Here is a 72,089-nt window from a genome sequence, read left to right as displayed (position 1 = left end):
AAGCAGGTGATCCAGGAGACCTAGATCCACTAGGCTTTCTGCCTTAGGTCTCTTTTCCCACCCGCATTCCATACTGTCCTCTGATGCCAAACCAATCTTCCTAAAACACTTCTGTCATGTCATTTTCCTACTCAGAAGTCTGGAGTGGCACTCTGCAGCCTATAAGTACCAATTCCTCAGAGTAGCATTCAAGACTTACCCAACAGGGTTAAAATCTGACTTTCTTGCCTCATTTCTCACTGCTCCCTGGTATGAACTTTCTTCTTCAGCACAGCTAGTGCCATCACACTGTCCCCTGAATATGCCAAGTTTATTCCTATCTCTACTATTTCCCCTTGCTTGGAACGCCTTCTACATCTGTCTGAAGTCAACTCATTATTTAAGATCCAGTTTAAATCCTACCTTATACAGCAAACCTTTCCTGGAAAGGAATACTGAAACACTGTTGGTGGGGCTGTGAATCGATACGACCATTCTTAAAAGCATAGTTGTGGTATATGTTTGTGACAGAATACTACTGTACTATAAGAAATGATGAGCTCAATGATCTTAGAAAAACATGGAAAAGCCTTGAACGAAATAATGAAGTGTGAAATGAGCAGAACCAAGACAACCTTGTATACAATAACAGCAATGTTGTTTGACTTTGAGGGGCAGCTAGATTGCACGGTGGATAGAGCTCTGGCCTTGGAGGAAGGAGAACCTGAGTTCAGATTTGGCCTCAGACACTTGACACTTACTAGCTGTGTGATCCTGGGCAAGTCACTTAACCCTAATTGCCTCACCAAAAAACAAACAAACAAACAAACATACAAAAAAATACGGCTTTGAGCAAATAAGAGGCCCTCTCCAGTCATCCTGATCTATATCTTGCCACTGAGCTCAGATGGCTCCAGAAGAGAAAGTGAGACTGGTGACTTTGTACAACCCTCCCTCACTTAAATCCAATCCACTTGCTAATCATGGCATCACCTTCCTGATGCCATAGTCCTCTTCAAAAACAAAGGACAAACAACATTTTGATTATTATAAACACCCAAATTAATGATAAAGGACATATGAAGAAAGACATTTTAAAAAAGAACTGATAAACAGAAGTATGTATAGAATAATTCTACATATGTACACCTATTTGTGTTTACTGGTGGCCATCTCTAGGGTGAGTGGGTGGAGTTTGAAGGAAGAAAAAATCTACATGATAACTTTATTATATATTTAAAAGGAATAGCAAGTTATACATAATAGATTTGCAGTTTCATGTGCAATCATCTTTTTTATTATACTATGTTATAGGAATGATTGTTTTATTGCATAAATTAAAAATAAAATAAAATAGGTATGCTTTTGGCTCACCTGTAACTTTAATAAAGATGAGAATAAAATTAAGAAAAATTAAAAAAAAGAAAGCATAGTCAATGTTGGAGGGGTTTTGGGAAGATAGAAACATTGGTGCATTGTTGGAGGATCTGTGAATCAATACAACCATTTTGGAAAGAAATTTGGAATTATGCAATAATAATCACAATATAGTGACTAAAATGTCCATATACTCTTTGACCTGGAAATCTCACTGGTGGTGTATACCCCTAAGGAGGGTACCCTATAAACCAAACTATTCTAGCAACCTTTCTTGGGGTAGCAAAGAATTGGAAGCAAGGTAAATCACCAATTGGGAAATGGTTAAATAAATTGTGATGCATGAATGTAATGAAATATTACTGTGCCATAAGAAACTATCAACATGAGGAATTCAAAAATACGTGGAAAGACTAGTGCTGAGTGAATTAGAAGAACCAGGAAAGCAATATATACAATGACTGCAACAATGTAAATGGAAAAAAAAAAGAAAGAAACTACTGTTTAATTATTAATGACCAAGCTTGGCCCAGAGAAGAGTTAAGAAAATTTACTGCCCTCCCTTCTGTGCCAAGATGGCAAAGGATGGACCATGAGTGTAGGGTGTTACATATGATCAGACACAGTTGGTGAGCTTACTTTTATTTTACTGCTTTCTCTCTCACTCTCTTTAAATCTTTGTTTCAGAGGAGCTCACTGGTTCAGGGGAGAGAGAGAGAGAGAGACAGAGAGAGAGAGAGGATATATTGAGAAATGAAGGCATATCAATGCATATCAATAAAAATAAGATTTTAAAAACCTTTCCCAATCACTCAAGCCTCCAGTCATCTCTCTGTCTTCATGTAAGCACCTACTGTCTGTACCATTTAGTTTGGCATTCATCAGAGACTTCGGTTATAGAAATGTTTCAGGTTTATGTGCATATCTTGTCTCCCCAACTAGACTGTAAAATTCCTAAGGGGGAAAAAACCTCATTTTTTATATTCCACATTGTATAGGACACCTATTATGGACTCATTAAATACATGTTAAATGAATGAATAGGCTGGGGTTTTGAGAAAATGTGTAATCCCAAAATTATACAAAAGGTTCAGAAGCGAACTAAAGATCATATCATTCAACCATTTACTTTTTACAGAGTAATAAACCATAACCTGGGGATGAAGTACCTCATCCAAGATCAGAGAACTGGGATTCTGACCCAGGTCCCCTCATACTAAATCTAGAGTTCTTCTGCCCTATGTTGTCTCATGCACGTGTACTACCCTCCAACCCCATCAAACTGCAAGGAATAACCAAGGAGCAAGTGTGGAGGTTAGAACAAATGATGAAGCTTTCTCCTTATTAAGCGGTGGGATGAAGGAGAGATGGTAAAGCAACTTAGCCACGACCTTGGGAAATAAGTTTGGGTTTGGGTTTTTTTGTTTGGTGGTTTTTGTTTTTGTTAGGGGTTTTTTTTTTTGTTTGTTTGGTTTTTGGTTTTTTGTTTTTTTTTTCTTTCTTTCTTTTTTTTTTTTTTTAGATACAGAGCTGTAAAAGAAAGTGGCTACAGCAAGTAGAAAGACTAGTGATGGGACAGAGCAAACTGGTTGTCAGTGGTAACTAGAGCAGCAGGAAATTTAGGCTTGGCTTCCTCCTCAACACTGTTGAGGCCCGGCTCAAAGTCAGCCCGGGTTTATTAAGTGACTAATGTGAAAAGTGACAAGCTCCATTTGCTCTTCTTAATGCCAGTCCCTGCTGAGACTGAAGGATTTAGTAGAGAGAAAGAGAAGATTAATCTCTCACACTAAGGGATAGTCTCTCCTGTTTGGGGACCAGCAACTTGCTAGACTATCTCTGAACTAAAGAAGAAACCTTCCAAAGAGAAAGGCAAGCTGGAAGGCCTGCACTTGTATACCAGATGGCTCTTATTCATGCAAAATCAAATCAACAAATACTTGTTGAGCTGTGTTAAGGGGGATACTTTTTTTTTATATACATACTCATACTTATATATGTTCTTGAGTCCTTTCAGTCATGTCCTACTCTTCACAACCCCATTTGAGGTTTTCTTGGCAAGTATATTGGAGTGGTTTTCCATTTCCTTCTCTAGCTCATTTTATAGATGAGGAACTGAGGCAAACAGGGTGAAGTGACTTGCCCAGGGTCACACAGCTAGGAAGTGTCTGAGGTTGGATTTGAACTCAGGTCCTCCTGACTCCAGGATCTGCACCCTATCCACAGAGCCACTTACTTGCTCTGTGTGTGTGTGTGTGTGTGTGTATGTGTATACACACACACACACATATATACATATATTTTGTATATACACACATATATACATATATATTCTGTATATACTTACATGTCTTCTCAGTGCTCTAGAATCTAGAATTTAGGTAAATCTGAGACATGAGCTCTTAACTGGAAGTCTGTGAATTTGTTTTTTGAATATTTTAATAACTTTATCAATATAATTGGTTTCATTTATAATACTATGTATTTTATCTATGCACTTAAAGACATTATTCTGCTTTCCTGCCTCCTTTGGATGTTGTCTCCCCCTTTAGAATGTAAGCTCCCTGAGGACAGGGACAATGTATCTTTTCATTAATTGTATCCCCAGAGCTCAGCCCAGTGCCTGGCACATAGTAGGTGCTTAATAAATGTTGATTGCATTGGGTTGGGTCTTTCTGAGAAAGAATTCTTAGGCTTCACTGGGCTGCCAAAGGAGTCCATGACAAACAAAGGTTAATAAGACTCCCTACTCCAGAGACAGTGCCCATCCACCTGCACTAGCAAAGAAGGTTTCCTCACCTGGGAGTTCTCTATATTGATGAAATAACAGCTCCAATCCTTATGCCTACTTTATACTTTGCATTGGTACATGTTGGCTCTCCAGATAAAATGTGTGCATCTTAAGAGGGGAGATTTTTTTCATTTTTTGCCCTGGTATCCCCAGAGCCTAATACAATGCTCGGGACATAGTGAGCCAGGTAGGTTACATTTCACTCTTCCCCCAGGGTTCTCTGGCACCTTTATAGGAATCGAGAAGTATCTAGTCTTTGTGCCATTGGCTCAAGCTCCCACCACTTGTGTCCCTCCAGTTTTGGAGGGGTCCATTACATCCCAGTTCCATTCAAACCACTTAACAGTCAGATTTGCTTTTTAAAAAGGAAATTTTTTTGAAATGTTTAGCAAGAACAAATATACAAACATTCTTCCCTAACCCCCCTTACGTTACCTCTGTCTATGGGGAGAAGAGCGGGATTAGGTTCACAGTTTAATTCAGTTCCTATATAGCAGAATCCCACCAAGTTCCAAAGCCCCCTAGGTTTGAGTCCCAGTAGGCTGGCTTCTCAGGGCTTCCCTCCTGGTCTGGTAGGAAAGAAGGAAACAAGCACTTATTTAAAGTACCTATAATGTGCCAGCCACCGAGCTAAGCTTTACAAATATTATCTCATTTAACCCTCACAACAACCCTGGGAGGTTGGTGCTATTACCATCTCCATTTTCCAGTAACAGCAAACAGGGTTAAGTGACCTGCCCAAGGTCACACAGTTAGAAAGTGTTTGAGGCTGGATTTGAACTCAGGTCAGGAAGACTCCAGGCTCAACATTCTATCCTCTGCAGTTTCTAGGTGCTTGTTGCAACTTCTGCCCAGGAACCCTGCTGCCAAAGATTACCATGACTCAAATTACACTGCCTAAACCTAGAACTGAAAAGGACAACTGAAATAGAACAAAACCTCAAGCCCTTTTCTTGGGGTTGCAGGACCTAAAAGGGAAAGAGGGACTGTAACCCTTTAGCCCACTTCCAGCTCAACACAAGGTGTCCATGCTGTGGGTGAACAGGACTTTCACCTCCTGGAGTCAGCCAGAAAGAGAAAGTGAAACTAGACTTGTCCTAGTCTGGGAGTTTTAAAGACACAGCCTGTTCTGGCTAACAGCCAATGGAAAAATGGTGCTACCCTACTTATATGGTAGGGGAACAGGTTGTCTCCTCCCAGAAGCAAATTCCTATCATCTCCCACACAGGTTCTTCTGTCTTATGTGATTTGGGCATGCACAGCAAAGCTCTGTTACATTAAATACAATTTCCTGTCCCCCAATAACCTACTATCCAGCTATGCTGACCCTACTGTAGAGATGGAAAATAAATGTAGCCCTCAGTTCCAATTTTCCCACCTCCTGTAGTCCTAGACCCATAAACAGGAAGCACCAAACCCCAACCTATCCCAAATGGTCCTGGGAATATGGATTCATCAGGAACTAGGAACCTGGCCAGCTCCCATAGTATAGTGAGTGTCCCTAGTAACAAAGGAAAATGGTTTGGGAAGCAAAGCATTGACCATTCTATCTACTGGTTTCCTAGAAGTCAGCGGTTTCTTATTTGGGGACTGTTTGTACTGCCAGTATTACATGGAGACTAAAGTTGCTCATTGTAGACTTGAAACAAAACCCTCTGATGTGAAGATAGTATTTTTATTCTTTTTTTCCTATGGTTGTGGAAACTTAACTCTCTGCCCTATCTACCTCAAAGGAGTTAGAAGGATCAAATGAGATACAATAAAAGGGTAAAATACAAATGATGGTTAATACCTGCAAATAGGAGGAATTTCTTTTTTCTGGACTTATCTCATTTTAATCTCTTTATTGGCCAGACTTAAGAATACCTGGGTGAGGAGAGCACTTTTGGGTTGTGCTGGAAATTGTAATGCAGATACTTTTTAGCATTGGAAACTACCTTTGGCCCTAAGAAGAAATGAATCTCTTAACCTCCTGATGATACTTCGTCCTAGTCCAGGCTTTTTGGACAGATGTTTTCCAAAATAGGAACATAATCAGAAGAAAAATAGTTACCATTGTGAGATTTCTTTTTCCTCCATAAAAGATATATGTGACCAGTTTTTAAGTAAAGGTATAATGTAGCTAAAAACAAAATCAGTATTTTTGAAGATTTGATCTTTATTTGCATAAACTTCTTTTAAAATTTTATTATTTTTTCAATTAACAAACATTTATTTTCTCTCCTCACCGCCACAGGAAAAAGAAAAAAGAAAAGGAAAGAAAACCCTAATAGCAAATAGGCACCGGCAAGCAAAACAAATTCCCTCATTGACTATGCCCAAAATGCATAAACTTCTAATGTGACTTAGCTTTTATCATTTTACATAAATAATTTTAGGACAAAAATAGACTAGCATATTCAATTTAAAAAATTTAAATGTTAATATCTTTGTAAGTCCATACTCTATATTAATGTCAGAGCCAGGACTAAAATCCAGCTGTATTGGCTGTTAGGATCTCATTCTTCCCATAATACTACATATGGTATAGGCAAGAATAATATTGTGCAGCTAAAGTCTGCCTATGTGCAGGGTTTTTTTTTTCTTTCTGTTGTCGGGAGAGTGAAAAAAGTGAAAACTTAATACAAAAGGCCTATCTACACAGCAATCTTTTGGTTTAATGCACTAATCCTCCAGCTAGGCCAGACAGATTTTGGCTAGCAATCCACCAGACTCCCAGAAAAATCCAACACAAGGAAGTACAGCAAATTGACTGCTTCTGCAAAGGGACTGTTCTAGTACCAGTAACAATTTTTTTTTCCCTTCATCTTGAATACTTGAATACTTGAATACTCTGAGTTTCTGGGACAGCTAGTTGGCACAGCATATAGATCTTCAGTCCTGGAGCTGAAAGACCTGAGTTCAAATGTGGAACGACTTTGACCCTTACTGGCTGTATGACTCTGGGCAAGTCACTTAACCTGTCTTTGCCTTGGTTTCCTCATCTGTAAAATGGGGATAATAATAGCACTTACCTCCCATGTAAAGATCAAATGAGATAATAATTGTAAAGCATTTAGCACAGTGCCTGGTGCATAGTAACCTCTACATAAATGTAAGTTGTTATTAATACACACACACACACCCCACAGAGAATTACTACTCCTCCTCCTCCCCTCCTCCTCCTCCTCCCCCTCCTCCTCCTATTACTCCATTGCAGATGCATCTGCACCAATGATATCATAGGTCCAGTCCCAATCCTAAGTAATGGGTGGCACCTTACACCTACTATCTTTAACTGTGAATAATTTAAATGTTTATGCTCATTTCCAAAAAACAAATACCTTGTAGGCACAGATGCCAACAGCTAGGTGGCTTAGTGAATAGAGGAAGTGGAGTGAGGAATACTTGAGTTCAGATTTGACCTCAGAGACTTAACTGGCGCAATGTAACCTTGGGAAAGTCATTTAACCTCTTTTTCAGCCTCAGGTTTCCTCAAATGGAAAATTGGGATAATAATAGCACCCAGGAGTATTGTGAAGAGAAAATGAGAAGACATTTATGAAACACTTTATAAACCTTAAAGTGCTTTATAAAAGTTAGTTAGTTAATTAATAGTAGTAGTAGTAGTACAGTATAATATTGTAGTGTATAGTATAGTATCATAGTATATGATATTATAGAATGTAGTATAGCTGTAATACTAGCTAATATTTATTGACACCTTAAGGTTAAAAAATCAACCAATCAATGAGCAAGTATTTGTTAAGCACCTACTATGTGCCAAGTACTGTTCTAGGACTTAGGGATACAAATAACAAAAACAATTCCCATTTGCAACAAGCTCATATTCTAACAGGAATAAGAAGTAAATATAAAAATATATACAGCATAATTATGGAGCTAATAAATGTGTATGCATGTATACACACACATATACACACACAAAGTAGTTAGATACAAGATAGTTTGGATGGAGGACACTAGGGGTTGAGGGGGAGGAAGTAATCGGGAAAAGCTTCATGCAAAAGATGGTGCCTCAACTGCGTCTTAGAGGAGGAGAGGAAATTTATAAGATGGAGACAAGGAAGAAGTACGTTTCCCATGTGGGGATAGCTAGTACAAAGAGACAGTCAATAGAGTATTGTGTGTGAGGAATAGAGAGAAGCCCAATTTGGCTGGATCACAGCATGGGAGGGTGGGGCAGGGCAACGGGGTGGGGAACAGGATGGGGAAGATGGGAGATTAATAACCAATAAGTCTGAAGAGAGAGATTGGGGCAATAGGAAATCAGAGCCTACAAAACTGATCTTGAAGACCAGAAGACCATATTGACCGCGTGCCTCAGACCAAGTCACTTAGACTCTCAGTGATCTAGGCAACCTCTAAGATGATAAATTGCAGATCCATCGGTACTATGAAATCGTAAGTCGAGACCCTATCCCATGTAATGGGTAGCCCCTTACACCTACAATCTTTAACTATGAATAATTTAAATGTTTATGCTCATTTAAATTTCTCCCCCAAAGAACTCTCCCCTTTGTAGGCAGAGATGCCAACAGCTGGTTGGCTTAGTGAAGAGAAGAAGTGGAGTGCGGAATATTTGAGTTCAAATTGACCTCAGACACTTACTAGCTCAATGTAACCTTGGGAAAGTCATTTAACCTCTTTCTCAGCCTCAGGTTTCCTCAAATGGAAAATCGGGATAATAATAGCACCCAGGAATGTTGGGAGGATAAAATGAGATGACATTTGTAAAGTGCTTTGCAAACCTTAAAGTGCTTTATAAATATTAGCTAGGTCTATATCCCAAAGACATTAAAAGGGGCGGGGGGGGAAGACTTATTTGTACAAAAATATTTATAGCAGCTCTTTTTGTGGTGGCTAAGAACTGGAAATTGAGGGAGCCCAATAATTGGAGAATGGCTAAACTGGCTGTGATATATGATTGTAATGGAATATTATTTGTGCTATAAGAAATGACAAGGAGGATAATTTCAGAAAAACCTGGAAAGACTTACATGAACTGATACAAAGTAAAGTGAGTAGAACCAAGAGAATGTTGTATACAGTAACAGCAAGATGAAGAGTTGTGAATGACTTAGCTATTCTCAGCAATACAATGATCCAAGACAATCCCAAAGGAGTGATGATGAAGCATATTATCTGCCTCCAGGAAAAGAACTGATGCTATCTGGATACAGACTGAAGCATGCTGTTTTTCACTTTCTTTCTTTCATTCTTTTTTTTTTATTCGAGTCTTCTTGTACAAAATAACTAATATGGAAATGTTTACATGATTGCACATGTATAAACTATTGGATTGCTTACTGTCTGGAGGGGGAGGAAAGGGAGGGAGTGATAGAATTTGGAACTCAAAACTTTTAAAAAATGTTTAAAATTGTTTAACATGTAATTTGAGGGAAAATAAAATATATAAAAATGTTAGCTAGTAGTGGTAGTGGTAGTAGTGGTAGTGGTAGTAGTAGTAGTAGTGATAGTAATAAACCTAAGAGTGCTCACCTTCCATTAGGAAAGTACCCATTTTTGAACATCTTAAATTCTAGCTGGCGCTAGATTTAAGCTAGATTGTGCTACATTAAGCACAATCCTCACTGAGACAAGAGTGAAATAAAAGAGCCTTTCTTTTTCTGAGCTAGCTAGAATACAGTCCTAACACAGGTTAGATAGAAAACCAGTAGCAAAATAGACCTTAATTATGTTTTGATATTGTCTGCTAAACTGTGGCCATCTTTCTCAGGTGATTGAGCGAATGTGCTAAGGAGCCTGACTAGACATGATAATTATCAACATATTCTAAATCAAAAGGAGAACCAACTCACCTTGAAATTTCAACAGACTTCAGGTTAAAATAAATGCAAAGATAATGTAAGTGATGATACTAAAAGGAAGCTAGACTCAGATTAAATTCAATGATCAATCTTGGTACTGGAAAATGGGAAATGAAATACCATTCCTTCTTCTTGGTAGAGAGGTGAGGGGACAATAGGTGTGGAATGTTGCATTTGCTATAACATACCAACATTGTATAAGTAGAGTTTACCTTATTGCTTGCTTTAATGAGCCAATGGATGGTTTCAAAGAGATATGGAAAGACTTGTATGAACTCATGCAGAGTAAAGTAAGCAGAACCAGAAGAATAATTTATATTCACACTTATATTATAAAGATGGACAATTCTGAAGACTTTTATAACCTGAAGAAGTATAAAATGAGCAGAACCAAGGGAACAATTTGTGTAAAAACAATACTATAAAGACAATTTGAAAGCTTTAAGGACTATGATCAATGCAATGACCATCCACAATTCCAAAGGAACAGCAAGGAGGACAATGTCACTAGATCACAGATTTCATAGTAAGGTGTAAAGAAACTGCAAAGGTAGGAAGGATTTAGGTTATGAAAGGCTTTAAAAGTCAAAGAGAGGGTTTTATATTTGATCCTGGGGGTAATAGGGAACCACTGAAGTTTATAATGAAGCATGCTACCTACCTGCCAACAGAGGTAAAGGATTCATGGTACAGAATGAGACATATGTGTATGTGTGTGTGTTATAACAGGACCGATAAGGGGATTTGTTTTGTTTAACTATGCATATTTGTTAGAAGGAATCTGTTTTTCTTTTTCTTTTTAATGGGATGAAAGGGTGGGAGGATGAGAAAATAAATTTCTATGAATTAAAAAATAAAACTTTGATTTTAAAATTATTTTTCTTTGTTTTAAGAGAGGGTAATATTGGGAGGAGAAGGGAACAAATTGGGAAATTACTGTATTATAAAAATCCAAAGAACTTAAAAAATAAAATAAATACAAAGCAACAGCTAATATTACCAAACACCCTTCTGCATTCCATGTGTATGCTAAACATAAATGGCAGCCTAAAGCTTTAAGTAACGATTAGGATGCACCGTTAGAATTCAAGAATATTAAGCCACAGCTGGAATTGCCAATGCACGGCATTAGTGTCCAGTAGCAACTTAACATGTCTTATTATACACACCCAGAAGAGACCACCTTTCAACCACCTCAGAGTTTTAGATCCTAGGTGACAACTACATACACACAGTGTGTGTGTGTGTGTGTGTGTATGTATTCCAAAGTTGGAGGCATCAGGAGATGGACAGCATTAACAATAAGGGGGACAGAAAAAGGCTTTTTGAAGAGGGTGGGATATGAGCCTTGAAAGAACACAGGGTAACCAGGAGACAGAGATGAAGAGAGATAATTCCAGGTATAGGGGATAACTGGTGAAAATGCTCAGAGATGGGAGATGGAATATGGGGAGGTGAAATGTCCTGTACAAGGAACAGCAAGGAGGACAATGTCACTAGATCACAGACTTCATAGTAAGGTGTAAAAAGACTGGAAAGGTAGGAAGTGTTTAGGTTATGAAAGGCTTTAAAAGCCAAAGAGAGGATTTTATATTTGATCCTGGAGGTAATAGGGAACCACTGAAGTTTATTGAATGGGGGAGAGACATGGTAAGATCTATGCTTTAGGAAGATCAGTTTGACAGCTGAGTGAAGAATGGTTTGGAGTGAGGAAAGATTTGAGGCAGAGAGCAAACCAGAATGCTGTTGTAATAGTGGAGGCATTAGGTGATGGTGGTACCCTCAACAGTAATAAGAAAGAGGATGCAATTAGCAAGTAACAATAATTAGGAAGAGGGGAGAGTTTGGGAGAAAGATGAGCTGTTTTGGACATGTTGAGTTTGAGGTGTCTATAGGACATCCAGTTCAAAATGTCAAATAGGCAGTAGGAGATTTAAGACTGGAGGTCAAGTGAGAAGCTAAGGTTACATAAATAGATATGTGAATCATCTTTACAGAGATGATAACTGAATCCATTGGATCAGATGAGCTCACCAAACAAAATAGTATAGAGGGAGAAAAGAAGAGGACCTAAGACAGAGAGACTTGTCAATTAACCAATAGTGAATGTGACCTGAAGATCCAGCAAGGGAGAATAAGGAGCAGACAGGAAGGAAGAAAACCAGGAGTAATAATGTCACAAAAACCCAGAGAGAAGAGAATATTAAGGAGAAGAGAGTATTCAACATTGTCAAAGGCTATAGAAATTTCATAAGGATACATAAAAGATATGGAATTACTTAACCAGAACAAGAACACAAGACGTAGAGGACATCCCTTGAAACATTTAAGTAACAATTTTAGGACAAATTAAAGTATTAGTGTTTTATATACATACATGTATGTATGTATACATACATATGTATACACATACATATATAGTGTAAATGTCTCTGTATGTTTGTGTGGGTGTATATACGTTTATTTTTAAGTACCTAAAGTAAAAAAAAAAACTTAATTTAAAGGTTTGAATTTTTATGTATTAGATTTTCTTAAACCAGCATACCTATAATTTGAAGAGTAGGAGAAATATTTTTGAAAGCTCCAGTTAGTTACTGTACAACAAAAGCTCTAATTGTTTCTAACATGTTCCTTAATTATTATTATGAGTTTGACAAAAATGAATCTTAGTTTATTTAAAGAACAGAAAAAGAGGAATATATAAAACAATGGAAGACATGTATAGCTTGATGTTTTTAAAGTATATAATTATTTAAATTAACATTTAAGATGCTTTCAAGAAATTATTAAGGAAAACTGCCCTGATAGTTGAGAACCAGAAGGTAAAATAGAAATTGAAAGCATCTACTGATCACCTCCTGAAAGAGATCCCAAAATGAAAACTGCCAGGAATATTATATCCAAATTCCAGAGGTCTCAGGTCAAGGAGAATATATTGCAAGCAGCCAGAAAGAAACAATTTAAATATCTTGGAGTCACAGTCAGTATAACATAAGATTTAGCAGCTTCTACATTAAAGGATCTGAGGGCTTGGGATATGATATTTCAGAGGGCAAAAGAGCTAGGATTACAACCAGGAATCACCTACTCAGCAAAATTGATTTGAATCCTTCAGGGGAAAAAATGGATATTCAATGAGAGAGAGGATTTTCAAGCATTCTTGATTAGAAGACTAGAGCTGAATAGAAAATCTGACTTTCAAATACAAGACTCAAAAGAAGCATAAAAAGGAGCACTTTCAGCATGGTGAAACTTGTCCATCCAAAGGAGTCACCCAGAGGTGTGAACTGGGGGGTGGGGGGGCAAGAGGGGGGGTCCTCAGGGCTGCAGCAACCAGCAAGAGTTAACAGGATGAACGGCAGAATTCCAGACCGGGGGAGTTCACACCTCCTCTGAGAGGCCCTAAAGGGGCGAAGCTACCTCCTATAAAAGCAGAGCCTCCTTCTGCTCAGAAGCACTGCCTTCAGTGGAACAGAAGTCTCTTCATTTCAGTTGCTTCAGAAAAGAAGCAATTGGAAAGAGAAGAATGGCTGCTGCTATGGAAATGCTGCAGGCATTGCAGACAGAAATCACCTGGAGCGTCTGTAGGAGCTACTTCTCTGAGCCAGTCACCATTGGCTGTGGGCACAGCTTTTGCAGAGCATCTCTCTCTTGGAGCTGGAGAACTAGAGCTATAGCTTTCTCTTGTCCTGAATGCAGGCAAGTGTCCCAGGTCAGAGAATTCCCAGTAGTCAATGGGAGCCTAGCACAGCTGACTGACCTAGGTAAACAGCTCAGCTCCCAACTGTTGCAGAGTACTCAAGGACAGAGCCAGTGTGCCAGGCACAAAGAAATGTTTAAGCTCTTCTGTGAAGATGACCAGAAACCACTCTGTGTGAGATGTTCCCAAAGCTCAGAACATGGGGCTCACATGATATCTCCTGTAGAAGAGGCTGCTCACAATTGCAGGGAGAAGCTCCAACACATTTGGAGTCACTTAGGGAAGTGTTTTGAAGAGGCTAAGAAACTTCTTGCTCAGGAGAAACCTGTTGTTGACTGGCATTGAATGATCACAGGAGAATATAACTAACTGCACCACTTCCTGAAGGAGGAAGAATCTCGATGTCTTGAAAAGATAAGGCAAGAGCAAAGGGCAAGCCAGGACAGAATGTCCCAGCATGTGCAAACCCTTTCAGGACCTCATTCTAGAGCTGCAGGAAGCAGGCCATCAACCCAATGTGGATCTGCTACAGGATGACAAGCAGTTGCTGAGAAGGAGTGAGTCAGTGTTGTCCCAAAGGTCCAAGGCTGTCCTCCTGATGGGGTAAGCACCCATCATTCAGTTTCAGAAGCCAAGACCTTTGCCCCTTTTGGCCAAAAGGAATTTGGCTCCCATTTGTTTACAGACCCCTGAAGACCCTTAAACTTTTGGATTCCTTATAGACTCCCCTTATCTCCCTTTGAAAGCCCTAGCCCCACCTTTTGATCTTATTCAGATGCACCTTTGCCCCTAGCCCTAAAAAGAATCTGGCTCCCATTGAAAACCCTTAAACTTTTTTTACTATGGTCTAACTCCCCTTATCTCCCTTTGAAAGCCCTAGCCCCACCTTCTGATCCTTTCAAACTTCTACCTTCCAGTCCCTCTCATTATCTATTCCCATTGTCTATTCAATCTCTCAGACCTTCCAATTGGAATTCTCTTCTAGACCCTTTTCCCAGCCCCCTCCTCTGGCCACCAAAGTTACTTTAGTGTATATAAGATCCACCCTGGCCCCCATTTAGGGGCTGAGACTTTCTCATGCCCAAAAGGCTGAGACTGTCTCATGCCTGCTCATCCCTATAGGTGTTACTAATCTTCAGGTTCCTCAAGAGTCTGGCCTATATGTTTTATCTCTAATAAACTTTTTCTGTGGCTGGAAGAAGATTTGAGTTGAATTCATTCAGGCAGGGCCCACGTCGCAATCTTGGGGTTCAAGCACCCCAAACCTCTAGACCTCTTCAATCCCAGAGCTGAGAGAATATCCCATCCCTGGCATGATAGAGCTACTCAGTCAATTCAGAATGGATCCTATACCAGCAAGTCCCTGTGTAATTGTTTCTGGGAATTTGAAGAGTGTGGAAGCTGGAGAACTTTGGCAGGTAGAGACCAAGCATCCTGAAGACTTGGCTTGCTATGCTGCCCTTGCTAAGCAGGCCTTCAGCTCAGGCAGACAGTACTGGGAGGTGGATGTGATTCAACTACCTCAGGGGATGCTAGGGATCTATACCCCTTATTTAAGGAGAAAAAGGGGGAGGAATGTGGACTCCTGTGACTCTGTGTTCCTGCTTCAATGTGTCAAGAAAGAAGAGGATTACTGTTTCCAAACCTATCCTGGACCATTGAAACATCGAATGAAAGGTGCAGTGCCCAGGGCTGGGGTGTACCTGGAATATTCTCCTGGCACTCTTGTCTTTTACAACATTCTCCAGCGCTCCCTCATTTGTAGAAATATAATAGTAGGTGTGAGCTATGGGAATTCTCTTTATCCCGGGCAGTGCTTTCAAAAGATCCTTCCCTGTTTCCACTTCTTTAACCACAAAGAGAAGTAACAGAAGGGAGGATAAGATTGGCTAAAAGCACATTTTATAACAAACCCAGGAACTATATGAACACAATTACAAAACACTTTTCACACAAATAAAGCCAGATCTAAATAATTGGAAAAACATCAGTTGCTCGTGGGTTGTGCCGGCCGCGCCGTGCACTCTCCTCCTATAAGGAGCAGGCTGCCAGAGTCATACTTACCAGTCTTCGGTCCTCAACCAGATAAACACAGAGACGAGCCTACCAGGAGGTGCCAACACCAGAGCTTTATTCAGAGCCATCACAGCAAGGCCAAGCAGGAAGGCCAGAGCAACAGAGCAGGAGCAAAGAGAGAGCGTGTGATCTGACCATGATCGTTCCTTAAGTACCTACTTAGCCCCTCCTCCTGAGCCCGCCTACTAGTCAATGAATGTAGGGTCAGATACTGGAAGGGGCTGTCTGAGTTTAGCGCACCAAGGGAGAGGAAGTGACGCAGGAGGCTAGGACCGGATACAGGAAGGAGGCGTCTGGGATTGGCGCATAGACAAAGAGTACGTGACCTAGGAAGTCAGGCCCAGATACCGGGAGGAGGCGTCTGGGGTCAGTGCTACACAAAGGGAAGGTACGTGACCCAGGAAGTCAGGAAGGACACAGGAAGGAGGCGTCTGGGGTTGACGTTGCACTTAGGGAGGGGACTAAGCAAAGGGAACTCGTCCTCTGCCATCCCACTCCCACGTGGCACAGCCCCCTGCCTCAGGAGCACATGCTCCGGCTACTTCCTTGTATACTGTACCTTCCCCAGCTTATCTCATATAGCACTGCCCACTGCCTCAGGACTTCTCCGTATCTAGCCCATCCCAGTTCACCACAACTCCGCCCACCACAGCCCCTGCCTCGGTTACTTCCAAATACCCAGATCTTACCCCAAACTTGCCACAATTCTCACCTGGCAGCAGACAACATCAGACAGTCCCTCACAATTCCCCCTTTTTGTTTAATAGAGGGGGCAGAGATGGGGTCTCCATACTAGGCCTTCAGTTCTGAGTGCCTCTATTGAACCTCTAAGAATCCTAAGGAAACCTCCTAATATAGTGGGTAGTAACAATAAATGCTCAATGGGTTACAAGGGAGGATATGGGGAAAGAGGTATGCTTAATCCAATCTCTAAGGTGACGAACAATATCATCAGTCTCGTGCTGGTGCCAAGTGTCAGATATGTTCTGCGCCAGTCTAATTAACACCCATAAAGCCTGGAGTACAGAGGAAAGATTTGTAGCCTGGATCTGGGAAAGGGCACGGGTATCATTACACCAAATAGAAAAGAAAGGGAGAGTGTCATTTATGCTTTGTGAAAGGGCGTCGCAAGTGGCGTTATGGTTTAAGGGTGTTACACAAATGGATCAATATAGGCCATTGCATGGCAACTGCTGTCTCAATTCCAGCCACATAAGTTCATTCCCAATGTCCTGAGTAGCCAATGCTACTTTATGAATCTGCTCCTCCAGCTGCTGATCAATATCAGCCTGCACTTGGAGGGCTTGGGCGAATTTATTGGCCAGTTCCTCTATTTTTGAGGCAAGCAATTGCTGTCCACTATATAAGTCTTGTATCTGGAACTCCTCAAAGATGGATGCTGCCAACGCAAGTGCCCCCAGCCATTCTCTCTTGTGTCCCAGGGCACTGGAGCTGACGCAACCTGTGGCAAAGTCCTGATTGCGCAAAAGTGAAAACAGTTTACTCAGTTTAGACATCCTAACTGTCTTTTCTTTCTGCTCTCTCTGAATTTTCTGTTGACTGTGTTTCTTCTCCTGTCCTTGTTGTCTCTCCTGGGGCTTCTTCAACTCGTTTTGTTCTTCTTTCTGGTACCCAGCGGCTCTGGCCATCAGGATCTGTAAGACATAAATACCCCGGCCCTCTCCACAACACTACAGATGGGCCTTGCCAGTTTCCCTCATCATCCTTCCAGAGGACTTTCTGGTTAAGGGATGGTGCATGTAGTGCTGTTTTTAAGGGGCCAGTTGAATTACAAGTGGGTGGTGTTATTAGCTGTAGCATGCTAGGGGATAGGCCCGTGTCTCTATCTAGACAGAGAAAATTGTATGTATATAAAGCTTTATCCACATCTGCTTGGGTAGGCCACCGCCCAGAGCCCTGACCTCCTACTCCCCCTTTTTGTTTACTGAGGGTAGCTTTCAAGGTACGATGGGCTCGCTCAACAATAGCCTGACCTGTGGGGTTATAGGGGATCCCTGTAACATGCTTAATGCCAAAGGATGTAAAAAAAGCAGTCATTTGTGTAGATAAATAGGCAGGCCCGTTGTCAGTTTTAATGACATGAGGGATCCCCACAGAGGTGAAGCAATGGTACAGATGCTTAATAACTGATGGGGTGTTCTCCTTACTGGATACAGTGGCCATCATAAATTTGGAAAAAGTATCAATGCAGACATGGATAGTGACACAGCCAAGATGAGTGACATCCATTTGCCACAAGTCATTGGGAAAAAGACCTCGTGGGTTAATCCCCTTACTGGATGGAGGGGGGAGAAAAGGAACACAGCGCACACAACGCCTCACAATTTGTCTAGCCTGTTCATGAGTTAAACCATACAGGCGTCTCAGGGAGCTCGCTGGTAGGTGTAAAAAATCATGGGCTTGTTCAGGAGGGGTGAGGACTGGCAGTAGGGAGCACTGTAAAGCACGATCCACTACATCATTGCCCTCAAAAATGCCTCCTGAGGTGGACTGATGAGAATAAACATGGAGAATGTAGAGGGGTTTGTTTCGCTGCAACAAAATTTGCTGTAATTCCCTCAGGAGAGAGGATATGGTGGAATTATGAGGTTGGAGGATGGCGTCCTCTATGCATTTAAGAACCTTTACTGCATATAAACTATCAGAGATTATGTTTATAGGCTCAGGATATTTACAGCAAGCATGGAGGATGGCAAAGAGCTCATTTTTCTGGGTAGAGTCATAGGAGGTTTCTAATACTGTTATTTCCTTGGAGGCCTCATGATAAATAGAGGCCTTATTGTTTTTTGTAGCATCAGTGAAAACATTTGAGCCTTGAACAGGTTCTCCCAAAACCTTTCGTTGGGGTAGTACTAAGGTTATTTGCTCTAGCATGGGGAGAAGCAGGCAGGAGGAATGGGGACTTATCTCGGCCCATTGGGAGCAATGTGCCCAAGACCAATAGGTTTGCATAATGGCTTCTCGCTGTCCAGGTTCAAAAATCGAGTAAAGTAAAGGTCGCTGCCCAGACAAGTGGACAGCCCTTTGTACTGCAGCTAAGGCTAGTTCCCCTAACATCTCATAATAATTTGGCAGTACCTTGTGAGCCTTCTTTGCATATACAAATTCTAATAATTTGGGACCTTGGTGTATAACACAAAAAGGGCTCTGTTGATTGACCAAGGAGACCTCTATTCTACCTTTGGGGTCCCATCTGGCAGTCTGGGCCTGGGCCTGGGCAGCAAGTGAGAATATTTGGGACACTGCTGCCTTAGCAGCAGGAGTCCATGCCTGAGGGGAGTTCAAATCTGAATTTCCTTTTAATATATCATATAAAGGCTGCATTACAGCAGGAGGAATGGGTGTGCGGGCCCTGAGCCATTGGATCTGTCCCACTAACTTTTAGAAGTGATTCAAGGTGGTTATCTTATCAAGCCCTAGTTCAGGAATTTGATTGCTAATAGAAACAGCCTCCATACAAAGGCCAAGGTATGTGAGTGGGTAATTTTGTTGGACTTTGTCAGGGGCCACCACCAAACCATAATGAGCAAGTGCAGAGACGGTTTCTTTTACCAATCTTGCTAGTGTCTTATCAGTGCTAGTGGCTAATAAAATATCATCCATGTAATGAAGTATTGTGGCTTTAGACCATTTGTCCCTGATAGGGTCCAGCACTCTCCCCACATAAGCCTGACATAAGGTGGGACTGCAGCACATTCCTTAGGGCAGGACCTTCCACTGATATCTTAAATCTGGTCCTGCATTATTGGTAGTGGGTATGGTAAAGGCAAATCTCTTTCTGTCTTCTGGGGATAATGGGATAGAGAAAAAACAATCTTGGATGTCTATGACTGTCACAGGCCATCCAGAAGGTACTAAATTAGGGGTGGGAAGGCCAGGCTGTAGGGTTCCCATGGGCTCTAGGGTGGTGTTAACTGCCCTGAGATCTATTAACATTCGAAATTTCCCTGATTTCTTTTTTATTACAAACACTGGGCTGTACCAGGGGCTGGACGTGGGCTCAATGTGCCCCACCTGTAACTGGTGTTGCACTATATCACGTAAAGCCTGGGCTTTCTCTGCAGGGAGGGGCCATTGGGGTACCCAGACTGGGTTATTAGATCTCCATGTTAGAGGAGTGGGTCTGATACAAGAAAATTTTTGCTGTTGCCCAACGGCCCCAATTAAAAATCCTGCGGGGGTGGTATATAAACAGATGCCCCACAAGCCTTCAAAATATCCCTTCCCCATAAATTGTATCTCAAACCAGCAACCACTAGGGGTCGGATGGTCCCTTGCTTATCCGCGAATTGCCAGGGCAGATCCTCTGCTGATACCCATGCTTGTTGCGCCCCTCCGACCCCATTGATCTTTGTGGCATCCGTTTGGACTGGCCAAGATGGGGGCCAAAATAGTTGTGAGATGACAGAACGATCAGCTCCTGTGTCTAATAATCCCTTAAAGGATCGCCCCTTAATTTGGATAGTTGCCCATGGCTTACTGTGTTCTATATGTTGTACCCAATTAATATAATTATTGTGGCTATCCGATAGGGGGAGGGCTTGAGCCACTACCTCTCCTTTGTCTATGTAAGCTGCCGAGTCATGTGGGTTAGTTATTATAATCTGTTGCTGGGGTTGGTGAACAATAACCGTGGTGTGGACAATAACAGGGGTATATAGTGAGAGGCCCACCACGAGGGCTGCTTGGAGGGCAGAATTAAGCCCAGTCACTGGCATTATGGTTGTATCTCCGGGGTCTATTTGGAAATTTCCTTTGCTGTAAAGGGGAAGTCCGAACCACCGGGTAGAAGTTGGATATATTCCTGATGCAGCCCCGAGGGCGCATTCTGAGGGGGTGGAGCTTCCATCTGGTAAGCTTGTTGAGGGGCCCTTGAGGGGCCCCTTGCCCCGCCTCCCGACTAGCTTGCAGCATTCTTTAGCATAATGGCCGGATTTGTTACAATTGTAACAAATTACCTTGGGGCGGGCTCCACCAGGTTTCTGGCGGCATTGCGCCTTGAAATGACCTGCTTTGCCGCATAGATAACACAATTTAGTCTCTTTTGTTTTCAGCACTTCTGATAGCCCTTTCCGAAGGGCCGCCTGTAGGCGGGCCACGAAATCCAGGAAGGGTTTATCAGGACCTTTTTTAATCTTGGTCATGGAGGGCCTTTGTTTCCCCAAAGCCTGAATCTTACTAAAAGCCCGTTGGGTACATTGGGAGACAGCTGCAAACACTGTCCTTAGTGCCTCTTTTAACTCCTTAAATTTCTTCCATTCTAAAGGGGCCCAGGTCCTCCCTCCCTCGGATAAGTGTGGGGGAGGGGCCGCCCCTCTGCGTGGCTTTCCTTGCTACGGTTTCCTGCTCTCTCTTTGCTCCTGCTCTCCCGCTCCTGCCCTCCTGCCCGGCCTTGCTTTCTTTTCTCTTGCTTATTCTCCCATTCCCTGTTTCCAGTGACCTCTGCCTCACTCCCTGATTCTTCCTCACTACTGATTTCCGCTTCTTTCACGCTTTCATATACTTCTTTCCCTAGCACGTCCCGATCCGGGACCTTAACAAACATCTGTCCCATCTTCCTTCCTTCACCCTATCGGCTATGGGTCTCGTCTCTCTTCCCGCGACCAGACCAGCTGGTCCACGGGGTCCCTGGCCTATTTCCTCCGCCCCACGTTGGGCGCCACTTGTGCCGGCCGCGCCGTGCACTCTCCTCCTATAAGGAGCAGGCTGCCAGAGTCATACTTACCAGTCTTCGGTCCTCAACCAGATAAACACAGAGACGAGCCTACCAGGAGGTGCCAACACCAGAGCTTTATTCAGAGCCATCACAGCAAGGCCAAGCAGGAAGGCCAGAGCAACAGAGCAGGAGCAAAGAGAGAGCGTGTGATCTGACCATGATCGTTCCTTAAGTACCTACTTAGCCCCTCCTCCTGAGCCCGCCTACTAGTCAATGAATGTAGGGTCAGATACTGGAAGGGGCTGTCTGAGTTTAGCGCACCAAGGGAGAGGAAGTGACGCAGGAGGCTAGGACCGGATACAGGAAGGAGGCGTCTGGGATTAGCGCATAGACAAAGAGTACGTGACCTAGGAAGTCAGGCCCAGATACCGGGAGGAGGCGTCTGGGGTCAGTGCTACACAAAGGGAAGGTACGTGACCCAGGAAGTCAGGAAGGACACAGGAAGGAGGCGTCTGGGGTTGACGTTGCACTTAGGGAGGGGACTAAGCAAAGGGAACTCGTCCTCTGCCATCCCACTCCCACGTGGCACAGCCCCCTGCCTCAGGAGCACATGCTCCGGCTACTTCCTTGTATACTGTACCTTCCCCAGCTTATCTCATATAGCACTGCCCACTGCCTCAGGACTTCTCCGTATCTAGCCCATCCCAGTTCACCACAACTCCGCCCACCACAGCCCCTGCCTCGGTTACTTCCAAATACCCAGATCTTACCCCAAACTTGCCACAATTCTCACCTGGCAGCAGACAACATCAGACAGTCCCTCACAGTGGGTAGGCCGAGCTAATATAATAAAAATGACAATTCTATCTAAGCTAATCTATTTATTCACTGCCATACCAATCATACTACCAAAAATTATTTTATAAAGCTACAAAAAATAACAAGATTCATTTGGAATAACAAAAGGTCCAGAATATCAAGGGAACTAATGAAAAGAAATGCAGGGGACGGTGGCCTTAATTGCATTATAAGATCTTAAATTATATTTTAAAGCATCAATCATCAAAACTACTTGGTACTGGTTAAGAAACAGAGTGGTGGATCAGTGGAATAAGTTAGGTATGCAACACACATTAGTCAATGACTATAGTAATCTACTATTTGATAAACCCAAAGACCCCAACTTCTGGGATAAGAACTCACTATAAGATAAAAACTACTGGGAAAACTGGAAAAGAGCATGGCAGAAACTAGGCATAGACCAAAATCTCACATCATATACCAAAATAAAGTCAAAATGGATTCATGATTTAGATATGAAGGCTGATACTATAAGCAAACTGGGAGAGCAAGGAATAGTTTAGCTGTCAGATTTATGGAAAGCAAATGAATTCATGACTAAACAGGAGAACATTATGAAATGCAAAATGGATAATTTTGATTACATTAAATTGAAAAGTTTTTGCACAAACAAAGCCAATGCAAACAAGATTAGGAGGGAAGTAAAAAACTAGGAAAGAATTTTTACAACCAGTGTCTCTGATAAGGGCCTCGTTTCTAAAATATACAGAGAATTAAGTCAAATTATAAGAATACAAGTCATTCCCCAATTGATAAATGGTCAAAGGATATGAATAGGCAGTTCTCAGATGAAGAAATTAAAGCCATCTATAGTCATATGAAAAAATGCTCTAAATCACTATTGATTAGAGAAATGCAAATGAAAACAACTCTGAGGTACCACATCACACCTATCAGATTGGCCAACATGAAAAACAGGAAAATGATAAATGTTGGAGAAGATATGGGGAAATTGGAACACTAATACATTGTTGGTGGAGTTGTGAAATGATCCAACCATTTTGGAGAGCAATTTGGAACTTTGACCAAAGGGCTATAAAAATGTGCATACCCTTCGACCCAGCAATAGCACTTTCAGGGCTATATCCCAACAGATCATACAAAAGGGAAAAGGACCCACATGTACAAAAATATTCATAGCAGCTCTTTTTGTGGTGGCAAAGAACTGGAAATTGACAGGATGCCCATCAATTGGGGGAATGATTGAGCAGGTTATGGTATATCAATGTAATGGAATACTATTTTGCTATAAGAAATGATCAACAGGCTGACTTCACAAAAACCTGGAAAGACTTGTATGGTCTGATGCTGAGTGCAGTGAGCAGAACCAAGAGAACGCTGTACACAGTAACAGCCATGTTGTGAGATAACTAATAGTGATAAATATAACTCTTCCCAGCAATACAAGGATCTAAGACATCTCCAGAGGCCTTGTGATGGAAAATGCTATCCACATCCAAAGAAAGAACTATGGAAGTTGAATTGCTATTTTTTTCTCTTCTGTTGAGTTTTGTTTCCTCTTTCTAATCGTTCCTCCTATTGGTTTTAATTTTTACTTACAACATCACTAATGTGAAAATATGTTTAATAGAAATGTAAATGTATAGCCTTTATCAGATTGTGCGTCGTCTTGGGGAGGGTGGTGGGGAGGAAGGGGGAGAAAAATTTTAAACTCAAAAGGTCCAGAAATGCAGGGGAAGGTGGCCTTAATTGCATTATAAGATCTTAAATTGTATTATAAAGCAGCAATCATCAAAACTACTTGGTACTGGCTAAGAAATAGAGTGGTGGATCAGTGGAATAAGTTAGGTATGCAAGTGATTATTGATAAATGGAAGTGATTATTGATAAATCAAAATAAATTAATAAAAATATTTAAAAAAATAAAAAATAAAAAATTAATTTTGTTCTCACAACAACCTTGGTAAGTACATGCTATTATTACCCCCATTTCACTTGAGGAAACTGAGACTGAGAGAGTTTATGTGATTTATCTAGGGTCAGACAGCACATGAATCTGGCTATGAACTCAAGTCTACCTGACTTTAGGTCCAGTGGTCTATTTACTAAGTCAATAGTTTTAATTATCTCTTTTTTGATTTTCAGAATTTCTATTTTTGTTTTTAATTGGAGATTTCTGATGTTGCATTTCTAGAATTTTTTTAGTTGCATGCTATATGTTAACTTAAGGTGAGCAATTCCATTTTGTTTGAAGCCTCCATTTTGTGACTAAGTTGTCATATAAGTTGTTTTTTTATAATAAGATAAGCACGTTTATAGTTTGGCAATGACATGTAACCCCCCAAAATTTAGCAAACAACAATTTGTGATGTGTCCCCCACAATTTGGTAAATAGGAACTGATAAACACTTATTAATGATGAAAGGAAACTAAAGCTTTGGTTGATAGTTTCCTTTCCTCGTAAGCTAAGGTAATCAATTACTAATAAGAACTTAGATGCACTTTTTAATCACCTTTAGACAAAATCATAAAAATCCACCAGAGGCCCCAGCCATCAGTCTTGCTTCTAGGTGGCTACACAAACTGATTCCTATGTTCCCTAAACTTTGAGATTCAAACATTCCATGTTTGCTTGAGAACAGTGCTAATTGACAGAGATTTGCCACACTACCACCTCAGAAGGAGACACAAGGCTTACAGCTAGTCAGAGAAGGAACCTTGTTATGAGTACAAGTATGAAACACAGGATGTCTAGGATTCAAGTTGATAATTTGTTTCTAGAAGGGTGATGTATTGATTAATGTATTGATTAATAAAGTTTGATTGCATGCATTAAGAAGGGTAAGTCTAATTGGTATTTCTGTGGCACTAGTAAATAGTAAATCAATTTTAATCATGCCCTAGGTTACATGTCCAATTTATTGATCTGTTCTTTCCCTATTTTGTTGATGAAAATGTTTAGATACAAATTTCCCCCTAAGGACTGCTTTGACTGCATACCAAAAGTATGCTACTTTATTAATGTCATATTGTGATGAAATTATCCATTGTTTATTTTTTGACGCACTAGTTCATAAGGATGAAAGTATTTAGTTACCATTTAGGTGGTTTAATTTTTTCAAAAGTCCTTTTTTGACCATAATTTTATTATGCTCAATAAAGCATGTTTAATGCTTCTGCATTTGTTTTCATGCCCTAGAACATGATTGATTTTGGTGAGACATATACTCCTTTCTATTCCCATTTTATTCCTATTCTAATCACCAGAAATCTGTCACACAACTTTTCTAAAATTCTATTTAATGCCTTAATTTTTCTTATCTTTTTGTAAGGTTTGCCTACTCCAAACAAGGCCTGTTGGGTCCCCAACTACAATAGTCTTGTTGTCTATTTCTTTATGTAATTTGATGAACTTTTCCTTTGAACACTTAGATACTATGCTATTATATTAAGAACTGATATTATTTCATTATCTACAATTCATTTCCTTTAAACATAATGTAGTTTCTCTTCATCTATTTTAACCATATTTATTTTTATTGTTGCCTTGTCTGAAAACATGATTGCTACCCCTGCTTTTTGGAATTCACCAAAACAAGTTGTTCCAACCCTTTTGTTTTAACTCAGGAAGAGTCTTTAGAATTGTGTTTCTTATAAACAACGTAGCGCATAAACTACAATTAATCCATTTCATCTTATGGGGGAGTTCATCATCCTATTCACATTCATGATTAATTATCAAGTGTGTTTACTTTCATCACTCTTCTACTTTTCTCTCCACACTCTTCTTTGCAAAGAAGGTGGAAAAAGTAATATGATCAATAATAGTAATCTAATAAATGTTGGAGAAGATGTGGGAAAATTGGAATACTAATGCATTGTTGGTGGAGCTGTGAAATGATCCAACCATTTTGGAGAGCAATTTGGAACTATGCCCAAAGGGCTATAAAAATGTGAACATCCTTTGACTCAGCAATAGCACTTTTTTTTTTTTTTTGCTTAGGCAGCTGGGGTTAAGTGACTTGCCCAGGGTCACACAGCTGGTACATGTCAAGTGTTTGGGCTGAGGCCGGATTTGAACTCTGGTCCTCCTGACTTCAGGGCCGGTGCTCTATCCACTACGCCACCCAGCTGCCCCATCAGCAATAGCATTTCTAAGGCTGTATCCCAAAGAGATCATAAAAATGAGAAAAGGACCCACATGTACAAAAATATTTATAGCAGTTCTTTTTGTGGTGGCAAAGAATTGGAAATTGAGGGGATGCCCATCAATTGGGGAATGGCTTAACAAGTTGTGCTATGTGAATGTAATGGAATACTATTGTGCTATAAGAAATGATGAGCAGGCAGACTTCAGAAAAACTTAGCAAGACTTGTATGGACTGATGCTGAGTGAAGTGAGCAGAACCAAGAGAAAGTTGTACACAGTAACAGCCATGTTGTGCAATGACTAACTTTGATAGATTTAGTGCTTCTCAGAAATGCAAGGATCTAAGACATCTCCAAAAGTCTCATGATGGAAAATGCTATCCACATCCAAAGAAAGAACTATGGAGTTTGAATGCAGATGGAAGCATACTATTTGCTATTTTTTTCTTCTGTTTTGTTTTGTTTCCTCTTTCTGGTGGTTCCTCCTATTGGTTTTAATTCTTCCTTACAACACGACTAATGTGAAAATCTGTTTAATAAGAATGTATATATATATGGCGTGCCATCTTGGGGAGGGAGGGGGGAAAATTTAAAACTCAAAACCTTATGGAAGTGATTGTTGATAAATCAAAATAAATTTTTAAAAATAGTAATCTAAGATTAAATAGCCTCTCCCTACTTCTCTGCCTCTTCTCTCGATGAGAATCCCAGGGGTGGCCACTGGTTCTTATGCCTCTTTCTAATCCATTGATTCTACTAAACTCCAATCACCCATCCCCACTTGTTTCCTTGTTGGTTTGTATATTTCTCCACTACTTTTGTACATTTGTTCAACTTTCCTTTATGTAGTCGAGTATGAGATGCTCATTTCCCCCAACCCTTTCCTCCATATTTGCATATTCATGTCATGCACCCCAATTATGAAAATAAGTTCCTCTACCTTCATCTCTTAGTGTATTCCTTCTTCACTTTCTTTTCTCTCCTAAAACCAACAAAACCAGTCAGTACTTGTATTCATATTTCTTAACTTTTTCAGTGCCCCTTTAAGACAGTGAGATTCTGAAAATGTCTCTTAACCCGGATTAGAACTTAGGCATTTCTGCAACATTTAGCCCCTTCTCTTTGCTCAAATGTAGTTTCCTAGCTTTCTCTTGACTCCATTGTTTGCATTTCAAAGTTTCTACACAGCTCTGGTATTTTCATCAGGAACACTTGAATATCCTTTGTTCTATTAAACATTCTCCCCACTCCCCATAGGATTATATACACCTTTTTTTTTTTAACTTGTGGAATATTTATTGTATTCCAAGATTTCTCCTCTTTTGTTGTACTTGCAACATAGTCTTGTGTGATTCTAACTATAAATTCCTTGGTTCTTCCTGGCTGCTTCTGGTACTTTTTTCTTTGACTTAGCAGCTCTGGAATTTGGCTATGACATTCCTGAGTGTCTTCTATTTTAAGTTTATTTCAAGATACCAACAGATCCTATTTTTACTTTGCCCTTTGGTGCTAATAGAGTTGAGCTGATTTCTTTAATGAATTTTTTGAACTATGGTATCCAAGTTTTTCTTTTTTTGTTTGGTTTTCAGGGAGTCTGATGTTTAATTATCTTGACTTGTTTTCAAGTCAGGCATTTTTGATACTTACAATTTCTATTTCTTAAATCTTGACTCTGTTAAAATATTTCTTATTGTCTAAGTAATTGTATATTATTGTTCTGTTTTTCAGGAGTCCATTACTTAAGGTTTTCCACCTTCTGTTCAAGGGTATTTATTCCCTTCCATTTTTTCCCTCCAGAGCTTATTTCTAATTTCATTATTTATAGTTTCACTTCTTCCAGCCATTCTTCTATCCCTATGGTAATTCTTTTTTTTTACTCCACAATTCTATATTTGTGGAGCTATTCTTTTCATCTGAGTAACTTCCTGGTTTTCTTTGAATCCATATGACTTATTCTGTTTGGTGTTTTGTTTACTCATTTTTCCTGGCATGTCTTTTTTAGCACTCAGGCTACAAGTTCATTTACTGTGGCAGCACTGGCTTCTTGTAAGGGAACTCTCTTCCAGTCTCTGCTGGGCTCTGACACTCAAAGGCATGACCTCTGGCATCTCTCTCCTATTATTAACAAGCATTATGAGAAACTACTTGATACTTAACTGTGACTATTCAATAGTTATTACCAAGTTTGAAATCAGTATTTATTAAACTTCTATGTGCCAGGTGCTGTGGATACAAAGACCAAAAAAAAAAAAACCCCTGCTCACAAGGAGCTTCCATTCTATCAGAGAAAACATAGACATATGTGAGTATACACTGAAGAAATACATACAGAATAAATGCTAAGTAGTTAGCAAGAGTACTAGCAGTTGGTGAGAGAGGGGTGAAGATTTAGGAAAAGTTTCACATAATTGTACTTGAGTGATTATTATTTTTTTTTTGGTGAGGCAATCAGGGTTAAGTGACTTGCCCAGGGTCACACAGCTAGTGTTAAGTGTCTGAGGCCAGATTTGAACTCAGGTCCTCCTGACTCCAGGGTTAGTGCTCTATCCACTGCACCACCTAGCTATCCCTAGAGTGGTTATCTTGAAGGAAGAAATTCTATAAGATGGAAGTAAGGTGGTATTGAATTCAGGATGAGGACCTCCAGTAGAAAGGCACAGACATAGATGGAGTACCATGAATGAAAGACATACCAGTTTGGCTGAACTACAGCGTGGGAAGGCGAGTAATATGTAATGAGGCTGGAAAGATAGGGTGACCAAGGGTATGAAGGATTTTAAAAGCCAAACAAGAGTTTACATTTTATCCTAAAGGCAGTAGGAAGCCATGGTAGTGTATTGAGTAGGAAAATTCATGATCAGATCTTTTAAGGTAAATCATTTTGGTAGAAACGTAGATAGAGCAGAGGTGTCAAACACAAAGCCCAAAGGCCACATGTGATCCTCAGTACTCTCCAGTGTACTCTCCCAAACCAGATTAAAATGTAATTGAGAAATAGTTAACAAAATAAATGAAAATAAAATAAAACCTATTTTAAAACTAAGTTCATATGCAGCCTGCAGGCATCTTTATATATGGATAAATGGTCCATATTTTCATTTGAATTTGACAACATTGATGTGGAAGATGGAGTGGGGAGAGATTTAAGAGGCAAGAATACCAGTCAGAAAGTTGTTGTAATAATCCAAGTGAAAAATGATGAAGGTCCGAACTAGGGTGGTGGCTGTGTGAAGAGAGAAGAAACAAATTCAAGCGATTTTGTAGAGATAGAAATAGGAAGATTTAGTAACTTATCAGTTATGTGCAGTGAAAAAAAGAGAGAAGTCAAGGATAATCCTAGTTTGCAAACATAGGAGACTTGAAGGGTTATGGTACCCTCAACAGGGAAGTTTAGTGTAGTAGGGACAAGTTCAAAGAGGTAAAGTTGGGCTCTGTTTTGGACATATTAAGTCTGAGATGCTAATACCCAGGAAATGCTAATAGGGATACTTGCCTTGGATAAAGAGTGCAGAACTCTTTATCAGTAACCCAAGGGAACCTATAGGGTCACCAAGACAGTGTAGATAAGAGGGCCCTGGACATACCCCACACCCAGTTAGGGGGCACAATACAGATGATGAACCCAAAGGATTCAGAAGAAGCAGTCAGGTAAATGAACCAAGAGAAAGTAGTGTCATGAAACTCCAAAGAGGAAAGACTATCCAGGAGAAGGTGATCAATGCTGTCATAAAGCAGAGAGATCAGGATACTGAGAAAAGACCATCAGATTTTAACAAAAGAATATCAGTAACTTAATAAGAGCAGTTTCAGTAGAGCGCAGATAAGGAAAGAAGTCAACCTGAAGAGTTGAGGGGTAAGAATGTATCCATCTTACTTCAAGAGCTTAAGAAAACTAGTCTTAAGGGAAATGACATTAACTGTCCTAAGGGGGTCTTCAGTCCCTGAACCATTAAATCCATTCTCCACACAGTAATTTCTTGCATATTAGTTTTAAAGGGCGTGCACACAAACGCATACATACATACACACACACACTCACTCTTAATTAAGATCTTTAATTCTGGGCTCAATTACACATGGGTTTAAAAAATAAAGTTAGTAAGATAAAGGCAATACCAAATATTAAAATTTCAACTTTATTTGGCCAATGTGTTCAGTTCCAACATTATGGTGGAAATGTTTAAAGTGTTATCAAGTCTGATTGAGCTCAAACATCCTTGGCCCATCCCCACACAACTGCCCTCCCTAATTGCCAATAATCATAAGTGTCCTGGTTTACTACATCAAGTAGGCCTTGGAACCCATTTTGTACACTTGGAAAAGAACCCAACATTCACAGAACAATGCACCAGAAAATTGTGGAACAAAACCCTGTATCATAACAGGGAAGAAGGTGGTACTACATCTGGATCTAGTCTAAGGAGGGGAGGCAGAAACTATCTTCCCCTTCACCAATGATTGTTGTCACAACAAAGAAATGATGGCATAGTCCTGCCCAACTCCAGAGCATTAAAAAAGTGTCTTTAAAGCAAAATACAAGGACATTGAGCCATGGTTAACACTGGTGTGAAGGGGAGAGTCCTTGCATTTTAGCTTAGTGGTTGCCCCTCCCCAGACTGAGGAATGGTCCATTCCAGGGAGGACTAGCTAAAAGTCCTGTTTGACTGTTGTTTGACACCCTGACATGTTGTTGAATTATCAAATGTGTTTAAAAACCCTACAGGCAGGATTTTTTTTAAAAAGGGATGACGTGAACTTTCATAGGAGATATTATGAGTGCGGCATACACTAAAATGGTTTAGTAATGACAACAGCACTCATGCTTTTAACTTTACAACCCGCTTCAAACCAAAAAACACGTGTGACAAAAAAAAAAAAAATATACAAAAAAAAGTACATCACATCCCCCACCCCTTCCCCTGAAAGAATAGGTGGCTCACCAAATGACCTGGGCTATTAAAGATAACTCACTTTTCAAAAATTGAAAAGCAAAAAGGAAAGGACATTTGAATTTACATACATGTTACAATGAATATTACTTTTTTAAAAATCCCTGGATTTTCAATCAACATTCTCCTTCAGTTGTGAATCTTACAAGTTTCCAGATGCATTTGCTGCTTGGTTGGAGCAGCCCGTAATGTAGTGTCTTGTTTTTGGGATGTCAACTTAGTTCTCCTCTTTACAATTCATCTTTCGGGGCTACTTGATCATCATCTTCTTCCATATCTGGCTCTTCAGCTTCTTCCAAGTCTTCTAGATCCTAGTTAAATAAATGGTTTTGATTACTTGCCAGTCCAACACTGACCATTTCTTAGTATCCAGCTAAAATCCAAAATGCCAACTCAATACTCCTTTATTCTGGAGCAGACTGGTTATTCTTGTTACCTGAGGGGTTCACTTACACTGCCACTTATTAAGCCAATATTAAACAATCAACCAGGTCTTTGAATAATTCATGAACATACTTCACAGGTATTAGTTTCAAGAATCAGGCAGCTTCCTCCTTACCAACTCCACCCACCCATCAAAGGGAGGGAAATGAGGATATTCATACATAAAAGGAGAAAAACCAAGTACCCCAATCTACAGGAAACCCCAATGGTCTTTCAGATTTATTTTCAAAAAACAGTACAGAGGACACAGAATGTTCAAAGATAAGGCAAATAAGCTAAGCATTGTGACAAGTACTGGATACACAAAGACAAAAATGAAATAGTCCCTGCCCATGAGGAACTTACAATCTATGGGGTGAGGCTCTGTGTGTGGTACATATAAGTATCTACTGAATAAATCCAAAACAGGGAATGCAGGGAGTGCACTTGCAGTTGGGAAGGAGGGGAAACATCAAGAAAAGCTTCATGAAGAAGGTAGTGTTTAAGACAAGTCTTGAAGAAAGTGAGGTAAAGATGAGGAGGGAGGGCTAATGCAAAGGCAAAGAGACTTTTCTCTTTCACAGGTGAACTGCTATGTGTGAGAAACAGAGAGAAGGCCAACTTCAAAAGGCAAGGAATGGAATGAATATGTAATAAATCTAGAAAGATAAGAGTGGGAGGGGGTGGAGCCAAGATGTCAGAGAAAAGGCAGTCACTTTCCTGAGCTCTCCCCAAAACCCCTCCAAACACCTTTAAATAATACCATAAAACCATTCCTAGAGCAGCAGAATCCATAAAAGGATGGGGTGAAATAATTTTCCAGCGAAAGACAATTTAGGTCAGCAGGAAAGAAAGGTCTGTCACATCTGGGTGAAAGTGGAGCACAGTCCAGCGCAAGCCACAGCCCCAGCAAATCAGGCCTTGGGAGTCACTGAATCAGCAGTAGCAGCAGCTGCTTCCAGAGCTCTCAGCCCACAGTTGGTAAGGAGGTTGAACAACTGGTCACAAGGAGATTACAAAGGTCTCTTTGGTAGCACTGAAGTAGGACTCTGTTGCTTTTGCCAATACTGTGACCTGCCAATACAGGTCACAGTCTTTGGTGGCAGTCCCAGGGCAAGGAGGAGCACTAGCCCACCAGAGCTTTCAGCCACAGTGGAGCAAGGACCCTTGTCACAGTTCCAGGACAGAAAAGAGTGCTTGTGGTCACTCACAGATCAGAGCATAGGTCAGGAGAGTAGTAAACACACCTCTCCTTAGATCATACCACCTGGAAAGAACTGAAAACTTACAGGTCCCTAGAAGTATCTGTGAAAACAGCTGCAGAAAACCCCTGAAGCTTGGGACAGTGCCCCCTTCACCCTGGAAGAAGAGCACTACTTTAACAAAGAGTTAAAGGTCAAGAAATAGGCTGGGAAAATGAGCAAACAGAAAAAAATTCTGCCCATATAAAGTTACTGTGGTGACAAGGAAGATCAAAACATACATTCAGAAAAAGATAAAGTCAAAGCTCCTCTACATTCAAAGTCTTCAAGAAAAATATGACTGATTGGTCTCAGGCCATGAAAAAGCTCAAAAAAGATTTTGAAAATCAAATAAAAGAAGTAGAGGAAAAATTGAGAAGAGAAATGAGAGTGATACAAGAAAATCATGAAAAATGAGCCAACAGCTTGTAAAGGAGACAGACAGACAGAGACACAGACACACACACAATACTGAAGAAAATAACACCTTAAAAAACAGACTAGGTCAAATGGTAAAAGAGATACAAAAAGCCAATTAGGAGAAGAACACCTTAAAAAGCAGAATTGGTCAAATGGAAAAAGGAACAAAAATTCACTGAAGGAAAAAAAACTCCTTAAAAATTAGAACTGGACAAATGGAAATAGAGGTACAAAAGCTCACTGAAGAAAATCATTCTTTAGAAATTAAGAAGTGAATGAATGGAAGTTGATGACTTTATAAGAAATCAAGAAACAATAAAACAAAACCAGAAGAATGAAAAAAACAGAAGACAATGTGAAATCTCACTGGAAAAAAAATCAACCTGGAAAGTAGATCTAGGAGAAATCATTTAAAAATTATTGGACTACCTGAAAGCCATGATCAAAAAACAGAGCCTAGATATAGCATCTTTCAAGAAATTGTCAAGGAAAACTGCCCTGATATTCTAGAAACAGAAGGTAAAATAGAAATTAAAAGAATCTACCAATCACCTCCTGAAAGAGATCCCAAAATGAAAACTTCCAGGAATATTATAGCCAAGAAGAAAATATCGCAAGAAACAATTCAAGTATCATGTAGTCACAGTCAGGATAACACAAGATTTAGCAGCTTCTACATTAAAGGACTGGAGGGCTTGAAATATGATATTCTAGAGGACAAAAGAACTAGGATTACAACCCAGATTCATGTACCCAGTCAAACTGAGTATAATCATTCAGGGGAAAAATTTGGCATTCAATGAAATATGTCTTTTAAGCATTCTTGATGAGAAGACCAGAACTGAATAGAAAATTTGACTTCCAAATACAAGACTTAAGAGAAGCATGAAAAGGTAAACAGGAAAGAGAAATCATAAGGGACTTAATAAGGCTAAACTGTTTACATTCCTACATAGGAAGATATTTGTAACTCATAAGAACTTTCTCATTATCAGGACGGTTAGGAGTACACATAGAGGGCATAAGTTTGAGTTGAATACGAAAAAGGTTTTACAGTGGAGGAGAGGGAGGAGGCAATGGGAAGTGAGTGATCTTTACTCTCATCAGATTTAGCTCAAAGAGAGAACAACAGACACATTCAATGGGGTACAGAAATCTACCTTACCCTACAGGAAAGTAGGGGAGGGGAAGGGGGACAAGAGTGATAGAAGGGAGATCAGTTTGGGAAAGGAGGCAGTTAGAAGCAAAATACTTTTGAGGAGGAACAGAGTGAAAGAGGAGAGAATAGAATAAATGGGAGGTGGGGGGAAGATAGGATGGAGGGAAACACAGTTAGCAACAGTAACTGAAAAAAATTTTGAAGCAAGTTTCTGATAAAGGCTTCATTTCTCAAACACATAGAGAACTGAGTCAAATTTATAAAAATAAGAGCCATTTCCCAATTGATCAATCATCAAAAGATATAAAGTTTTCAGATGAAGTAATCAAAGCTATCTATAGCCATATTAAAGAAAGTGCTCTAACTCACTACTGATTGGAGAAATGCAAATTAAAACAATTCTGAGGTACTACCTCATACCTATTACATTGGCTAATAGGACAGAAAGGGAAAATAATAAATATTGGAGGGGATGTGGGAAAAATGAGATAGTAACGCACTGCTGGTGGAATTACGAACTGATTCAACCATTCTGTAGAGCAATTTGGAACTATGCCCAAAGGGATATAAAACCATGCATACCCTTTGAAGTAGCAGTATCACTGCTAGGTCTGTATCCCAAAAGAGGACCTATATGTACAAAAATATTTATAGCAGTTCTCTTCTGGTGGCAAAGAATTGGAAATCAAGGGGATGCCCATCAATTGGGGAATGACTGAACAAACTGTGGTATGTGATTGTGATGGAATACAATATTGTGCTATAAGAAATAATGAGCAGGATGCTCTCAGAGAAACCTGGAAAGACTTGCATGAGCTGATGCAAAGTGAAATGCACTGTGTACAAAGTAACAGCAATATTGTAAGATGATCAGCTGTGAATAACTTAGCTATTCTCAGCAATACAATGATCCAAGACAACTCTGAAGGACTTATGATGAAAAATGCTATCCATCCCCAGAGAAAGAACTGATGGCATCTGAATACAGATTGAAACATACTTTTAAAACTTTATTTTTCTTCAAGTTTTTTTTATGGTCTATATTTTCTTTCACATGATTAATATGGAAATGTTCTGAATGACTACACATGTATAACCTATATTGAATTGCTTGCTTTCTCAATGGGGGGTGGGGAGAGGAGGAAAGGGAGAAAATTTGGAAACTCAACAAGTTTTTAAAAACGAATGTCAAAAATTATTTTTATATGTAACTGGGGAAAATTAAAATAATAAATTTTTAAAAAAATAGGGTGGGCCAGGGTGTCAAGGACTTTAAAAGCCATAGGCAATTATTGTAATTTGACCTCTTCAGTAACTGATCAATATATAAAATGGATTTCCCCAAATAATAACTGTATTTAGAACCACAGGGAGCTACAAATAAAAACACTACCTCTTGTATGGCAACACATTACGCCTCCTCCCCTAATTCCTACCCTCTTTTAGAAATATCAAGAGTATTTTTTCATAATCTTAAGTCTAAAAAAATCTTTGTTTTACTTGAAAGAAGTAATGTTTTCCCTTGAACAGAAGAAAATGAAGAGAAGATAGTGTCCTTGTCTAAAAGTCCTTCTTACATGTTATTAAATGATTAATCAGTTTTTTTAAAAAATGCCGAATTAGCCAAGGACAGACTTCTCTTTGAAATTAATTAAGGTACTAAGAGATGTCTTTAATTCAATTAATAGAAGATAGTCTCTGGAGTTTACCTTTGACCAGGAAAAAAGGAGAATTCTTAGGAGTGTTTAAATTAGGAAGGAATGGTTTTAGAAAAATGATTCTCCAGAGTGACTATTATTCTGTTTGATGAAATGTTCCTTAAATGTCGTCCTCTTATTTAATCTTATTACGGAATTTTTTTTACTTTGTTCTCAAATCCTATACATTAAGTATGGAAAAGGGCTTGGGCAGAGGTATTTTCAAAAGGCTTGGGTTCTCTCTCAGCCAGAGGTTCTTAGTAGTTCAGTGAAACCTATGGACACCTCCTTAAAGCATTTTTAAGTAATTGAAGAAAATGCTAAGTTTCCAGTGAAAATAAAGATGGGACTTTTTTCCCATCCAAATTCACAAGACCCCAGCGGTGCCTAGAATTATTTCAGTAATAAAGTCTACCTCTAGAAGATTTGGCATAAAACACAAAATAAAGAGTTTTTCTTTACTTGTGTCTTTAAGACGGCTGCAATCTACCTGCAACAGGACAAGCACAGTATAGGGTATTATACAAAGACATATACATAAGGAACAGAAGAAAGCAGAGATGACCATTGAGACCATGGGTTAACTGGGTAGGGTGAGGTGGGGCTACTCTAGAAAGGACTCAAAGAGCAACTGGATGGTTTTAAAAATCACACATTCTGAACTGAAGCAGAAATAAAAACCAAGCATTCAACAAATGTTTTTCTCTAAAAAGATAAAGAGTTCAGAATAAACAAGGAAGAAGTCCCTTAGCAATTTCATCGTCAAACTTAGGATCCAGATCATTAAAAGTAAACAGCATTCAATCATCTAGAGCTATATATGTGTTAGAAACCACTTTGAACTGCAAAGACTAAAAGAACGTGCTAATATTGAGGGCCCTCCACCCAAACCTGTCTAAGACCATGTGTCCTACCCCATCATCTTTGATCTGTTTATAGTATAGCCAGGGGAACAAGGGACATAATGATTTCCTCCTAGTAGGAGGAACTCTGTAAACAGCAATATAAGTCTGTAGGTCAGAACTATTCATGGAGGGAATGCAGTAGAGTGTGCAAGGATAGAATCTATCAGAATATAGTTTCGTCAAAAACTAAAAGATTTTTCTCTCACTAAAGAAGGGATATATGGATCTATGCTAGTATTCAAAAGAAAAAATACTTACATCATCATCCCCTGCCCCATCTAGCCCACCACTCTCCAGGAACTTTTTGAAACCTTCTAGTGTTCTCTCTCCATTGTAATCAATTACCTGTAGGGGAGGCGAGGGAAAAAGGGGGAAGGTGAAACCAATACCCTCTAAATCCTGCACCCCCCTTTGACAATTTTTACCCCCAAAACCTCTCCCTTCCTACACAAAGTCAAGGAGCTCAGGAAATGTGTGTTTCCATTAACCCACAAGGGAAAGAGCTTCTGCTGTGGGGTACCAAAACCAAAAGCCACACCCCCACTTACAGCTCTTCCACTCCTTCCCCACCAACAAAAGGCCCCTTCCCAGCTCCCTTACCTCTGCGCTAAAGCAGCCCCAACCCGATCCTTCCTAGCTCCTGGCTCCCTGGATGACAGATCCCATAGAGAGGCTCTCAAGTGGACTTGAGGGAAGGCAGTGGCATTGGGAAGGCAGGTTATGAGAAGAGTACATGCTAGCATCATTTGCATGGAAGCAAGTCTTAACCAGCCCATGATCAATCCCACCCTCCCCCCTCCCCAAATCTCAAACACAGCTTAGCTTCAAAGATAAAAAGCAACTCTTTCCTTTCCTTCCCCAACCCCCACCCAACATTAACATCAAGGTCAGAGACAAAGCCATCCCACTGCAATTGGTCCTTTCCCTCTCCCACTTCTCTCCGCTGTGAAATCCTTACCGTCCTGTCAGCACTTGCAGGGAAGAACTTTAATGTGGGGAAACTATGGACTTTAACTGCCTCTACTTCATTAGCTGTTGAATCCATCTTGGCAATGACTATACTTTCATGATCCTTGTAAGTCTCTCCCAGTTTGTCCCAAATGGGAGCCAACTGTTTGCAGTGACCACACCAGGGAGCATCTGTAAAGGTTGACAGGTCAACAGTCAGCACAAGGAGATCAGTGCTCCCTGACCCTCATGCTATGAACAGAGTACTGTGCTATTCCAATTAGGCCTTTCTACATTGCAAATGGAAAAAATTACAAATCTACTTACAGAATTCCACAAAGACATTCTTTTTTTCATCAAAAGCAACTTCTTCAAAGTTCTTCCCAACCAGTACTTTAACAGGCTGCTTGTCCCAGTCATCAGGTAGGTCCTGGCTCATTAAATGGGGCTAAAAATCAAACAGGGAACCAACAATAAACAAGTGCTCCAGAAGGCCTCTGGGGCCTACACTAGCAGTGCTATTGCTCAGTGGGTCAAATGAGACTCTTCTCTCCATCTTGGTTTATTCCCCTTTCACAAAGAAGCAGCCTGAGCAAGGAGGGACTGAAGTTTAACTAGGGGATTATACCATGGTCCTACTGCTCAGCTGATAAGCCTGAGCACTGAGGTGCTAGACCAAACAATTACTGCAAATTACAAGGGGGACAACTGGGGCAAAGGTTTTCCCAGAAAAACGAGACATAAATCCTTCTGTTTTCTGAGGATATGGGAACACTGGTTAAAAGACAACTAACTGGCTTTGATATGTGTGCCTGAGTGGCCCCATAGCCAGAGAGATTCATTGTGGCTACCATATATTAAAAGAGGAGTTATTTTTGTGCTGGCATTGCTGCATCTAGTCTCATGGGCCTTTTGGCCTACTTTGTGTACTGTTTGCTAGATGCTCTACAAAAAGCTGTAGGGGGTCCGAGATAAAGATAGCTCAAAAGACTATGACCTTGCTCTGAGAGGTTGTACATATGGTTCATGCTTACACTATTTAAGCCAAATCATCAAGAAATCTAGGTTTCAGTTTCCTCATCTGTAAAAATTATGGTAGAATTCCTTTCAGCTCTAATACCTTGACTTTGCCCTCCAAAAATCGGTCACAGAATTCTTTTATTTTTTCTGCCGTTAATTCATCTGCCTCAGGCTTGTACTTGGTCATCTCCTCTTCCAAAGTGATGAGGCGGACAGCAGGGCACTCCTCTTTCTTTAGACCAAAGAACTCAAGGATCCTCTGGTTGTCAGTGTGGTCACTATCAATGAAGATAAATAGGATCTTGGGAACAAAAGAAAGATTTTTGACATTAGAAAGATTTGAGCTATTCAAGATAATTCTTGCCTTCCGCAGTCAAGTTCATGCTGAAGAAGTTATTATATTCCCTAGTTTAAACTTTGGATCTGATATTCCCAGGCCACAACAAATGGCAAGTATAAAAAGGTACTAAAGAAACCACACGTTCCCTTTTATCCCTCCATTCTTAAGAAATAAACAATAGATAATAAATGCCTGCACAACCTTTTAAAGGGAAATTTTTGATTTCCTATTAAGATTTCCCTAGTAGAGGTGGGAACAAAGTAGCCTAGCAAAGGCATTAAGCTACTCACAATTAGTGCTCCTGACAACTATTAAACATCTTTTTTGGGGGTGAGATGGGGAAAGGTGTATAACAGTAGAGAGCAATTTTATTTAGCAAACAATTCCACTGACAAGATGGATATGGAAGATAACAGTTAAAATGGTAAGATCTTTAAAATTCATAGTCAGGACTCCAAACTGTGATCAGTTTGTTATACTTTAATAAATATAAAAACTGCCTATGGAATGTTAAGCCTACACATAAGACAGTCAATAACTCCTTAATCAACATTCCATTTATTTCTGATTGTACAGAAAAATAAACAATCTTATCATGATTTTACCTCAGGCAAGGTAGGATTCCTTCCTGCCTAAAAATGTATCTAGAGCTACTAAAACCTGTATTTATAAGTCTATATAAATATTTCTCTGAATTGTACAAGAGGTATCAGGGACCCAGACATCTTTGCTTTGTCATTTTCCCCTAAAAATTTACTTTTGCTCTATAAAATCATTGTTAAAAGTCACGTACCTTGCCTTTGAAGCTTTCTGCTGCTTTTTTGAAGTTATTCAGTTTGTCATCATAGTCAGAAACACTCTTTGGCAGGAATAACAGGATATGAGTCTTAATTTCACCTCCAAAAATTTTGGGAGCCGTCTGGTTAACACAGAAACACATGTTGAAGAAAGAGAAAAAGGAATGACTCTTTCGAAAGCACTTCCCATTCAGGGCCTTCATCTGTCACTCACACATTTAGGAAACCAGAGGTTACTCAGCAATCATTTTTAACTTACCAACTACATGGACTCAATCAAGAGTTCACTAGGCACCTATTATATGATGGACCCTGGGGATACAAAGAATAAACACAGTTCCTGACCTCAATGGGCTTATATTTTATTGAAATGGGAACCAACACCTACACGAAAAGGCACGTATAAAATAAATACAATCTGGGGGGAAGTGATCAAGAAAAGTTTCATGACATAGGAGTTTTGTCAAGTTTTTATGGAAACACGGAATTCTAAGAGGCAAAAGTGAGGAGGGAGTATGAGGGACAGGAGACAGAGATGGAAGACCAAGCATAAAAAACCAAAGAAAGCCAGTTGGGGCTTACTGAAAAGTACAGGAAGGGGAGACTGGGAAAGTAGGTTGGAATCAAGTTGTGAAGGACTTTAAATGTCAAACAGAAGAGTTTGCATTTGATCCTAGACATAATAGGGCACCAATGGAGTTTACATAGTGGGAGAATGATACAGTCACATTTGTGCTTTTGGAAAATCATTATAGCAGCAATACGGAGGATCAATTGAAGAACACACTTCAGAGGTAAGGAGTTCAATTAGGAGACTACTGCATAATCCAGGAGAAAGGTAATTAAAAGCCTAAAACAGGGTGGTGGTAAGGTGAAGAAGAAAAGGGGTCAGATTTGAGAGATGTTAGTAGTGTTAAGCCTTGGTGATTGGATACATAAATTTTGTCTGTATCTCCAGTGTCTAGCACACAGAAGGTGTTTATTAAATGTTTATTAAGTGGAGTGAGGGAGAGTGAGGACAATGCTGAGGTTAAGAAACTGGGAGAGTTAAAGGATAACAGAGGGAAGAGGCATGGGGGTAGGAGAGGCCCGTGGGATATTCAGTTAGAAGTATGCTCAAGCACAGTGGATAAAGATGCGGCCTTGGAGTCAGAAGGACCCAAATTCAGACACTTCACACTTACTAGCTCTGTGACCCTGGGCAAGTCACTTAACCCTGACTGCCTCATCAAAAAGCAAAAAAAGAAGTATGCTCAACTAGAGTTCATGAGAGATACTAGGGTTGGATATAGAGATCTAGGAAATCATCTGGCTAGAGATCACTAAATCCATGGAAGTTAATGAGGTTAGCAGGTGAGAATGCAGAGAGAATAAAGTACCAAAAATGGTCTGTTGAGGGTACACCAAATATTAGGTGACATGATACAGGTGATGATCCAACACAGAAGACTGAAAAGGAGTGATCTGATGGAAAGGAGAACCAAGTGAGCAGTTATCAGGAAAAACCCAAAGAGGAGAGAGTCAATACTGTTGAGAGGTCAAGAAGTATGAGGCTACAGAAAAGGCCAGATTTGGCATTTAATAGATCACTAGGAACTTTGGACAGAACAATTTCAATTCAGCATCTGAGACAGTCAAATTGCTCAGGGACGAAAAGTGACTGAGAAGGGAAATAAAAGCAATTAGGTATAAACAGCTTTTTCTAGAAGCGTGGCATGGGAATGGGAGCAGAGACATAAAAAGATGACAAAATCTAGTTAGGTTTAAGGATGGAAGGACATGGGCATGTCTGTAGGCAGTAGGAAAAGATCAGAAGATTAGAAAAAGGGGATTACTGTGGAGGGGGAGCAAGTTGATGGAGAAGGCAAGAAGGGATGTGATCAAGGGTAAATGTTGAAAGGCTGACTTTGGCAAGCAAGGTCACATTTTCAGAGATTGGAGTAAAAGGAGAGGATGAATAGAAGGATCAGAACAATGGATTGTGACATGCAGAGAAATGGAGGAGGAACTTACGGTGAACAGTTTCTATTTTTTCAACAGAATATGAAGCAAAGTACTCAGCTGAGAGTAGAGAAAGGAGATGGTCTGGGAGGTGTGAGGAGAACAGAACAGGTTTGGAATCTGATCTGTGGGAAATGCAATAGAGAATTAACAGTGAGGACTAAAAGGACTGCCTTTCTGCTAAGGGCTCCAAGTGGGATCACAATACTTAAATCTTTGTTTTCAACCTGGCTTCATGATTTCCTCTAGTTCCCTTCACGAGCACCTAAATAGGATCTGAGGAGGCAGGTGATGGGAGTAACCCAAGGATAGGGTCTGACAAGACATCAGTGTTGATAGGACTAGGGGACAAGAGCTTTGAGAGCAGAGGACAATGCAGAGTTAAACCAGTTAACTATGTGTTGAGATTGGGGAGGGAGAAAAGTAAAGTTAGAGTTGGAATGATACCCTAGGAGAGTACTGAGGAATCAAGGGATTGAAGGTCTCATGAGGACAAAAAATAAATGGCTTTAAGAAGGCTAAGGCATAAGAGATTATCGACAAGAGGTTATATATTATCTGATAAAGGCATTTTGGAGGTTTTGAACATGGAAAACTGGAGACTTGTGAATAATGGTAAAAATCAAGAGTGTGATCTTCTATCCCTATGTGGAGCTAAGGTAGAAGAAAATTTCAGTCATGGGAATGGAAAAGACAGTAATCTGGGGGTTAATCAGCCTCGTCAGTTAAGGAATGAGAATTCTTGGGGGATAATGGAAGGGGAAGATGGGAATAGAGTAGGATATTGGAAGGGTAGGGTTCAGGTTTCCAGGATGAAGAGTACAGCAGTGGGAGCTTGGAATGGGGTGGCTTGCTCTTAGGCAGCCAGCACTTCACTATCACAGGGATTAGGATGGAAGGAAGTAGCGTGAGAGATATATGACAGGCATCTGACCAGAGGGTGAGGGGGATTTCTGCTACCTGAGGTCCAAAGCGATAAATGATCTGCTGGAACAGAAACACAGGTCCTTCTTGCTTCCCAATTCTTGAACTCTCCCTTAACGAGTTAGTAGTATGTTGTATAGCAAAGCCTCATACCTGTTCAGTGAACTCAATGACCAAGGGCAGCCGGTGATAATTAACAAAAGTCAGCAGGTTCTCCTTGGTAATCTCTCCTTCGAAGTTGTTTCGACCTTCATCAAACTGAGAAAAAAAAAGGGTTACAAGTTAAGCCCTATGTACATTCACACGTACCATTCTGGGCTCTCTCCAGTGGTACAGTTTGGCAGCATCTCTGCCTACTGGCCTTGTGTATCCTACAGATCCTAGCAACAAAGAAAAGAAAACAGGATTGTACAATTAACAGTCAAATTTTCCCAATAATACCTTGCTCAGGATCCAAGATTCCTTGCAACAAGTTAACAAGGAATTTTTATAACTGCCACTGTAGCCAAACTCAAATCTAAGTAGTCACAGATATAAGGAACTAATCTGACAATCAAGCAGAGCTGTGACAGAAAAAGTTGCAGACCTCAATCTCTGACACTGCTCTAGAACTGGAAAAGTAGTCATGAAGAAAAGCTAACCTAACAATGCCGCTTCACAACATGCTTGAAAGTCTCAAGCCAGTCAATGGTCTCCCCAAATCCAAGTCAGTGGGAGTCTGGAGAAGAAAGTGTCACTCTGGTTAATAAGGACCAATAAGCAGTGATGAAAAAATGTTTCCCATTTACCAGGGAAGCAACCAAAGAAAGAGACGTACTGAAACACAGCTGATACTGCATTTGCTGATGAACAGTAGTTTACTTATGAGAGCACTTTGTCCCCACAGGGTATAAGGTGGCATCAGGGTTAAAACAGATGTTCACTGGACATAAATGTCAATCTAATTGCCAAAGCCCATTTCATAATAAAACAACAACTATTTTTGCCCTCAATTCTGAGAACCCTCATTTTCTATGGTGCCAGGAAAAAAGGACATTGGTATATTAGGGTTCATATGTACACCATCCATTTATCCCAAAGGTTTTATTTAGGGCATGGGTCAGAGTTTTATTTCTGAACCACTTGTGTTTCAGCAACATATTCCACATCACTGGCCTCTCAGCCTGGGAAGTTAAAAATCTCAGTTATTCTTTCATTTTTTAGTAAAATACAATCACCTGGTACTAACAAAAAGGGTCCTTTAAAAAGAGGTCTCACAGCTCAAGAAATTTAAACCTTTATTATTGACAATAGCAAACTTCTAAAACCAACTTCCTATTTCTTTTAATTTTTGGAAAGGTACAACTGCTTTGGGCACACACCCATGCATCTTAATTTCCAGTCTGGGCAAAATTAACAAAGATAGTCACAGAAGTATCTTGTTTCTGCTTACACACCTGCTAGAAACCACAAAAACAATTTAAAAAAAAATCCATTCCTAATAAGTAGTTAGTTAGGATTTAAACAGTTCTCAGGAGTAGATCTGCAAATTATAAATGACCACATGAAATTATGCCCCAAATCACCAATTATAAGAGAAATAAAAATAAAGCAATTCAAGTTTCATCTCACTTCACAGAAATTGGCAAAGGTAAAGAAAAAATGAGAACAGTCAATGCTGGAAGGGCTGTGTGAGAAGAGGCACCCTGAGGTATGCAATCATTCAGTTAACAAGTATTTATTAAGCTATGTGCCAGGCACTGGGGATACAAGTAAAAGCATAAAATGATTCCTACTCACAAGGAGCTTACATTCTAATGGGAGAGACAAGGATATACACAATATACAGAATTAAGTTAATAAATACAAAGTAGTTAAACATAAGGTAGTTTGGAAGGGAAGGCACTAGCAGTTGGCACACTGAGGTACACAGATGCATACATACATATGTACGTATGGATATGTGTACATATACAAACACATGTAGGTTTAGGTATTGTTAAAGATGAGTATACAGGGAGAAAATAAAAGGGCCTAATAAAACTTGGGAAACAAGAGTATGGTATGGATGTGCCAGCAAAGAAGACTGAGGAAAGGAGGAGGACCAGAAGAAGAGTGTCAAAAAAAAAATCCAGAGTCCAGACAGTAGTCAACAGTGTCAAACACAGCAGAAAAACCAAGTGGTAAGCACTCAGCAAAAAATGACTTGGTAATTGAGAAATCACTGGTAATTTGGGTGACAGCAGTTGAGTGATGAGGTTGGAAGCCAAATTCCAAAGGGTTGAAGAGAAAGTGAAGTGAGCTAAACAAAGAAAAGCACACTGCTTTTTTCTCAGACCTTGGCTGACAAAGGGAGGAAGGATATAGCAGGATAGTTTGAGGGGATGATAGGATTTAGTGAAGGTTTTTTAAGAACAGGAAAAGATTTGAGGCTGTTTAAAGGCAAAAAGGAAGAAACCAGTAATTTGGGAGAAGCTGATGAGAACGCAATCTGTTGGCAGACAGCGGCGGGGGGGGAAACACGACTACTATAATATTCTTTGCTAGTTATTGTTAGACATTGTCTATGTATCATATGTTTTTGTTTAATTATTTTTCTTTGTAACAAAAGAGAGCTCCATCTGGATGAAGATTATTTGTGTGTGTGAGTGAGAGAAAGAGAGAAATACATAATGCAAAGACAAAAAGAATCAATAAAATCATATACACATATATACATTACCCTTGTTGGGCCAGGTACCCACTAAGATAATTGTCATTACTATGTAATAGCAGTAATAAAACTCTGAGTTATTCTTTCATTTTTTAGTCAAATGCAATTAACTGGTACTATCAAAACACCCCAGAGTCCAGAAAGTCAACAGTCTCAAATGAAGCAGAAAAACCAACTGCCAAGAAACCAAATTTTCTAAATCTATAAATGTTTTTTTCAAACCTTTTTACTTGCAAAAAGAATGAGAGGACAAGACAAAAAGCAAAATACAGTTTCTTTAAAATGATGATTTGGTGACTAATTTTTGAGACTGGCATTTACAAGACCACTATGGCTTCAGAGAAACAATGGCAAAACAGGCTTTTGGACCCCACCTCTTTGCAGGTTTAACAGTAAGGAACAACGGGAGCACAGGCAACCTGTCCCTTCTTATGCCTCAAAAAATACACATCTTCTGCTTCTAACCAGAGTACATTGTACCTGGATTTTCCTATGGAGAAGGCATAAGAATAGAGTGGTCATAACTTTATCATGAATGAACTGTTATGTATGCTATGAGTGCATTTAGATAAGGTATTTAAAAAAAACAAACAAAAAACTCTACCAATTGACAGGGAATCTCAAGAAGTTGTAGAAATAAGGTAGAGTCACTCTATCTAGATCTTTGAGCAATTTATGAGACCTCTGAAGCATATTTATGAACTAGGATAAAAGGATAAAGTTAGGGACTATTGCTATGAAATGTTGCTAAGTCTAAAAAGTCCCTGTGTCTCTGGTCTCAGAAATAGCTTTAATAAAAACCAGGTAAAAGGTTCAGTTAAATAAATCATACCAAAGAAAGCAAAAGATAACCTGTTGACTAAAACAGACAAACCAAGGAAAACTGACAGCTTTATCAACACTGAATGATACAAATATATTAAATGCTGGACTACTTTAGTCACTAGCATTAATCATACACTTCCCCCCCACCCCAGTTAGGATAACTCTAGAATGTCACTTGACAATTGGCCCATGGTCTAATAATGTTTACAGAAGCTGGCTGTTCTTGCTGTTACTAACACTCATTACTAATACTGCCTGAACACTTGAAACCATGGGATGATGTCAGGCCTGCACTGTGAAGGCAGTCCAACTCTGCCCCCTATTGCTCTCAGTGGTACCCTGAAGGACCTCATGGGCACCTGGAGCTCATGCAAATGATTATCATGACTGGAAGCTGCAGCACATTTAGGAAACTTGTTTGGTGAAGGGGGTCTGGCAGTAATTCAATTCAATAAGCATTTGTCAAATGCCTGTTTAAGTTAGTATTCATTTCCAGAAGGCCAGGGCTTGATAAGTACCCTAATAAGTACAGTACAAACCAAAGCTCACCGAAGTGATACAAAGTGCCACAAGGGATCCCCCTCCACCCAAAAAGGCAAACACATTCAGGTGAAAGGGGAAAACAAGGGTAGAAATGGTAGCTGAGGCAGGCCTCAAAGGACTTCTCAATATACATTAAATGTCTACCATGTGCCAAAGAGGATATGATGAAAAAATGCAACAGTTCCTATTCTCAAGGTACTTAATTCTATCAGGGTAAAAAACAACTACATATAAAAACATTCATAGCTTAAATATAAAGCTAAAAAATAAAAACAGAAACAAAGCACTTAAACACAATGTAGTTTGTAAGAGTATTAGTAGTTGAAATTGAGAAATTCTAAGAGATCAGGGAAAAAGATGGTATCTGAGGCAAACACAAGGAGGGAGTACACCCCTAAGCACTGAGGCCAGCCAGTGAAAAGAGAGATGGGTGAACAGAGAGAAAGTCAGTTTGACTAGATGGTGAGGCTGCAAAGACAAGTTGGGATCAGGTTGTAAAGGGCTTTAAAAACCAAATAAAGGAATTTCTACTGTATCTGAGAGGAAAATTACTTTGGTAGCAATGTGTAGGAATGACTGGAGCAGAGACATAAATTGGGAGGTTGCTGCAATAATTCAGGCAAGAGGTAATGAAGGTCTGAGCTAAGGTGGTGGCTGTGTGAATAGAAGAGGTCAGATGAGAGAGGTAAAGGCAGAAATAGTTAAGATCTGGCAACCAATTGGATACATGGTCAGGCAGAATTTCAACAAAAGAAAGAGTACCCAGACAAAGGGAATACACAAAAGGTACTGAGGCCAGAAAACCAAAGAGGCAGGAAAGACTGATCAATGCCATTAACAGAAAAGGGAAAATAAGGAAATAGTCTTGGAGACCAGTGAAAAAGAATGCTAACTTCAGTTTAAAGTCATTTCAGTGACTACATCCTACAAGCACGTCGGCAATGTAGGACAGGAGCTCAGGTGAGAAGTCATATCTAGAAAAACAAACTTCAATTTTTAGAGAGGCAATAGTTTAAATTATAGGACTGGATGAAATTGCCAAGAAACTGAGTAGAAAGTAAAGAGAAAATGTAGAAGGCAGAATGTTGGAAAAGAAAACTTACATTTAGATGACAAAGAAAACCCAGCAAATAAAGGTAGAATTGGACTACTTTTATAAAGCAGACCAGGGAAAGTCTCATTTTTGTCAGGTCTCTGGCAATAGTAATGAGAATAGCAGTAACTACTGCTCCTTTTCTTACCCAGAAAAAATCTACATAGTGTCAGGTAATGAAAACCAAGGGAAGAAAATTCCAAGGAGTAGCTACGTACTTAGTGTCAAGTACTGCAGAAAGGTCCAAGAAAGAGAAGACTACTGGATTTGTCAATTAGGAATTACCTCAATGAGACCAATTTCTATAGAATTATGAGGGCAGAAGCCAGACTAGAGGGCACTGAAAAATGAGTGGATAAATTACTCTTGGTAAAAGTAAGTCAGGGAGTATTATCAATAAATTAGCAAGCATTGCTTTAAGTGCCTGCTTACTTCCAAAGATACAAAGACAAAAAGACCCTGCCTTTCAAGGGGCTTATGTTCAAGCCAGAGAACACAATATGTGTGTGTATGTGTGTGTGTGTGTGTGTGTGTGTGTGCACGCGCGCACATATACATAATATGTACATCTATGTACAAACCATGTGTTTCTATGTGTAGAGACATAGGTAGATAAAATAAACACAAGGGAATTGGGAAGGAGCCGTTGCAAGCTGGGAGAAAAGAGATAATCTGGCTTGAAAGTGTAAAAGGATCAAGATAAAAGAGTCTTCCAGAATAAGGAAGATTTGAGAATATTTGAATACAGAAGGGGAAGAAGGTGGTAGACATGAATGAAAACAAAGGGAACAATATACCCAAAAGCAAGAGAAGATGTGATCCAAAAAATAAGTGGTGAGGTTAACCCTAGCAATCCTATGAGGTGGGAAGATAAGAGATTCTGAATTACAAAAGAAGGAAGCTAAGAGAATTCCTATAGGGAAGCTGCTGGCACAGTAGATGAGAGCTGGAAGACCAGATTTCAAATCCAGCCTTAGACACTTCCTAGCTGTGTGAACCTAGGCAAGTCACTTAACTTGTCTGCCAGTTTCCTTAATTCTAAAATGGGGGTGACAGCAGCACCTACCTTGAAGGGCTGTTGTTAGGATCAAATGTGACATTATTTGTAAAGTACTTAGCACAGTACCTGGCACACAGTAGGTGCTTCAGAAATGCTTCTTCCTTTTCTCCCCCTTTCAGCATAAAGTATGTATCTGCTGAAAGTGGGAAGAATGAGAGTGTATTGAAAGAGCCACTTCATGAAATAAAATAAAAAATAAAAAAGATTTAAAAGATTTGATTCCAAGCAGCTTTGCAGGCCCACCTAAAGTTATTATGAATTGTTAGTGTAGTTTCATCAACATGGCAAATATAATAAAAGATGAAACTATTACATTTGTCTTTAGTGTCTCCAACATTGACAAATACAATGTTGATGGAGCCAGGAATTTGGCTAACCATTCTGGAAAACTAATTTAGTACTATTCTAGAAAAGTAACTAAGCTTCATACCCTTTGGCCCAGCAATAGCACTAAGGGCATTTACACTAAATAGATCAAGGAAAGATTCTTCCTGTCCCCATTACCAAAATATCTCTAGCAATACTTTTTGTGGTAGCAAGAAAATGTAAACAAGTGTTTATGTCCAATTGGGGAATGGCTGAAAGAACTGTAGAATATGAATGCAATGGAATATTATGATGAACAGAAAGAATTCAGAAAACTTTGGAATGAATACATGAATTGAAGCAGAACAATATGTAATAATTATAATAACACAAAAGAAATAATGCAATAACATAAAGGGGGGGCAGCTAGGTGGCGCAATGGATAGAGCACTAGCCCCTAGAGTCAGGAGCATCTGAATTCAAATCCACTCTCAGACACTTACTAGCTGTGTGACCCTGGGCAAGTCACTTAACCCCATAGCCTAGGGCCAAAAGGCAAAAATACATAATATATAAAATAAATAACATAAAAGGAGAAAAACACACCAAATAGCAAAAAAATTCCCATCAATGCAAAGACCAATCCTGACTCCAAAGGAATGATGATGAAACACAGCACCTTTCTCTCAAATGAAAAGTGATCAATTACAAATATGGAACAAGGCCCATGCAGCTGGGCTGTGTTGGTGGTTTGCTTAACTGTAATTCTGTTACAAGAGATGACTCTAATGGGAGAAAGGTATGGTACTGGGAAATAGCAGTTATATAACAATAAGCATCAATAAAGCCTTTTTTAAAAAAATTATAGCATTGTTTTATTTCATGATGAAAATGGCTAATCATATCTGGGGACTAGCAGGATGAAAGTGTGTCAACTGAAGTCCTTACGCACTAGATTCCCTAAGCTAAACAGGCAAGGAAGCCAGAACAGACTAAAAGAGTAAGGGGCTAACACAGAATAAGAGGAACAGTAGTGTATATGCAGGTATAAAAAAGAATAGATCACAAACAACAGAAGTGCTTGCAAATGTTAAAGCACTACATAAATGCTAGCTATTATTATTTCATCTTAGCATTTTTAGCACCCTTTAACAAAGTAGGATCTGAAATTCGATTACACTGGTAGAGAAATACTTGCTGTGGGGGCAGCTAGGTGGCACAGTGGATAGAGCACCGGCCCTGGAATCAGGAGGACCCGAGTTCAAATCCGGCCTCACACACATAACACTTACTAGCTGTGTGACCCTGGGCAAGTCACTCAACCCCACTGCCTAGCCAAAAAAAAAAAAAGAGAGAGAGAGAGAGAAATATTTGCTGTGGGAGAAAATAAGAAACAGTAATTTAGCTATATGTCCCTCAAAATTTTAAACTTCTTTCCTACATGAAGAAAATTTGACCTTAGGTCTGTATTCCTATTGCCCCCAAGTTATCTTAGTTAATTAAGCAGACAAAGTTCACAGGAGTAGTTTATGGCCCAGATCCTTCAGAAAAAGGCTGCCAGAAGGCAATGTTGTTTGTTTCATGGTTCATGAACAAAGCCAGCTATCTGTAATTCAGACATCTGCTAACATGAATTGAAAGCAGTTTTTACTAATTAACCTCATGCCCAAAACAGAAGAATGGTCAGTCTCAGAATTAAATTCAACAATATTTATCAAGAGCCTATTGCGCTCTTAAAACTGTTAGGCTCAGATGGAAAAGAGCATCAAGAAATAGTCTCTGCCTTAAAAGCTTACAATCTCCTTAGGGAGATTTGCAAACATCAAACAGTTAGAAAATCTAAGTTAATGAGTAGATGCCAAAATAAATGAGTCAGATAAGTAAGGAGATGTGCACTAGACTTTTCTGAAGAAATTATAATTCTTGATGTTCCCTTTATACCTGTAATGATAGGACACACTTTTTCAATAGTTTGTTCAAACAGATTTTAGAAAAATCTTTTAACCTCCAAAATATTTTTTAAAATATCATTGAATCATACTGGTCTCTCCTTGCAATATATTCCTCACTCCATCCATAAGGGGAGACTTAATATCACTGAAGTCCAAATTGCTTAATAGGTATTTAGTATATCTCTTAGACCTAAGTATTTAAATTCCATTTAAATGATTCCAAAACACTTTTCTCCCAACAATCAGTAGCTCTAATAAACAATGCCCCCTAGGAAAGCCATGAGCCTTGCCCATTTGTCCCTGAATTAACATCAGAATTCCTTAGGAAGAGGTCTAACAGAAATAGGAAATTATAGTAGGATTACTAAAGCAAATTGTCCCCAAATCACAAACAATTCATTCTTATTGTAAATAGCTTCTATGGTACTCTTTTATGAAGGACCATCCCTTTCACTCTTTTATGCTACAAAATTCTATTGAAGAGTATGTGTCAATCTATTTTGTATATGCTCAATCTAGAATATGAAAAACTATTCCATTTCATTTAGCCTTTATTATACTACTTTTAAAAAAAATCCCTAGATCTAGATTCTAGTTGCCAACCAAAACTTTTCTTTCTCAAACCACACAAGCACCTTCCCTTTTCCTTAAAGAATCATTATATCTACTTTCAAACTGCTTATCCTTTTCAGCCAACTTATGTTCTAACTTCAGTACTTTTCACTCCAACTTGCTCAGTGCAGAAAGCTCTCCAAAACAGATACTTCAAAGAACTTAGTTCTTTTGAAACTCACTCAAATAAATCTTTCTATTTCTAATATAGTACTACAAAAAGTTATTGCTTTACCTAAGTGGATCATTCTGCAGACGTCTAAAAGTGATTTTTTTTTTTTATGTAATTTCAATTTGCTTAGGACATGGGGAAAGGAAGGAGTGAAGGAGGGAGACAGAAAGAGGACCACACCTGTGGAGGGAGAGCACCTGGCACATGGTTCAAGGACACATGGGAGCCTCAAGAACACACTGAGACAGGACAGAGAAGCAAGAGTAGAAGGAATATATGGCCAGGGCCAGGCACATAGGGGCCTGCCTGACCAAACATAGAAAAAGAACATGCAGAAGGGGCAGACAAATGGGGGCTGGACACAGACAGGAGAGGACAGTCTTGTCAAGCCCATCATGGGGACAGACACTTGGTGATACTGGAGTTCGGAGTGCTAAGAGACATGATCTGATCAGGGCAAACATCTCTCTTAGCTCCTGAGGTCTCAAGCCAAGCCTTTGAGTTGCCATGTCTCTGGGTATCCTTTCTTCTGCTTTCACTTGGAGGTTTTTCTTTTGGCTTTTTTTTTGGGGGGGGGGGTTTAAATGGCACAGTACTATATAAAATATAGGATTTTTTTTGGAATGCAGAGTTCTTTCAGAATTCTTTACTAACATCAAATTTGCATGATGCAAATTTACTTAAAGTGAGAACTGTCTATATTTTTTTCTCCTTTGGTACTCTGGTTTAAGTATTTCCAAATGGTTTATCTACCAACTACCATTTGCTATCAGATTTTTTTAAAGGAAAAAAAAATTGAATTTTCCCACAGTACATTATGGTATACAAACAGAAACTTTTCTCCTAGGTAAGTTTGTAGGAAGTCAGCTTCTGAATATTCCAATTTTCAAGTGGGAAACAGTAAGAAGCTAAAAGAAACATTAGGGTCCAATGATTAAGCTGGTTTAAAAGACCAGACTGTCCCTTTAAAATGGTTTTAGGGGCCAGATAGGTGGTACAGTGGGTAGAGCACCTACCCTGAAGTCAGGAGGACCCGAGTTCAAATTAGACCTCAGACCAAACACTTGACACTTACTAGCTGTGTGACCCTGGGCAAGTCACTTAACCCCAATTGCCTTAAAAAAAAAAGTTTTAAAAAAATAATTCTACTCCAATTAACTACCAAAATGACTTCATTACACAAAACCTTTACCTTAAAAGTCTCATTTAACACAAATCCCCCCTTGATCTGATCAAGATGTAGAATCTCAGGTCCACTATGTTCCAGAGCCTCATAGGGCAAGGTGCTCAAAAGTATTATTATTCTTTGCAGACAAAAGCTGAATTGAGTTTCACTTTAGAGTTCAACAAGCCAAATAACTCACCTTCTTAAAAAGGATAATGCCATCTTTATCAAATTGGTATTTGGAGTACAAATCAGTATTGGAAGAGATTCCAAATGGGATATCATCGATAGACTCTGCAGCCAACGTGAACTGTTTGACAAGTTCTGACTCTAGATTCTAGGAGAGAAAGATCGAAAGAGAAGGGTTACTGACTTACTTACATAGTCAGTATGTACCTGTAAACAATGGAAACATCAGACCCCGTGGCCCATCTACGGTGAAGGTTCCTTACTTAGCATATGCCAGTGCCCTGGACAACAGAATGAGATGCAATCACTTGCTCCAATTGTGCAAGAGATGACATAGAAAAGCAAAAGAATCTGAAATTAAGTTCTAAAAGATCTACCTTGAATAAGCCAATAACAGCAACTTCACTGGAATCCACCAAGGACTCAGCAGCAGCAATGTCTGTCAGCACAGTGACAGCTGGACTGGTGCGTTTCTTCAGCCAGTTCACAATATCTTCAGCTTCTCTGCCAGCTGTATACCCCACCCCCAAAAAAGTTCAGATTTACTTTGATGTCTGGAAAGGTTCATTCGTTATAACAATGAATTTCCCAAGTAGGAGAGGAGGAGAAAGGATATAAAGATCAACAAAAGCCTAGGCCTGGCCCAAAAGTAACTTGCAGTTCCTATCACCAAATCACCTTGGAGCTTTGGGCAAGTCAACCTCTTGACTTGAGACTTTTCCTAGCTGTAAAGTGGGGCTAATATCTACCTTGATCTTATCCTCACAGGACTACAGTAAAGATCATAGCTATGAAGTACTTTGAACTTCTCAGCAGTGGCTAATATATATGGATACGGTATTATTCCTGCCCTACTTAACCTCACCAAGTTGCTAGAAGGACAAAATTAAACACATAAAATACTTTGAAAAGTTAATCCAGTAGCAAACAAATCTAAGGCATTATATTGTTTTGTTTTTTTCTCTTGCATATCTACCCCTACCTAAAAGAACTTGATTACTTCCTAGGAAGAGGACCTACCTGTATACTCTTTAGGTGAAGCTGTATCTCCATTCTTAAAGAATTTGATAGTGGGGTACCCCCGAACCCCATACTGCTGTGCTAGATCAGACTCTTCAGTGGCATCTACTTTGGCCAATCTGATTTTAGAACCTTCAGCCTTCAATTTTCCAGCTGCCTTAGCATACTCAGGTGCTAGAGCTTTACAGTGACCACACCAAGGAGCGTCTGAAAAGAAAAATAAAGCATTAAGCAGGAGCACCTGATCTAGTTCTATTTCTTTTGACAGCTCCCCTAACCTCTCATAAGATTTATCTTCACAGAAACTTAATAGAAATAACCATTTAACACACTGGTAAATGAGTTCTTGGAGCCTTTCAGCAGTATAAGGACATAAGCTATTCCCATCAGATGAAAACCATAAATACCCAATCTACATTGTTACTGAATGCTCCTGGTGGCTTTTTAAACCCTAACTAATAACCATTACCAAGCTTGGTAATGGTTATGATGAAATGATGAAACCTGTGGTTTCATCAGTGTGACAGGAGTCCCCCCCCCCCTCCCCCGCTCCAAACACACACATCCCTATGACTGAGAAACTTCTATCAGTGCACTTCTGTATCTGCAACTTATTGTCTTTGAGACTTAGGAGGTTAAGCAAGGGGTGGGTAACGTGTGGCCCTGTAGGGCCTCAAGTGCAGCCCTTTGAATCCCTGAAAAGTTTGGATTCAAAGGGCTGCACTGGAGGCTCTAGAGGGCCACATGTGGCCTGAAGTCAAAGGTTCCCAGGTCCTGAAAGCTATCTGCCCAGGTCTGGGTCAGTATGTGCCGGAGGCAAAAATTGAACCTTAATCATCAACAGATGATTAGAAAAAATTTGTATCTGGAATCACTGCCATCCCCTTAAATTCAGGGCCATCAACACTTTAGTCATCTACCCAGTAAAGCTCAAATGATCCACGATACTTGAGTTTCCTCTGTGATCCCAACTCATCCATGCCTGTTACATTCTGTGAAACTCTTGTCCATGTTTTCCCATAAATTCACCACAGGCGGTCTACTCAATATGGCAGAGGACTTCCCCTGACATTATGGGGGCACCAGTTAAGACCTTTGAATGTACACCTAGTGACCAGCCCATCTTCTTTTCCTATCATATTTCTTTGATTCCTATTCTTTTTTTCAAAGTTCCTCATTGGTTCTATGTTGCACCCAAAGGAAACAATTATCTTGAAACTGTAAATGTGGCATACTATTCAAGTTTATTACTCTCACACTTTGTTTCGCTGTTTTGTATCACAGGTTAGCAACTATTACCGCTGAAGAGATTACTAAAAGCTCACATGACAACACAAACTAAGTTTCAGCTTCTGCTTTTCACTCCTATTAAGACAGATATCATAAATTACCAGGGGCAGAAGCATCCAGGTGACACTGGAACATTAAGCCATGGAACGATTCTTTTGTATTTGCTTTTGCCTAAACAAGCCGATTCGCTTCTTTTCATACTTTCCGAGAAAGTTTGCCATGTGGACTTCATGCAGAAAGACACCTAACTAGGCTCATCAGTCAACCTTAGAAGTTATTGAATGTAACAACCTAGGCCTCAAAAATAAAGTGTAACGGACAGAAAAGAAGGCTTAAGTTTAAGTACCCCTTAAGGGAGGATCAATACTTCTTTTCATCCAAGAAAAAAAAAGGTAGCTTTTGTGAGACTTTTCCTATTCCCTCGGAGGTGGCCTGAACTACAAATAAAGGACCTGTGAACCCCCAAGATCTCATATAAACTTGAAACTTCGGGGGTTCTACAGGGATATCCCTCTCCCCTCCACCCCGAAACAAAGAGCTTGGGCAGGACGGTGTCACTCCGGGGACCCAGCCGGGAGGGTTCATCCTGCGGACCCTTCCAGCTCAAGCTAAAGAAGGGGAAGGGAACAGAAGGCACGACGTCCACTGAGGCCAAGGCGCCCTCGTTCGCCGGGAGCCCTGGGTCCCCCACTCCTGCTGATCTCAACTGATGTGAACACCTACCTACCCACCCGCCCCCGCCCACCCCGAGGTGAGGAAACGCGGCTCAGCCGCCGAGGCCCCTGGGTCACCCGCGCGCCCTCGGCCTGCCGGCTCCCCGACAGCCGCTCGCTTTTCGGGGGGCCGAGGCCGGCAGGGCAGGACAGGACCGGGGTGTCGGCACTCACAAAACTCCACCAGGAGATACTCGTAGGTCGCCAGCGCCTCCTCGAAGTTGCTCTTCTTCAGGACCAGGACGTCGTCCTCCTCCTCAGGGGCGTCAGCGCGGACCCCGGCCGTGACGGCCAGGGCTAGGCAGAGCAGGACACGGCTCAGCATGTCTCTCTTCGGGCCCGGCGAGCGGCGGTAGGCCGGAGGCACGCGGAAGGGGCGGGCACGAAGGGGACGGTAGGGCTAGCGCTGCTACGGTTACCTCCCCGGGACAGAGAAAAGGGCTGAAGCGCGCGTTTCGTCTTGGGGCCTTGCCTTTATAGATCTCGTCCCCTGGAGTGCGCGCCCGGCTACCTCCCACTTCTCACTGGCTTCCGCGCGCGCGCTTGCTCCGCCCCTCACCCTGTACCGATTGGCAAGCTGACTCGGGCACCTGCCATTTTTCCCCTCAGATTGGTTGCTAAGTTAGGCCTATGATCAGCCTCTGAATGGCTGCAAAATGGAACTCTCCCTCTTCCGCTTATAATTGGTTAAAAGCAATCACGCTCACGTCCTGCCCACATTTCTTATTGGCTTAAAGAGAGAACTTTCTCTTTCCCTACTTCTGACTGGTAGTTCTCACCGGCACCTTCCCTTTTTTGATTGGCTGTCACGTTTGGGGAAACCCGGATATTGAAGGGTTTGATTGGCTAGTAGGCGCACGCGCCCTTTACCGTTTCCTTGTAGAACGTGGCAATGGGGAGGGTGAGGTAAGGGAGAGACCCAGTTGAAGTACTGGGTGGCGCGTGCGCTCAGGAAACCCCTCGTGTTGGATTCTAACTGGACCGCGTCTCCCTAGTCGTCACCGCCTCCTCCCCCAACCCCCACCCCGTACTGAAGGAAGTGTCCGTGAGGTAACTTCCGGTGAGCGTGTGGTCCGTGTGATTCCTGCCTTGGGAAGTTTGGAAGGAGAGGGAAGGAGAGGGGTTTGGAAGCTGAGGCGCTACCTGCGCACACGTGGTCCCCGCGATGCCCTGGACTGCTTGCATGGGGCCTCGAAGTGTCCGGCGGTCGGGCGGCCGGCGGGCTCCGTCTCTCGGGACTCTTTTCTCCTCGAGCCTGATGTTGCTGGTCCCCAGCTCGTGCCAAGGGCCGCGAGGCGGGGCCGGGACCACAGGCCTTTGAAGGGGACCTGCCTGTAGGAGGAGAGCTGGCTGCAGCCCGGCCGAGCCGTCCCCCTCGCCCTGGTTCTGCTCCCGCCTCTCTCACTGCTTCTCTGCTTAGAGTTAGAGGAATTCGAACTGGAAAGGACATGACAAGGGGTCCACGAAACCGGGCTGGAGAATTGACATTTTTATTTTCACTAACCCCTCTACAAAAGTTATCGTTTCCCTCTGTTACTTAAAAAAAAAAACACGTTATTCTGAGGAAGGGCTTCACCAGACTGCCAAAGGCATCCGTGACACAAAAAGACCCCTGACCTAGACCCACCTCTTAATTTTTAAGAGTAAGACAGCAGACCCAGAGAGAGGAAATTACTTGCCTAGGGTCATACAGGTAGTAAGTAAATTCTCGAGCCAAGGGTTCTATCCAGTATACCATACTATCTCCTTATTTATCTCCTTCCTTTTCTGACTCTAGAAATCCAAATCTTTTGGATTCAAATCAAATCTTTTGATTCTTGATACAGAGCCATCTCTTTTCTTTAAGAAAACACAATTTATCTGATCTATAAAAACTAGACAGATACCCAATTGCCTTGCTTACTAAACTTTTAAGTGCTTTGATGGCCCAAATCATCCCTTATACTTCAATTCCAATAAATAGCTATCCAACATCTCTGTCTTCCCTAGAGCCCTGCCCCCCCCATACATTTTTCCCCTTAATTGCTTACCCTTTACATGGTAATGGGGATCACAGATTTAGAGCTCTAATGGGACTTAAGCTGTCTAGTCATCTCCCTCATTTTAGAGTTGAGGAAATTGGAACCTATAGAACTTAAGAACTTTGGAACACAGGTCCTCTAACTTCAATATTTCAGCACTCTTTCCACTATACCATGACATCTCATATATAATATAGTGCCTGCTCTCTGAGAGCTTAGGAAGCTGCTCATAATGGGTAGAGATAACTGATACAAGGAATAATAGAATAAGTTCACAGGAAAGATCCAGGCAAAGTACTTTGGATTATTTGAAGAGGAAGAAATCTAGGTTGGTGGAAGGTCATAACTGGAGGAAGTGAGTTCTAAGTTAGGCCTCATAGGAAGTGAGAGCTTCAGTGGGTTGTGGATTTAGATAGGATGATTTAATTGCATTCATGGGAGACAATATACAAACTTACAGAGATGGAATAGGGCAGAATGAGAGCTAGGTAGAGACAAAGTATTACAGTTTGGTGGATGTATAAAGTGAAGGACAGTTGTATAAGGTAAGGGAAGATAAGTAGGTTATAGCAAGATTGTGGAAGGCCTTAAGTATCAGGATCAAGAATATTTGACTCTTTGGGAAATGATGGAGAACAAATGAAGGTTTTTGAACAGAGAAATGATATCATGGTGATGGATTGGGAAGGTTATGGAGGCAGTAGGATGTTCTCCCAAGTTCCACACCTACAATGCCATCTAAATAACTGGCACCTCAAACTCAATACGTCCAAGACTTAATCCTCTGAATCTTTTCCTCCTTATGACTTTGGTATTTTTCCTTTAAAAAAAATTGTATTGATCCTTTTTAAACTCACATGTCAGTTCTCAATGACTCAAAACTGAAGCCCATCCAAGTTACGTGACTTGACCTAGGTCGTTTAACTAGTGTCTGAGTTGGGAATTGAATACAGGTCTTTCAGACTCCAAGTCCAGCACTCTATCCACTACATCATGGCTTCCCCAAAGTCTATTCCTCTTTCTCTACCCCTACTCCAACAGAATTCTCTCCAGGAACAGTTAAATAAAATAAATCACGTTATTCCTGTCTGCCTTGGTATGTCTCATTCTGTACCTGTAGTCCTCTACCTCTCTGCCAAGAGGAGAAGGAGGCAAATTTCATTGTCAGTCTCCTGGAATCCTGAAGAGTCATTGCATTGATTAGAGTTCTAGTATTTGTCAATATTGCTTTCCTTTATTTTGATTTTACTGTTTCTTCCAGTAGTAATGCCATTCACCTACTGATCTATGGTTGAAACCATTGTTACCAGATTTTATCTGTTGTACTTTTGCAAAATCTCAACTGTGCCCCTTTCTGTATTACCATGGTCACCACTCTCATTACCATTCATCTACACTATTAAAGTAGCTTCCTAATTAGTCTTGCTGCCTCTACTTTCTCCCCTTTAATCCCCACTGCCAGACTTCGGTGGTTTCCTACTAAATGAATGAAGCCTGTCAAGGTAAGGCTACTATTCCAACAGTTTTGAATGACAAGAATTTTGATCAATGCAATGCAATGACATGATTCCACAGGTTGAATGGTGACATGTGCTACGCACCTCTGACAAAGAGGGATGGATTCCAGGTACAGAAAAACAAATTTTTAGATGAGGCCAATGTGGGAATTTCTTTTGCTTGACTATGTATATTTATTATAATTTTTCTTTTCTTTTTCTGTTGCCAGAGGGGAGTGTCCTAGGGAAAAAGAGGATATCAGTAGAGTGGCCAAAATGAAAAGAGGGTCATTGAGGCATTTTAGAAAATGCACAGAAGAGAACAGAAGGAAGGCCAGAAGGAAACACAAACAAGCAGGACAACTTTGAAAGTTACATGTTCAATTTATGGTATACTTAAAAGGAAAAACAAGTTATACACAATAGAGATATGCAGTTTCATGCATAATCCTTTTTCTATTCTACTTTATACTTAGAAATGCTCATTGATTTGTTCCAACCTTATCTTTTTTTTTGTACTTTCTGCTGTAGACCAACTAGACTACTTGCCTTTAAAAGGCCCACCTCAAATGTCACCTTCATGATGACATTCCTGATTGCTTCATTTAGTAATGAAACTTTCTTCCCCAGACTTCCTGTAGCACTTGTTTTGTACCTCTTATATATTTAGAATATATCATGTATCGTTTTGCATTACGGTTGTTTGTATCTATGTTGAACCCTTCCCCAGTCCTTACTGGAGCCCTGTGTTCCTCATTGTGGGTGGTGCAGAGGTGACTCTGAGTTTCTGGAGATTGTGCCAGCCAAATGAAAACTCCAGCAGGTTCTACTAAACTGGAAAGGGCTGGTAATAAGATCCTGTATCTTTTTTTCCAAAACTAGTTTGGGTAGCCAAACCCAAACCAAGTTGGCCACAAGGTGATGATGAATTTCGAGAACATGCCAGCCCCTAAAGACCATCTGCTGAACCATAGAGCAGTTATGCTGTGCATAGGGAGAGGGAGTACCCATTTCAACAAAATTACAAGTTCTTGAGTTAATAGAAAAAGTTGAATTCTCCCTACTAGAACAAGAGGCAGTATGGTACAGTGGAAATAATTCTGAATTTGTAGTTAGAGGATCTGGGTTCAAGTCCTGACTAACTGTGGCCTTGGGAAAGTCACTCAGACTTTCTGGGGCTCATTTCCCTCATTTGTAAAATGAAAGGCTAGACTAGCTAAGAGGTTCTTAAACCTTTTCTGGGTCATGAACTGCTTTGGCAGTCTAATGAAACCTATGGTCCTCTTATAATAATGTTTTTAACTGCATAAAGTAAAATATACAGAATTATAAAGGAGCCAAAGGTTAATAAAAATGGATATTATTTTCCTCCATCCAAATTTAAAGGCCTTCTGAAATCTATCTACATACGTTTTGGGTCCTTGGACCCCAAATTAAGAACCCCTGAACTAGATAATCTCTAAAGTTCTTCTAGCTCTAAATCTATAATTCTTTACTTCTAAGATATGTGAGGGCAGGAACTTTGTCATCTAAACCAGACAAGTCAAATGTAACATTTGGGAGTGGAACCAGATTAAACTATATAAACATCTAACAAAATATATAAAAATAAAATATAAGTTAGATAAAATCAGTATCTGACCCTCAGGGATCCTTATGTGGGATTTAGTGGCCCCACTGATCTAAATTGCTTTCCCTTAGGTCTCTAACACAGTACCAGTACAGTAGGTGTTGGATAGCTCTATTTGTTGTTTAATTAGATTCCCTCTGTAACCTCTGATGGTGATAATGTTGATAGGGGACATGTGTATCATTTCTCTATATTTGAATATAAGCAATTTATCCTTGCTTAGTCCCTTATCATTGTTCATTCATGTTTACCTATTTATTTTTCTCTTAAACTCCTGTGTTTGAATGTCAAAATTTCTATACAGCTGTGGTCTTTTCATCAGGAATACTTGGAAATATTCTATTTCATTAAATGTATATTTTTCCCCTTGTAGTATTAAACTCAGTTTTGCTGGGTAAGTTATTATTGGCTATAAGCCTATATCATTTAACTTCTGGAATATTGTATTCCAACTACTCCATTCCTTTATAGTGGTGGATGCTAAATAATTTATACTCCTGACCATGGCTGCTTAATCCTTGAATTCTTTCTTTCTGGCTATTTGTAGTATTTTTTTCTTTTACCTGGAAGCTCTGGATTTTGGCTGAAGTTCCTGGAAGTTTTCATTTTGGGGTTTCAGGAGGTAACCAACAGATCCTTTCCATTTCCATATAGCCCTCTGGTTTGAAGAGATCTGGGTAGCTTTCCTTTAAGATTTCTTAAAATATGATGTCTAGGGTATTTTTTTGGTGATAGTGTTCAGATAGTCCAGTGTTTGTTAAATTTTTTTCCTCAATCTGTTTTCCACGTTTTTCCTATGAGATACCTTATATTTTTTTCTATTTTTCAGTCTTTTGACTTTGATTTAATTTTATTTCTTATTATCTCGTGGAGTTATTGGCTTCTATTTGGTCCATTCAAATATTCAAGGATTTTGTTCCTTGGGGAAGGTTTTGTACTTTTTGTACTAAGCTATTAATTCCCTTTCCAATTCTTTCTTCCATTGCTCTCATTTCTTTTAAGCATTCTCATTTAATTTTTAAAAATTTTTTAACTTTTTTTTTTAATCTTTGCTTCATCTCTTCTGGGACTAAAAGTTGAGTTTATGCTCAAGTTGTATCTTTCTCTGAGGCTTTGCTTGTAGATGTTTTGAAGTCATCCTCTTCTAAGGTTTTTGTCTTGAGCATCCCTATCACCACAATAGCTCTTTGTGATGGGATTATTTTTTATTTGCTTGTTCTTCCAGCCTACTTCCTGACTTTGTTAGGGCTAGGCTCTGCCAAAATTCTGGAGGGAAGATGTAGGTTGTTCCTATTACTGTTTTCCTAGGGTAGTGAGTGTGTTGTGTCAGGATCTCAGGAACTACTCAGGCTGGGCACCTGCAAACTTTCATTGCTCCTAAAGTGTGATCAGAGCATAGTCTGATTGCTGCCCCTCCCCTCCCCTTCTGAGCTTTTCAATTTCCTTACCTGGGTTTAGGGCTTAGCAACAGTAGAACACTGCTGAATTTAACCCATATCAGCCAGCTGGGAAGCTCTGTTGGTTCAGAGTGATATAATTGTAGGCTTACCTTTGTTCTGGGATTCCTACCCTAGTTATTTTTACAGTCTTTAGACTGGGCTAGATGCTGGGACACTGCCCTGCTCTTGGGGAGTCTGAGACGTACTGCTGCTCCTTGCTTCTGAACTTCCTACTTTCTCATTTCCCTGCCCAGGGTCTCCCTATCAGGGAACACCACCGGTAGGCCCAAGTCCCCTTCTCACTCTACCTGGATCTGCGACCTAGAACTGGATAGTGGGCCACAAAGCTACCATTTGGCACTTGTCCTTGTTATGAGGCCCTCTGGTAGGGGACTGGGGGTTCCCTGTTGAGGTCTGAGACCTCTAGTTGCCTGTTTTACAACCTCTTCCTAGATCTGGAATATTCTGTGAACCTGACTTGGCTCTTCGCCTGACCCCTGTTCCCAAGTGTCCACAGAACTCTGACTGCTTCACTATGTTGATTTGGACTGAACAAATGACTCACTGTGACTTTTTCTGGATTTCCCCATTAGAATTGGATCTGTTGCATTTTCTAGATCTGTTTGGAGGAGTGTTGTTTTTTTTTTTAGGGGAATTTGGCTTTTCTCTCTCCACTATTTTTTAACTCTACTCCCTCTTTATCCCCAACATCCATTATATTGCCAAAGTAGGTGGACTGGTTCTTTGTAATGTCTCTCAAGGTATGTAGAGAGTTCAGGAAGGATTAGCACCTCTGGTATGAGGACTTCCCAAGCCCTTTTCAAGGCTGCTCATCCATCTTTGGTGTCCACCTTCACCCACCTGTCACCTATGGCTCTAAAGAAGCTGTAGCATGAGCAGCAGCCACACCCCAGTAAAACCATCTCAGCAGACAAGCTAAACCAGGTTGAGGGTAAACAACAGGCCTCAAACTTGTCAGTGAGTTAGGGGATGACTTTCCTTGGTGGAATGGGCAGATGAGAACAGTTTATTCCAATAGCTATGAAGGTGGCTGAAGCAGGCTCTGTGGAGCACTTAGAGCTTGGTCAGACATTGAAGATGCCAAGGTCATCTACTGCATCCCAAGCCATCTCCAGTCATTTTACTTTTGTCTTGCAACTATAATTTGACTTTGTGCAACTGCCTCATTTAAATCCAATTCATGCTTGAGTCCTTGGTTCTCTTTGAAATGAAGGACAAACAGGTTTACTGCTTTCACAGCTGCTCCAGTCTAGGCCCACAACCCTTTGAACCTGGTTTGTTATTATAGTCTCAGACATCAACCCAACCCACAGACACAAGCTGCCCAAATAATAAGCTCTTCTCAATTCATTTATTCATCATTGACTTCTAGTTCAGTAGTTTCCTTCCTGCCCATCTTAAAATCTAAATTGCTTGACTTAGCTTTCTAAGTATCCCAGATTTCTCCTTCTACATTCCTCACCTTCAGAATTCAGTTTTTCTAGATGGCCTTCCATTACCAAACCCTCTCAGCTATTCATTCTTTCATACATAGTGTCACAAATCAGTTTGTATTTGTTGATAAGTTACTCTATAAAACTGTTCTTCACTTTCACAGATGTTTTATCTCCCCAACTAGTTAATTTTTTAGTGTAATTGATTTCTAAATAGTTAATTTATTTTTTTTCCTTCCTGAGGTGGTTTGACTAGTATTAGAACTGAAAAGGACATTAGACTTCATATAGCCCAATGTCCTGTTTTACAAATGAGCAAACTGAGACCAAGGAAGGGAAATGACTTGAACTGACGGAAGGATATACTTACCAGAGCTGGAATTGGAGCCTAGGCCCTCTGACTTTCTATTCAGTGCTCTTTCTGTGGCACTAAAAGCTTTTAGTATGGTTGGCCTTGTTGCACCTTAGTTGAGCCTCAAGTAGCTATAATTATGAGTAAGCTGTAATTGAGTGGGTTATGTGGATAAAAACTGGTTTATTTCACATTTGCAGACCTGTCTGCCTTCAATCTTTAAAAGGTGCCTTCTCTTTAACATGAAGTGATCCTTTGGAAACCACATTTTCTGAGGTTTGTTTTTTTTTTCCTAATCATTGTGACTTGTAGAAGCAGAAAAGCCAGTTTGCCAGGAGGAAGGTGGAGTAGGAAACCCAACTTGGTGTGTTAAATTTGAATGCCTCTTTTCCACTGTTTCTAATGGTGAAGAGTAGGATTTGTGAGAAGCAAGGTCATGATGGAAAAAAAAGAAAAATATAGTGGGAACTCCTAGCCCAACCAATATGAAGGTCACCAATAGTAATCAAGTGATTTGACAAGGACAAAATAGCATGGAAGCTTCCCAGCCCAGTCCTACAACTGGGAATTATTAATGGATTTAAAGGAGTTTTGAGAGCTTAGCTGTAGAACAATAGTTAGGGTGGAGCAGGTAGGGTAATCACCTGGTACTGCCAGGAAGGGGTTATATATTTGTTTCTTAACCAAGAATTTGCTTCTTCCTTCTGCTCCAACCCATGGAGAAATGGATCTTTAGGCTTGAGAATGTGTCTATCAGGATCAGAACTGAAGGGTATATGTGACTAGGGAACAGTTCATTGTTGGAATTGAAGGGCTAGAAGGTATGTGGAAGATGGTACTGTGGTGTGGTGTAAAGAACACTGACCCAGGTGTCAGAAAACCTGGTTTCTAGAGCCTGTCTCTGCCTGCAACCTGCTGTGTGACCATGAATAAGTCACTTGAGCTCTCTGGGCCAAAGTTTGCTCCAGTAAAATAAAGGAATTAGACTAGGTGATCCATAAGGGATGTTCAAGCGCTGACGTTCTTTGACACTAACTCTATGATGTCCTGGTTAGACTGAGAGTCTCAAGAGTCTAGCTCGGTTCTTAGGATTTGTCCCAGGAATGAGTCAAAAGTAGCCTGTGATTGGATGGAGTATTTCTGTTTGTACTAAGTACATAGTAGGTACATAGTTTGTTGAAGATTGCTTAGTCACATAAGAACCCTCTGACCTCAGCCAGAAAAGCAAGCTGCACTTAATTGAGACCTGCAATTTTTTGTACAGATGTCTTTTTCTGTTCTACTGCATATATGCAAATGCCCATTCTATTTAGTATTTGTTAAATTCAGAGTAAAAATAAAAATTATTTAAAAGAAAAACCTCAGGCTTGAGTTTCTTATTGCCTCATCTTCCCTCCTATGGGAACTAAAAGTGGCATGAATTGGAGAGGGAAAGGATGGCTTAGTGGAAGTAGCAGTGAGGTAGGAGGAGAGTAGCAGTGGACAGATAACTTAAGGGAGAAAGTTGGAGGAGGACTGGAGCCTTTCATTTCCATGTTTGTAAGGCTCCAAACACAAGCAGCCAAGTTGCGTAAGCTTGGGAGTGGAGCCAGGAGAATCAGATTAGACTTGGGACCCATGAAACACATCATGAACATTCACCCAGTGCCACCTCATGTTAATTTAACTCTGAGGAGGAACCAGGACAAAGTCCTGACCGTTGGCCACATGCCCGTACAATCTGGTGCCCCAGGGTCTGAGTTCAAATGAAGCTTACACAAAAACTAAAGAAGAGTGTGCCTTTTGACCCAGCCTTGAATTTCTTTCATATAGTAGGCACTTCCTTTCCTCTGATTATACAGAGTCCTCTGCTTTGAAGAACTGTCGCAGGCAAGTTCCCTAATGCCCAGTCATCAAGCAATGGATTCTGTGTGCATCCATTCCCTGGGAATAAACTTTGCTGAGCAGAACTGGTTGGATGGTTAAGGATCTTGGGCCATATCATCCTGTCTTAGTCTCTATGTGTCTCTGTCTCTCACTTTTCCCTTTTCTCTTTCTTCACACATCTTCCTTTCACCTTCCCCCCCTCCTCTTTTCCTCCTCTTGCCTTTTCCTTTTTCTCTCTCCCCCATCTTTTAAAAGCCTTCACTAGATTTTACCATCTCTTCCTCCTTCCTTTTTCAGCCAAATTCCTAGAATTTGTTTTCTATACTCATTGCCTCCATTTCCTCTCCCCTCATTCACTTCTCAACTTTCTGCAAACTGCCTTCTGACCTCAGCTCTCAACTGACATTCTACAAAGTTACCAATGATTTCTTAATTGCCAGACATGATAGCTTTTTCTCAACCTCCTTGTGAAGTATTTACCAATTTGACCACACTGTCCTCCTGGCTTCTCTCTCTACTCTGGTTTTCATTACACTGCCCTTTGTTTCCCCTACTTGTCTGATTGGGGTGTATAGGGTGTTCAGGGACGACTAGCATCTCTGATGTGAGAGCTTGCTGATACCTTTTCAAGCCTGTGGTGTCCATCTTCATCCAACTGTCAAATGTGGCTCCAAGAAGCTGTAGCACGAGCAGCGGCCACACCCCAGTAAAACCATCTAAACAGACAGGCTAAACCAGGTTGAGGGTAACTAACAGGCCTCAAACTTGTCAGTCAGTTAGGGTATGACTTTCCTTGGTGGAATGGGCAGATGAGAATAGTTTGTTCCAACAGCCATGAAAGTGGCTGAAGCAGGCTCTGTGGAGCACTTAGAGCTTGGTCAGACATTGAAGATGCCAAGGTCATCAATTGCATCCCAGGCCATCTCCAGTCATCTTGACATTTGTCTTGCCACTGTACTTTGATGATGTTGGAAGAGAGAGTGAGGCTGATGACTTTGTGCAACTCTGCCTCAGTTAAATCCAAATCACACCTGATCCAACCGTTCTGGAGAGCATTTTTGAATTATGCCCAAAAGGCTATAAAACTGTGCATACTATTTGATCCAGCAATACCACTGCAACGTCTATATCCCAAGGACATCCAAAAAAAGTGAAAAGGACCTATTTGTACAAAAATTTTGTAACAGTTCTTTTTGTGGTGGCTAAGAATTGGAAATCAAAGGGATGCCCATCAATTGGGAAATGGCTACCATGGTATATGATTGTAACAGGATATTGTTGTGCTATAAGAAATGACTAGCAGGATGGTTTCAGAAAAACTTAGAAAGACTTACCTGAACTGATGCATAGTGAAGTAAACAGCACCAGAAGACTGTTGTACACAGTTAACAGCCATATTGTTTAATGAAGAATTGTCAATGACTTAGCTATTCTCAACAATACAGTGATCCAAGACAATCCCAAAGGACTAATGATGAAGCATACTATCCACCTCCAGAGAAAGAACTGATATTGATTGAATATAGGCTAAAGCATGCTATTTTTCACTTTCTTTCATTTTCTTCTTTTATTCAAGTCTTCTTGTACAGAATGACTAATATGTAAATGTTTTACATAATTGCACATGTATAACCTATATCTGACTGCTTACCCTCTCTGGCAGGGGGAGGAGAGGGAATTAGGGAGGGATAGAATTTGGAACTCAAAACTTTAAATAAAAATGTTAAAAAATTTGGAAAAAAATATATCTAAATCACACACGAATCAAGACATCACCTGTGATGTCACTGTTCCTCTTCAAAAGTGCAGGACAAACAACAGTTTGTCTAATCATTCCTCAGTCTCTTGCTGGTACATCATATCACACCCAGTAATTGTAAGTGTACTCAAAAAGTCTGTCTTGGACCCTTTTCTCTATATAGACTCCCTTACTTGGTGACTTTATCAGCTTCCATGGCTTAATTATCATCTCTGTACAGATGACTGCTAGATCTACATATTCATCCCTAGTCTCTCTTCTGAGCTCCAATCTCACATCAAAAACTGCCTCTTGGACATTTCAAACTGGTTAATCCAGTAGGTATCTCAAACTCAGCACTTCCAAAAATGAACTCATCTTTCCCTTAAACCCACCCCTTTTCTAAACCCTCCTGTTTCTATCACAGTCACCACCATTTCCTGAGTTTGCAATCTCTGCTTTGGCCTTGTCACATTACTTTGTCTCCCTCCACATATCCATTTGGTTGGTAAATCTTACTATCTCTACCTCCGCAACATCTCTCACATCTGATTTCTCTCTACCTGCATGGTCACCACCCTATTTCAGGTCCTCACCACCTCTCACCAGAACCATTGCCTATTAATTGGTCTCCCTACCTAAAGCTTCCTCTTTATTCACACTGTCCTCCACACAACTACAAGGTCTGACCACTCCTCTCCTACTAAATATACTACAGTGGCTTCTGTTTGCCTCTGATCAAATAAAAACTTGTGTTGTTCAGTCTTTTTTTTTTTTTCAGTTGTGTTCAATTCTTCGTGACTTCATTTCTTGGCAAAGATACTAGAGTGGTTTGCCATTTCCTTCTCTAGTCCATTTTACAAATGAGTAAACTGATACAAATAGAGTTAAGTGACTAGCCCAGAGTCACATGGCTAGTAAATGTCTGAGGCTAGATTTGAATTCTGGAAGATGAGTCTTCCTGACTCCAGGACCAGTACTATATCCATAGCCTCTACGCCACCTAGCTACCCTTCGTTGAGAGTCCTTTGGAAGTCAGACTCTTCAAAGCTAAGTCTGCAGAAGAAACTGATAAAAGCAGAAATAGTGAATATTCTTAAGGTAATTTCCCATGTAAATGTGTTTTAAAAAAAAAAAAAACAAACCATTGTGCCACCATTGAAAAATGTTTGTATTAGGGGCAGCTAGGTGGCGCAGTGGAGAGAGCACCAGCCCTGAATTCAGGTGGACCTGAGTTCAAATGTGACCTCAGACACATAACACTTACTAGCTGTGTGACTTTGGGCAAGTCACTTAACCCCATTGCCTAGCCAAAAAAAAAAAGAAAAAAGAAAAATGTATTTAAATAACATTGGAAATATGACAACTCTGATTTTGAAGGTAACTTACAGACTTGATAGTATATGATAATATTCTATTGTGAGAAAAAAATCTAAATAAAAAAATCTAACATTGTCTATACCTAAGGAGTATACTTCGGCAACTTATTGAAGGATTATGCTAATACAACCTAGATTCTATTTGGTGAAGAGGCTTTAATTTGAAAAGGATTGGGAGAGGTGGTGTGAAGAGTTGTATCTACATCACAACAGAGAATTAACTCAATTCAGAATACCAGGCCAAATGTTAAATCAAGTGAGCTACATTTATTTAGAATTTATTGGGTTGCAGTTTAAATTTTAAAATATTAAGAATCTCTGATTTGACAGAAAACTGGGTAGAAAAAGCCTAAGAATGTTTAGGTAACCTTAAAAACAATTGTGTTTTCATTATTTGTTTCTTTATTCAAAGTGAATATAATCTGATAAATTGCTTTCATGATTTTGCCCTCTGTTTAATTCGTAGTAACTAACACCAGAATGGTTTTAACAGTTATACAAAGATCAATTCTCCTTGTACAGTTCCTTGTACACTGTTCCCATCTACTCAGCTTGCTTATTTATCCACAATAGGCTAGAGCTCTTGAGCCCTTCTAAAATGTACATAGAACCATGAATTCAGAAACACCTAATATACAACATTCATATGTAATAACATTTTTCAAATCTTTGTCACTGGTTCATCATGTTGTTCGTCCTTTGTTCCCAAGGAGACTCAAGACTGGTTCATCATCTTAAATTCTGAATATTCTACAGTAGAATTTTAGAGCTACAAGGGAATGGACCAGATCAGTCAAACCCTTCAAATTATCCAGCATGCCTATTATGAATAATTTCTCCCCCTTCTGTTTCAATCTGTTCTTAAAGCCATTTTCTGTCACAATTTTCTGTCACATAGAAACAGCTCTGGTTAAATTCCTCCTGAACTGGTACCAATCTACCTTTCCAGGCATATTATCCATTACTCCTATTCACAACCTCTGGTCCAGCCACCTCTTCGTACATGATGTTCTGTTTCTAGTGATGGCCTTCATACTGGCTAGTCCCCCAAATGTGGAACATGCTCCCTCCTCACCCCTCTCCTACATTTTTTCTCTTCAAGAATCAGCTTAAGCACCATCCACTATTGTGGTCTAGGGGTATTGGGAACCCCAAAATGCAAGGGCAAAGGGTACAGGTCTGTCTGGCAAGAATTGAACCACTCAAGCCTTCTTTCAGTCCAAGTGGTTATTTGAGTCTGTGCTATTTGTGACACCAATATAAGCAGGCCAGATTTTAAGAATCTGAGCAATTTAATGGGGGAAAGATTAATATTTTATACAGAAAGACTGTGGGAAGATCTGGATGGGATTAAGGATTAGCAAGTAGGGGCAGCTAGCTGGAGCACTGACCCTGGAGTCAGAAGAATGTGAGTTCAGGTTCAGCCTCAGACACTTGACACTTAGTAGCTGTGTAACCGTAGGCAAGTCACTTAACCCCATTGCTTAGCCAAAAAAAAAAAAAAAAAAAAGAGTGACAAGTAGCCTGAGGTGGGCCAGGTGGAGATGATGGAAGGACAGTTAAAAGGATTATTGGCTGAGATGCCTCAGGTGAATGCCAGGGATCTGGGTTCAGGGGCTGGGTTCCTGAAATTCATGGGAAAGTTCAAAGGGGGGAGCTGTATGGAGCCCCTACCCCATCACTTCTACATAAAGCTTTTCCTTATATCTCTTTCCTCTCAGCTCCGAATAACCTTCCTTCAAAAATTACATTGTTTTCATTTTGCATATATTCTGTATATATTTATTCATGCACGTGTCATCTCTTCTGATAGAATGCAGGCTTCTTGAGGGCAGGGACTCATTTTTGTTTTCCTAGTG

At 40.3% G+C, this 72,089-nt stretch overlaps 2 protein-coding genes across 2 annotated transcripts in view; both read right to left on the bottom strand.

The window, feature by feature from the left end:
* Positions 1-15,777, bottom strand: part of PPP1R27 (protein phosphatase 1 regulatory subunit 27) — an 18,821-nt gene extending 3,044 nt beyond the window's left edge. The window contains exons 1-2 of the mRNA XM_027850207.1: positions 15,740-15,777; positions 4,580-4,713 (exon numbers count right to left, since the gene is read on the bottom strand). The gene's annotated coding sequence lies outside the window, so the exon portion shown is untranslated. The remainder of the gene's footprint in view (positions 1-4,579; positions 4,714-15,739) is intronic.
* A 14,739-nt stretch (positions 15,778-30,516) lies between these two features.
* On the bottom strand, positions 30,517-57,369 carry P4HB (prolyl 4-hydroxylase subunit beta). The gene is made up of 11 exons (XM_027850094.1): positions 57,030-57,369; positions 54,853-55,059; positions 54,210-54,343; positions 53,843-53,980; positions 43,377-43,481; positions 40,295-40,420; positions 39,262-39,462; positions 38,469-38,589; positions 38,152-38,333; positions 37,452-37,538; positions 30,517-31,659 (listed from the first exon to the last, which is right to left on the bottom strand). Exons 1-11 carry the CDS (start codon positions 57,178-57,180, stop codon positions 31,579-31,581), a joined length of 1,533 nt encoding a protein of 510 aa, XP_027705895.1. The 5' UTR covers positions 57,181-57,369; the 3' UTR covers positions 30,517-31,578.
* Positions 57,370-72,089: the final 14,720 nt, after the last annotated feature.

Source organism: Vombatus ursinus, unplaced genomic scaffold (assembly GCF_900497805.2).
Source record: "Vombatus ursinus unplaced genomic scaffold, bare-nosed wombat genome assembly UNPS02008996.1, whole genome shotgun sequence".
Taxonomy (NCBI): Eukaryota; Metazoa; Chordata; class Mammalia; order Diprotodontia; family Vombatidae; genus Vombatus; species Vombatus ursinus.
The sequence above is the reverse complement of the archived record's forward strand: the minus strand, read 5'-3'. Positions and strand labels throughout refer to the sequence as shown.

Excerpts from the sequence above, each read along its gene's own strand:
- P4HB (XM_027850094.1), bottom strand. The coding sequence starts at position 57,180 with ATGCTGAGCCGTGTCCTGCTCTGCCTAGCCCTGGCCGTCACGGCCGGG. Across the intron at positions 39,463-40,294 it reads CAGAAAGCTTCAAAGGCAAG|ATCCTATTTATCTTCATTGA; the intron begins GTACGTGACTTT and ends TTTGTTCCCAAG. Across the intron at positions 38,334-38,468 it reads GAATGTCTTTGTGGAATTCT|ATGCTCCCTGGTGTGGTCAC; the intron begins GTAAGTAGATTT and ends CAACCTTTACAG.